The sequence below is a fragment of the Dreissena polymorpha genome, chromosome 10 (genome assembly GCF_020536995.1).
Source record: "Dreissena polymorpha isolate Duluth1 chromosome 10, UMN_Dpol_1.0, whole genome shotgun sequence".
NCBI classification, from domain to species: domain Eukaryota; kingdom Metazoa; phylum Mollusca; class Bivalvia; order Myida; family Dreissenidae; genus Dreissena; species Dreissena polymorpha.
The window spans coordinates 86,114,064-86,186,152 of NC_068364.1; the positions used below are offsets into that span (position 1 = coordinate 86,114,064).

The window sequence follows — 72,089 nt, forward strand, 5'->3', positions numbered from 1 at the left end:
ACGCATCCATGGAATATTTTACCTCTTGTAACACCTATTTTAGCATATGAATGTGTTTATAAAATAATCAAAAAAGCATCAGGGGGGTAAAACAAAAAATAAAGCAAAAGCAAGTCTTATCATTCTTTCGCATTTGAAAACAAGATATCTATCAGAAAATCTTGTTTAGTCTCCTTCAAAGCACGTTCAACTGCTTTTTGCTGACCGGTCGCTTGGACAGAATATTAATCAAGACGTACCGCGCAGCTGCGCTGGTTGTTAGACCGTGAACTCTTTCCATTTCTTCCACAGTTATCATATCCGACTCGTACAAAAAGTCCACAAACGGTGTCGCTACGAAGGTTTTCAGTATGGTTGTAAAGTTTTTTTGTATGGCGTCTTTTAGCCATACTGGGTCTCCAATCCTGCATTGTTGAGGCTGCGGTGGCGGCTGCGTTGGTGGCGTTGGTGGGGGCGGAACGTAGGTCACGAGACTTCCCCCACTCATCGGAAGAACCATATCTAATGAGTCCTCCACCGAATCGCACCTCACACTCATGGCGTGACAATCTGGCGGCTCTTCTGGGATTCCCGGACACGGGAACAACTCCGCTCCGTTTCCAGTCTCAATATGCACAGAAATCCCGTAAAGCTCCAAAGCGAGCCACACTTGTTCCGCACAGGCTTATCAGAGACGACACTCTCCGCCTAAACTCGATTTTTGTTTAGAAGAGACTTCCTTTAAACGAAAAATACCATACAAAGCGGAACGTGTCGTACTTGAATAGCCTGTGCGGACTGCATAGAAGAGACTTCCTTTAAACGAAAAATACCATACAAAGCGGAACGTGTCGTACTTGAATAGCCTGTGCGGACTGCATAGAAGAGACTTCCTTTAAACGAAAAATACCTTACAAAGCGGAACGTGTCGTACTTGAATAGCCTGTGCGGACTGCATAGAAGAGACTTCCTTTAAACGAAAAATACCATACAAAGCGGAACGTGTCGTACTTGAATAGCCTGTGCGGACTGCATAGAAGAGACTTCCTTTAAACGAAAAATACCATACAAAGCGGAACGTGTCGTACTTGAATAGCCTGTGCGGACTGCATAGAAGAGACTTCCTTTAAACGAAAAATACCATACAAAGCGGAACGTGTCGTACTTGAATAGCCTGTGCGGACTGCATAGAAGAGACTTCCTTTAAACGAAAAATACCATACAAAGCGGAACGTGTCGTACTTGAATAGCCTGTGCGGACTGCATAGAAGAGACTTCCTTTAAACGAAAAATACAATACAAAGCGGAACGTGTCGTACTTGAATAGCCTGTGCGGACTGCACAGGCTAACCTAGAACGACACTTCACGCACATGCATTAAGCCCCATGTTCCCAGAAAGAGGCTAAATGTACTCTTTAGGCGAAGATATACCTGCCCGGGATTGTACTTTGGTAGCCCCGGGGTGTACATGTGAGCGCCAGCTGGAGGTCAGGGGTCAATGGGTCGCTATAGAAGCACACGGAGGCGGGGCTCTTGGTAAGACTGGTGACCGCCGCGGGGTTATTTAGGAGCTTGATATTGGGGCCGTGGTACTCCGAAAACTCCACCGGCACGTTGCCGTCTATACAACGGACATGCTATATGAGTCTCGTTCTGGGAAAACTGGGCTTAATGCAAGTGCGTTAAGTGATTGTCCACTAAATAAGGGACGACACTTTTTCCTTTATGGTATTTTTTTATTACAGGAGGTCTTTTCTAACCGAAAATAAAGTTAAGGCGGAAATTGTCGTCGCTGATAAGCCTTGCAGACTGCACAGGCTAATCTGTGACGACTCCTGTTACACCTGTATTTAGCCAAGTTTCCTAAAACGATGCTGATATGATGACTTATATTCATGTGTCAAGAGATTTATCCAAAATGACCGATCAGATTTGTCTCGCATAGTTTTTAATTTCTATTCAGTTACATATGTATTAATGGCTAGTAATGATTAATGTCAATGTACTGATTATCAAACAAACACCACTTGGTCTTATGAATATAAAGAATTTCTATTAACTTATATATGTATTAATGGCTAGTTATTATCAATTCTATTTAGTTCTATATGTGTTAGTGGCTAGTCATGATTAATGTCAATGTACTGAATATCAACCAAATACCACTCGGTCTTTTGAATATAAAATATATTACCATGCATTTTGTTTAAATCACAAACTACACTAAGCAGTTTTCTCAGGAACATCTTTTGTCTATCATAAACATTAATACACATTATCAACATTATGAATATCACGAATTGTGTGTCCTTGTTTTATAGTAGGAAACATACAGTCTCGTTAAGAAAAAACTGGGCTTAATGCACATGCGTAAAGTGTCGTCCCAGATGAGCCCATAAAGTCCGCACAGGCTAATCTTGGACGACACATTCCGCCTCAACTTGATTTCCGCCAAGAAGAGACTTCTTTTGAACGAAAAATTCCATAAAAGCGAAAAGTGTCGTCCCCGAATCGCTTGTGTGGACTGCATAGGTTAATATGGGACGACACTTTACGGACATGCAATGAGTCCAGTTGTTATCCAGAACGAGGCTAATATAACAATATTTTACCTGGTCCATCCAGTTTCATATCCACGGCCCCGAATTTTACATCCACAACCACGAAGTAGTTACGGCAAGGTTTGATGGAATGTTTGTACTGACCGCCTCCGTAGCTTGTGATCACTTCCTGTGAAGCAGATAAAGATTTAAAGCCATGCTACTTTACTAGATGCAATGCGGCAATCATGGGAATATGGCGTTAAATATTTAATGTCATTGTGGACTTTAAATCCGTTGTAAGCTTTGTAAGCGTAGTCCGCACAGGCTTATCAGGGACGATACATTACGACCCTTTTATGATATTTTTCGTTTAAAGGAAGTATTCTCTTGGCGATAATTCAGTTAAGGAAGCAATGTCGTCCCTGATGCAGACATGTACTTTTCTTATATTAATATCATAAAACAATGACACATTGACGTGGCCAGAATAAAACCAAGCACGTCACCAAGTTGAAAAGACCTAAACAGAACAAACCACGTCACGCACCTGTAAGTTCTCGTCCAGCTGTATGGCCATCTCACACTTCCGTCTGTGGATCTTGATATCATTGAGAAACGAGTACTCCCGTATCTTGTCGACCGTCTCCGGGACCCTATCCTAGTAACAGGCCGGGTCCGTGCACGTGATTCCCAGCTCCACCGCCCCCGAGCCATCCAGCGTCAAGGTCAAAGGTCGCTCGTAGGTCAGCGGAGTCGAGACGAAGGTCAATCCGCCGCTTTTGACCGGTGTCCAGGAAGCCGTGGTCCGACTGCTGTTAAGTTTTACGTTTTCACCTTTCACGTCGTGGAACATTGTTACCGGTACTTGAGTGGCTGAAAAGAGGCTAAATGGATGAATAATTTGAATTCGCCCTTTTACGTCGTGAAACAATATTACTTTAGTGGCTGAAATTGATTAAAATTTACTTTTACATTCCCAGACCAATGCACAATTATTTGGTGCTCTGACGTGTGTATCGGAAACACCATATGCATGTGAACTTCGTTTCAATAAGGTCATTGTTATATTAAATTATTTCGTGTAACTTCCGCGTAGTAAATCTCTGCGTGCGCCTAGGCTTTGAGTAAGTCGAAAAACAACAACATTTGATAACAGCTTAATTCATTCACGTAATACATTGCACATAATTATTAATTATATGTTATTATTTTGATAAAAGCGATTTTACTGTTAACATTTTTTTTCATTATTATCCCCACGCTTTTCGGAGAAAAAGTGGGGATATTGTGGTTATCTCCGTCTTCCGTCCGTCCGACCTGACCACCTGCTCCTCCTACACTATTATCACTAGAACATTGACACTTACACACATGGTAGCTATGAGCATATGTGCGACAGTGAACTATTTGGAATTTTGATCTGACCCCTGGGTAAAAAGTTATGGGGGTTGGGGTGGGGCATGGTCAGCGATTTTCCTGCGACCGCGATTCGAAAAAGGCTCATAACTACTGTGTCAGTTCAGATATTGCTTTCATATTTGGTATGCATGTGTATCTGGACAAGAGCTTTTCATGTGCATAAATTGTTGACCCCTGTGACCTTGACATTGAACTTGAGGTTAGCTTTCAGGTTTCGAAATCTGCGACCGCGATTCGAAAAAGGTTTATACCTACTGTGTCCCTTCAGATATTGCTTTCATATTTGGTATGCATGTGTATCTAGACAACACTTTTCCATGCGCATACAATTTTTTACCCCCGTTACCTTGACCTTGAACTTGAGGTCAGCGTTCAGGTTTCGAAATCTGCGAACGCGATTCGAAAAATGCTCATAACTACTGTGTCCCTTCAGATATTGCTTTCATATTTGCCTTATTTTGTATGCATGTGTATCTGGACAACACCTTTTCATGCGCATACAATTTTTGACCCATGTTACCTTGAACTTAGGTCAGAGTTCAGGTTTCGAAATCTGTGACCGCGATTCTAAAAAGCTCATAACGTCTGTGTCCCTTCAGATATTGCTTTCATATTTGGTACGCATGTGTATCTGGACAAGACCTATCCATGCGCATACAATTTTTGACTCCTGTGACCTTATTTCATTTCACAAACGACATAGAACTGTGATAAAATTTAATGAAATTCTTTATTTGTAAACTTCCTCGAATAAAATGATTTCATTTAAGTTGATTGTGTATTCAAATGAACAACAAGCTGTGTATATTAACACAGGTGTTTATTCTTATTTTATTATAGCAAGATTCAAAACATTTGTTTTTGTGAAAAATATATTTTGTTCTACATGATCTAGAATGATATTCATATTCTATCATTTTAAGGCCAGTTAATGAGCATTTTGGGCTTTTATTTAAAAAAATGTGTAAAAGTTTGATCTTGACATTCCACCGTTCATATTTAGAGCGTTTTTGAGAGTGATATTTTAATCTTCTAAAACATTGGCATTCTACCGTTCATCTTTAGAGCGTTACTCTACTCTTTTATACTTTTTGATATTTTGACTACTTTTCATTATTATGTGATGTTTGACATTTAGTAGTACTTGCATCAGCTACGATTGTGACGCGGGAGGTGTTCCAATAGATGCAGTCGTGAGGACTAGTAAATAAACTTTCAAACACACACACATACAATAGTAAAATTGTTAAGGAGTACGATAGCAAAATTGTTAAGGGGTACGATAGTAAAAGTTAAGGGGTACGATAGTTAAATTGTTAAGGGGTACGATAGTAAAATTGTTAAGGGGTACGATAGTACAATTGTTAAGAGGTACGATAGTAAAATTGTTAAGGGGTACGATAGTAAAATTGTTAAGGGGTACGGTAGTAAAATTGTTAAGAGATACGATAGTAAAATTGTTAAGGGGTACGATAGTAAAATTGTTAAGGGGTACGATAGTAAAATTGTTAAGGGGTACGATAGTAAAATTGTTAAGGTGGTGTGCCTGTCTATCAAATATTTGGGAATTGTTGTCTTTGTTATTCCTACCAGTGACTTCTAGGAAAGACTAGATGGCAACCGAGAATAGATTGGTGACACTGGAAAGACAGATGACAACCAGGAACAGACTGGCCAGGTGCAGGATGGGGTAGCATCCCAGAATGCAGTCTTCGTAAGAGGACAACCATTATTCAGCTTCAGACTCCATTACAGAAGAATACCCCCAAAGTCTTCCGAGAGGGGGGGGGGGAGGATGAAAGACTTACACGGACGGATTCAACGTAACGACACGGCTAGTTCAATCGACTTTGACTGGAAAGAAGGCAGAAACAAAGTGTAGGTGTGGAAAAGTCTGCAAGAATCTCAGGGGCTTGCGCATTCATCAAGCGAGAACTATGTGTGGGCAGACAGCACGACAGCAGCAGCGCACAGATGTAATGTCTGGTGAGACGGTGGAAGATCCTAGTCAGGAACAAACCCACAGTACTGGGGACCTCTTAGCGGCTGACATGCTGCATACAAACACATTGCGATCGGGAACGGATGCTCAAGAAGTCTTCGATGATGAAGACCCACTACTGGCGTTACTGAGAACACAGAGTGACTCAGAGGCAAACACCGACTTACCACACTCCACAACAGCTCACAAGGGTGATGAATCTCCGAGGAAGCCAAGAATATCCTGGCCGAAAACGTCGGACAAGAAAGCATGGAAAGACCTGGACGATAACCTTCATGTAATACTGGAGACAGCACTCCAAGGTGCAGTTGAGAGAAAGCTGGTAGCTTTAACCAACCTTGTCTACACAGTTGGGAAAGAAAGATTCGGTCTGACTATCCCGAAAACCAACAAGAAACCTGTACAGATTAACAGAAGGCAGCGACAGATAAAGGGCATCAGGAGTGAACTGAAGGTTTTGCGAAGGAGATATAGGCATGCCAGGGAATAAGAAAAGCCAGGGCTGAAGCAGTTAAGAGACAGCCAGAGGGAACAACTTTTAAACCTACGCAGGGCAGAACAACTTCGTGAGAAAAGAAGGAAAAATGCCAAATGTCGTGCTGAGTTTATTGCAAATCCATTCAAGTTCTCTAAGAACTTGCTAGACAAAGAGAAATCAGGCAAGCTAGAGAGCAGCATGGAAGAAATTACGCAGTTCCTAACTGAAACGCACCCTGATGATATCCGAGACGTACCGTTAGGCAACTTCCAGAGAATAGAACCAGTACCAGAACCCACAACACCTCTAGACACCAAGGAACCTACACTGAAAGAGGTTTCAGAAGTAGTTCAAAAGGCAAGAGCAGCGTCGGCCCCAGGAACAAATGGTATTCCTTACAAGGTGTATAAGATGTGCCCTAAACTTCTTCGACGCTTATGGAATCTTCTAAAAGTGGTTTGGAGGAAAGGTAAAGTTCCAGATTGTTGGCAACAGGCAGAAGGAATATTTACACCAAAGGAAAAGGATTCGAAGACCGTCACCCAATTCAGAACAATTTCCTTACTGAATGTTGAGGGGAAAATCTTATTTGCTGTGCTGGCCAAGCGAATGACGAAGTATCTGACATCAAACCAATACATTGATACCTCAGTGCAAAAGGAAGGCGTCCCAGGGTTCTCTGGATGTGTGGAACATACAAGCGCCCTCAGTCAGATCATCAGGGAAGCAAAGGCAAACCAAAAAGACCTCACTGTTGTCTGGCTTGACCTTGCCAATGCATATGGCTCAATACCACACATGCCAATTGAGACCGCACTGAAGAACTACCATATCCCAGACCATGTGCAACAGATTATCAATGGATACTTCAGTAACATACAACTACGGTTTGCTGTAAGAGAACAGTCAACACCTTGGATAAGGCTCGAGAAAGGAATAGTAACAGGCTGTACTATTTCAGTCGTGCTATTCGTGATGGGAATGAACTTAATTATCAATGCCGCAAAGAGGGAAACCAGAGGACCAAAGACAGCCTCCGGGATATACCTTCCATCCAATAGAGGTTTTATGGATGACCTCACCGTAACTATACCGACACACGTGCAAGCTCGTTGGGTTCTTGGAGTATTGGATGAGGCAGTGACTTGGGCAAGAATGAAGTTCAAACCAAAGAAATCGAGGAGCTTGGTAATCAAGAAGGGAAAGGTTACTCAAAGGTTCACCCTCCAGGTACAGAGCGAAGACATACCATCCATTGTAGACAATCCTATCAAATGCTTAGGAAAATGGTACGATGCCAGCCTTAACGACACAAGCAGCATAAACTGCACCAAGAACCAACTCCAAGAAGGTCTAAAGCAGATAGACCAGACATCACTTCCTGGGAAATTCAAGGCATGGTTATACAAACATGGATTGTTACGAAGACTCATGTGGCCTCTAATGCTGTATGAGATAGCAGTTTCTACTGTGGAAGGCTTTGAAAGAATCATCAACAGATACCTCCGTAGATGGCTAGGAGTCCCACCAAGTTTCACCAGCATCGGGCTGTATGGGAAGACCAACCAGCTTCAACTCCCAATAACATCAGTTGTTGAGGAGTACAAAGTTGCTAAGGCCAGGATGGTGGTGACACTGAAAGAATCTTCTGATGACCTGATCTGGATGGCAGGCATAGAGACTAGAACCGGAAGGAAGTGGTCGGTAAGCCAGGCGGTGTCCCAAGCTGAAAGTATACTGAGACACAAAGACATCGTCGGAACTACTACGAAGGGCAGACAGGGGCTTGGTATGATAAAACCACAGCGATGGAGCACGGCAGAAAAAAGAGAGAGGAGTCAGATGGTGCAAAAGGAAATCAGGGTGAGCGAAGAGGAGAGCGGAAGAGCCCGATCGGTTGAAATGGGAGGACAATGTGCATGGAACAAATGGACAATAACAGAGAGGAAGTTAACTTGGGCAGACATCTGGCAGTATGAGCCGCTAAGACTAAAATTCCTGTTAAGGTCAGTTTACGACCTGCTGCCATCCCCAACCAATCTTCACAGATGGGGTCTAGTGGAAGACCCAAGATGCAGTCTTTGTAACAAGCCAGGCACCATGGAACACATCCTGTCATCATGTCAGACTTCGCTGACACAGGGCCGCTACAGATGGAGACACGATGCTGTCCTTAGGGAGTTAGCAGATGTACTTGAGCGCGAGAGAAGGAAGAAAAGAACAGCAAAGAAAACAGCATCTACAAAGATCAACTTTGTCAAGGCAGGGGAAACAAGCACAAAGCAAGCTCCTAGAAACACGTCGATCTTAGATGAATCTGGCCAATGGGAGATGAAAGTCGACTTAGGGAAGAAGCTGGTCTTCCCCGAGATCGTCCAAACTACACTGAGGCCTGACATAGTGATATGGTCCACCAAACACAAGAAGCTGGTGACTATTGAACTCACCGTCCCATGGGAATCAAGGTGCGACATGGCATATGAGCGGAAGAAAGCCAAATACACTGATCTCTTAGACCAGTGCAGTTCCCGCGGTTGGAAAACATGGCTGTTCCCGATCGAAATTGGCGCCAGAGGCTTTCCCGCACAATCACTGTGGAGGATGCTAAGTGCCCTAGGCTGTATTCAACACATTAGTATTAGATACTTGTATAGTTTTAGTTTTATCATCATAATGTCTAATTTGAATACAGTCGAAAAAATGGCATTGACACAATTGTTAATTAATTTGAGGTAAATACGTCCGTGAAGTCAGCAATATGAGCGATAAATACATTCCGGAAATTTCTAGAACAGTTCGAAGACTCACAATATTGAATAAGTCAACAGGAGGCAATACGAAATTTGCACCTCAACGAAAATTCATAAATACCACATAAACTGACATCATGTCATTCTTAAAAAACTAACGAGTTAGTAAATAATAGTGTGTACTAGTTCTGTGATGTGTATATAGTGACAATGCAAATAATGTATCTTATATATTTATATAAAATACCAGTAAATGTGCTTTGTAAAACGAGCTGAACTTTTATAAATTGATATTATGAATTGTGTTTGATGTATGTGTAACTAAACTAAAATAATGGTTGATAAAACTATTTCGAAAATATTTGGTTCTTATTAATTCATATGAAAAAAGTAGTACAGAAATTATGCAGTATAAATACTATGGCGATGCAAATTTGTTGCAGTCTTATGTAAGTAAACACATTATATTAGAAATCCTTTGGGTCGAAGTAAGGACGGCTCGATTTTTCTTATCGGTTCCCGCAACTTTGAGCCATCGGGTTTAGACTATATTAGTATTTTAAGCATCCATTATTGTCGATTGCAAGAAAGTGGAACTCCGTATGTCATTTTTGAGCTGTTTTCTTCGTTGGAATAATTTCATTATGGGTTGGTTTGTTATCCTTAATATTCGATACTTTTTATTTATATCATGTTTCGGTTTTAATCCTCACGGAAAGCGACTGATTTACATTTTGCATTTAAAACACTATTATTTCTGATACACAGTTAGGATTTAAGAAAGCTTGTTCAGCGGTTGATGCTATTTATATATTTATGTCGATTGTAGAAGATTATCTGGTATACAAAGTCAATTGCTCAGAGTAGTGAAGGCCTTAAACTTTACCAACAAGCTAAAATTAATATTTTTTTCATTATGTTCTCATTATAGATTATATTGTGTTGATTTTACTTTTATTTACCCTGCTGAAGTAACCTTGCAAGTAACCTGCATGAAGTTATCACATTGAGATAAATTCTATTAACATATCAATGTAAACCGTTGTATACATGTTAACACTTCCAGTACGGAATTAATGGTATTTCGAAAGAGGGACGGCTTAAAAGACAACAATTATCATACAACGGTAACGATATTGAATATATTGTATTCGTTGATTATTCATTTAGTTACATTTAATACTTAACAAATACGTGTAAATAATATCCAGACATGGTAAAAAATCATCATCTTTACATGCCGTCGTTATTAATCATTTAATATGACGAGATTCCCATACATACTCAAAATATATTACCAAAATCAAATATAAAATAAAGTTATTACAAAAAACAAGCATATATGAATTCGTTTTAATCAATAGGTGATATTTACCTAGTCGCGGACGTTTACTTTTATTACAAAGTTTTTTTAAAACATACAATCGCACATGGACTCGAACTGATATAATGTTTGTAAACAACATCAATCCCATACATAAAATCGACAAAAAAGAATATCAAGAATTCACTAAAAATAAATTTAAAATGCACGAGTCACACGACATCAGAGATAACTGTAAGAATTCAGTTAACTTGAAAACGTATACAAACGAAAATATCAAATTTTTTTTTTTTAAATGAAAAGAAGCTGCTAAAAATACCAATATACGTACGCATCCATGGAATATTTTACCTCTTGCAATACCTATTTAAGCATATGAATGTGTTTATAAAACAATCAAGAAAATCAAAGCATCAGTGGGGTTAAACAAAAAATAAAGCAAAAGCAAGTCTTATCATTCTTTCGAATTTGAAAACAAGATATCTATCAGAAAATCTTGTTTAGTCTCCTTTAAAGCACGTTCAACTGCTTTTTTGCTGACCGGTCGCTTGGACAGAATATCAATCAAGACGTACCGCACATCCGCGCCGTTTGTTTGGCTGTGAACTTTATCCAATTCTTGAAGAGTTATCATATCCGACTCATACAAATAGTCAACAAAAGGTGTCGCTACGAAGTTTCTCAGCAAGAATGTAAAGTTCTTTTGTATGGCGTCTTTTAACCAAACTGGGTCTCCAATCCTGCATGGTTGAGGCTGCTGCGGCGGCTGCGCTGGTGGCGTTGGTGGGGGTGAAACGACGGTCAGACTTCGCCCAGGCGTCGGAAGAGCCATATCCGAAAAGTCTTCCACAGAATCGCACCTCTCACTCATGGCGTGACATTCTGACGGCTCTTCCGGGATTCCCGGACACGGGAACAACTCCGATCCGTTTCCAGTCTCAATATGCACAGAAATCCCGTAAAGCTCCAACGCGAGCCAAACTTGTTCCCCCTTTTGTACATTGCAGTTTATCGACTTTTGCTTGCCCGTCGAAGACCGGAGTTCAATTACGCTTCCGGTGAATTTGAGCCCGACGGGTTTGCCCGTGCATTCTTCCTTCTCCAACTTTTCTATTTGAGACCAGTCGCCGTCGGAAACGTCGGCACTTTCCGAGCGCTGGATGATAAATTTCCCATGATACCGGATGTAGAATTGGCGGGGCTCCATCTTTACGTAGCGTAGTAGAAGGTAGTACCTAAAAAATGAAATGAGAATAATTTATTCAAATATCTGCAAATATGTCCAGTTTTTGTAGCAATTTACTCTGTAATAAAAAACAATAACGAAATATCAGGTCGATGATTTGTAAAGTATTCAAACACAAACAAGTGTTGGCAAACATCATGATTGTTGTGTGATGGTGTACAGAGATAGTGGTACTATCATAATAATGATGCAAATTTGGATAAAGAATATTACGAAACCCCTATCAGTGCCGTCGACAACAATTTCGAACAAGAGGGCCTGAAAGGTGCAAAGTCGCTCACCTGAGATAAAAAGAAATGACATGTTCTTTGCAGCCCAAGATATCAATGGAACAAATGTTCTAACCAAGTATCATGAAGAATGAACAACAAATGGCCCCTTGGCGGCTATGTTTTTTTAAAAGACCTGAACCATTTTTTAACTCTTCCAAGATATGTCCAAATTTCATGAAGATTGGGAAAAAATGTGTCTTCTAGACTGTTCACATGTTGTCACTATATACATATAAAGAAAACTGCCCCACTCCCTGGCGGCCATGTTTTTTCACTGATCATGATCATTTTCAAACTCGTCCGAGACATCCACATAACTAATGTTTTGACAAAATGTCATGATGATTAGGCAAAACATGTGACTTCTAGAGTGTTCACAAGCTTTTTCGGCGTAGCTGTACTAAGCCAGCTTTTCACCTAACCTGACCTTTGTAAGTGTCCAATAAAATTCAAATAAAATTTCCCGCTGCTAGGTACGAATGAATACACTTCATTTATTCCATTGGCTGATTTGAGTATACCACCAGAACATTGGAAACATATCCGCGTCTTTGTAACACTGTTCTACTGCATGAAACAATTTTATCTCTAATGAAAAGGCTTAATAGATAGAACAGTTTTACACTTAATTCTCGACATCAATACAGTTTGTGCGTGCACCTTTTATTTTCATAGAATTACCAGCGCAAAAGCGTTTACACTTAAAAGGCTATGTTCTCATATTTAGTACTTACTTCCATATTCCTGTCAACATGCAAACATGTAAAAGTATACAGAGCAGTGGAAGCGAGGCCTCACTTTAATGGATTGCATTTCAACCCGCGAGGTATCGAGTTTATATACAGGTCATCACCGGAGTTCGCGGCCAGTAAAATAATCGTTATATAATAAAGACGCTATCCGTGAACTAGGTGACCTGAATTTTCTTTAGACCAGAAATATTTTAAATGAAGATATTCAGCAATATAATTATGGTATGTCAATAATAGATTCTTAATGTGTTTTCAACAATACAATGATACATATTATTTTTGATTAATTTAACAATAATTATTCCACCATATTGACTAATGTATTAAGCATGGGCGCGATGATTCTCGATACTGTTAATATCCGTTAATGCCCGACAAACCACTAAAACAGGTTTATTCGAAGAACGCGCCTATAAATACGGATAATTCGCGTGTGGCCGGTTGACTCATATGTTTTAATTTCACTTCCATTCTTCTTATGGTTTTCTGTTTTGTTTCTATAGGTTTATGACCAGCAATATGTAATAATGTAAAATAAGCCGCGAAAACTCCGCGTAACATCCCGTACTGCGTGTGATGCAGCTAAGAACTGCACAGAAAAAGACATTTGCTATCCTTTAAAGATATTTTTTGTTTACTATATAAATATAAGGAAAAAGACCCCCCCCCCCTGGCGGCCATGTTTTTTTTACCGATCCAAACCATTATCGAACTCAACTGTTCTATCCAGGTGTGGTAGTGCGGTCTCCTTCGCTTACGCAAATGAACCGGTCACAGGACGGTTACAAGTTATGTAACTTTGTGAGCACTTATGTAATGCGGAAATATTTATTTGACGAACTCTTATTTCCGGTCAGGATCACTATACTGACTGGTTGCAATTCAATTAACTAAAGGCGTTCAGTCAGGGATGCCTAAATACACTCAAAGAATTTATTTATAAGTGAAAACCAAGGCAGCTTTAACAAAAATAACTAATTTTATTCCAAGAACTCCGAAAATGAAGAACAATGACAGAAAATTAAGAACAGGTACAAGCCAAGTCTAAAGAATCTAAGTATCGTTACAAAAATGAACAACATACACCAAATACCTTAATGAATGTTAAAAGAAGTTCAAAATCTGTCAAAAAACTGATATAAATATAAGTTACTGTTAGTCTAGAAAGTGCTTCAAAAATCTAGTTTACAAAATAGGTCTAATTTAATCTAAAAAACAATATTTATGGAGATTAGGAAACTTCAGTGAATCAAATGTAAAAATAAGAAAAATTTACTTAAGTTATTGAAATAGAATAGAGTCTTTCTAATTTAGAAAATGCCAAATAGAAATAATGTAAATAATAAGAATAATTTAGAAAATAATGCCAAAATGTCTTGATGCTAGTGTTAAAAATAATTTAGAGTTTAATTATTTCAAAATTCCAACCTTTTTCAAGAGCTGTTAACTTTTCAAGAGAGCATCAAGAGGTGTTTAAATCAGCCAAAACAGCTTATTTTATACAGTTCAGAAGAGATCAATGGCAGAGTAGTCAATTTTCCCTCAGAACAGTGCATTTATCAATGATCAATATCTTCCCAAATTCAAGAGCAGAACTAAAAATAGATTACTGAACCAGGTTAAACAAGGGAGATAAATACTGCATTAATACTGCAAAATCATGTAGATGTTGTCTTTCTTTCAGCTATCTCTTAGTTGAAAGGCTTATCATAAGTGTTAATGACTAAAACAGTTATTTTAACTATGAAAATTATGTGTTATGAAAAATTACATAATACAGTTAATGTCACATAATATTGACATAATAAAACCAAACTTTACTACACAGGAAACCAATGTTCTGACCAAATTTCATGAAGATTGAGCAAACTAGAAAGTTAACAAGATTTTACTATAGCCATATATAGCCATATAAGGAAAAACGTCCGCCCCTTGGCAGCCATGTTTTTCAAGCCAAGGTAACCATTTTTGAACTCATCCAAGATATCATTGGGACAAATCATCTGAGCAAGTTTCATGAAGATCGGAAAATAAATGTGGCCTCTAGAGTGTTAACAAGGTTTTACTATAGCCATATAAGGAAAAATGCCCCGCCCCCTGGCGGCCATGTTTTTCAACCAACCGACATCATTTTCGAACTCGTCCAAGATATCATTGGGATCAATCTTCTGACCAAGTTTCATGAGGATCGGACAATAAATGTGGCCTCTAGAGTGTTAACAAGATTTTACTATAGCCATATATAGCCATATAAGGAAAAATGCCCCGCCCCTTGGCAGCCATGCTTTTCAAGCAAACGTAACCATTTTCTAACTCATCCAAGATACCATTGAGACCAATCTTCTGACCAAATTTCATGAAGATTGGACAATAAATGTGGCCTCTAGAGAGTTAACAAGTCAAATGTTGACGCCACACAACGCACGACGGACGACGGACAAAAGGCGATCACAAAAGCTCACCATGAGCACGTTGTGCTCAGGTGAGCTAAAAAGATGACGACGACAGTGATATCAATAGCCTTCATATAAACAAATCAACAACTGTGCAACATGAAAATAACGTGAATTAGCAAAAATAGATCAGAATAACGCTGGGTTTACCAGTTCAGCAGTCTTGATAAAATCTGATTTCGCGATTAAAAACCAGAATGAAAATGAAGATGGTACCGACAATGCCAAAAACATTTCCATGAACACGTTTAAGGTCGAGGACTGAGCGTACAATTATTTTATCTGATAATATATACTAATTGTATGATGCTACACCAGTGTCAACCTCACCGCTATTCGTGTTCTTAAACACGGGTTAGATATGCCCTTCATAATGAAGTGTAAATATGCATGTACTCGTACGGTGGTGATACTGAAAGTACCACGCGCCCTTCCTGTCCGGAATGGTGTTTCATAACAAAGTATCGATATAAATGGAGCCGCGTTATAATGAAAACTGGGCTTATTGCATTAGGTTAAAGTCTTGTCCAAGATTAGCCCGTGCAGTCCGCACAGGCTTATCAGAGACGACACTCTCCGCCTAAACTCGATTTTTGTTTAGAAGAGACTTCCTTTAAACGAAAAATACCATACAAAGCGGAACGTGTCGTACTTGAATAGCCTGTGCGGACTGCATAGAAGAGACTTCCTTTAAACGAAAAATACCATACAAAGCGGAACGTGTCGTACTTGAATAGCCTGTGCGGACTGCATAGAAGAGACTTCCTTTAAACGAAAAATAACTTACAAAGCGGAACGTGTCGTACTTGAATAGCCTGTGCGGACTGCATAGAAGAGACTTCCTTTAAACGAAAAATACCATACAAAGCGGAACGTGTCGTACTTGAATAGCCTGTGCGGACTGCATAGAAGAGACTTCCTTTAAACGAAAAATACCATACAAAGCGGAACGTGTCGTACTTGAATAGCCTGTGCGGACTGCATAGAAGAGACTTCCTTTAAACGAAAAATACCATACAAAGCGGAACGTGTCGTACTTGAATAGCCTGTGCGGACTGCATAGAAGAGACTTCCTTTAAACGAAAAATACCATACAAAGCGGAACGTGTCGTACTTGAATAGCCTGTGCGGACTGCATAGAAGAGACTTCCTTTAAACGAAAAATACCATACAAAGCGGAAAGTGTCGTACTTGAATAGCCTGTGCGGACTGCACAGGCTAATCTGGAACGACACTTTAATCACATGCATTAAGCCCCATGTTCCCAAAATGAGGCTCATTGTAATCTTTGGGTGAAGATATACCTGCCCGGGATTGTACTTTGGTAGCCCCGGGGTGTACATGTGAGCGCCAGCTGGAGGTCAGGAGTCAATGGGTCGCTATAGAAGCACACAGAGGCGGGGCTCTTTGTCAGGCTGGTGACCGCAGCGGGGTTGTTTAGGAGCTTGATGTTGGGGCCGTGGTACTCCGAAAACTCCACCGGCACGTTGCCGTCTATAGAACGGACATGATATATGAGTCTAGTTCTGTGAAATCTGGGCTAAATGCAAGTGCGTTAAGTGTCATCCACTTAATAAGGGACGACACTTCCCCTTTATGGTATTTTTTTATATTAAAGGTGGTCTCTTCTAACCGAAATTCCAGTTAAGGCCGACATTGTCGTCGCGTGTTAGCCTGTGCGATGTGCACAGGCTAATCTTTTACGCGTGTGCATTTAGCCAAGTTTCCTAAAACGATGCTCATATGCTGACTATTATCCAAAAAGACCGATCAGGTTTGTCACGCATAGTTTTAATTTATATTCAGTTATATATGTATAAATTGCTAGTCATGATTAATGTCGATAATTACAAACAAATAACACTTGGTCTTTTGAATATCAAATATATTACCATGCTTTAAAAAAAATCACAAACGACACTAAGCTGTTTTCTCAGGAACATCTTTTGTCTATCATAAACATTAATACACATGATCAACAGTATGAATATCACGAATTGTTGTTCCTTGTTTCATTGTAGGAAACATCCAGACTCGTTCAGGGAAAACTGGGCTTAATGCACGTGCGTAAAGTGTCGTCTAAGATTAGCCTATAAATTCCGCACAGGCTAATCTTGGACGACACATTCCGCCTTAACTTGATTTCCGCCAAGAAGAGACTTCTTTTGAACGAAAAATTCCATAAAAGCGAATATTGTCGTCCCCGAATCGCTTGTGTGGACTGCATAGGTTAATATGGGACGACACTTTACGGACATTCAATTAGCCCAGATTTTTCCAGAACGAGGCTCATAAAACAATATTTTACCTGGTCCCTCCAGTTTCATATCCACGGCCCCGAATTTTACATCCACAACCACGAAGTAGTTACGGCAAGGTGCGATGGAATGTTTGTACTGACCGCCTCCGTAGCTTGTGATCACTTCCTGTGAATCATATAAAGACTTAAAGCCATGCTACTTTACTAGATGCAATGCGGCAATCATGGGAATATGGCGTCAAATATTTAATGTCATTGTGGACTTTAAATCCGTTGTACAGTAAGCTTTGTAAGCGTAGTCCGCACAGGCTTACCAGGGACGACACATTACGACGCTTTTATGATATTTTTCGGTTAAAGGAAGTATTCTCTTGGTGAAAATTCAGTTAACGAAGCAATATGGTCCCTGATGCAGACATGTACTTTTCTTATATTAATATCATAAAACAGTGACACTTTGACGTGACCAGAATAAAACCAACCACGTGACCAAACTGAAACGACCTAACCAGGGAAAACCACGTGACGCACCTGTAAGGTATCGTCCAGTTGTATGACCATCTCGCACTTCCGTCTGTGGATCTTGATATCATTGAGAAACGAATACTCCCGTATTTTGTCGACAGTCTCCGGGACCCTATCCTGGTAACAGGCCGGGTCCGTACAAGTGATTCCCAGCTCCACCGCCCCCGAGCCATCCAGCGTCAAGGTCAAAGGTCGCTCGGAGGTCAGCGGGGTCGAGACGAAGGTCAATCCGCCGCTTTTGACCGGTGTCCAGGAGGCCGTGGTCCGACTGCTGTCAAGTTTGACGTTTTCACCTTTCACGTCGTGGAACATTGTTACCGGTACCTGCGTAGCTGAAAAGAGGCTAAATGGTTGAATAATTTTAATTCGCCCATTTACGTCGTGGAACAATGTTACTTTAGTGGCTGAAAAGAGGCTGGGTTGATTAAATTATTCTTTACATTCCCAGACCAATGCACAATTTTTTGGTGCTCTAACGTGTGTATAGGAAACATCATAATATGCATGTAATTTAAGTTTCATTGTTAATATACTAATTAATTTCGTTAAAGGTCCGCGTAGTGAAACTCTGCGTGTGCCTAGGTTTTGAGTCTTTTCAGTCGAAAAAACCCAACAACATTTGAAAACAGCTTAAATCATTAAGTAAAATGCACCTAATTATTCAGATTATTGGTATTATTTTGATTACAGCGATTTTACTGTTCTTATTTTATTTCATTATTGTATATGTTGTTGCCCGGGGGGGGGGGGGGCTGGGGTGGGGGGTGGGGGTAACTTCCCAAATTTTAGGGTAGGGGTGTCCCACTGAGACTTCCGAAATGTGACCCATTTGTATACCGGAACTCTGATAAAGTAGACCCATTTTGATACAAGCTTTTTGAAAAAAGCAGACCCATGTGTATACGATACCATTGAGGAAGTGGACCCATTTCAATACAATAATTTTGATAAACAGGACCCATTTCAATACTATAATTATATAAAGTGGACACATTTCATACTAGAATTTTAATCTCTATCATATCAATACAGTAAACTTATTGAATTTGCTATTATATGTTTATTTGTAAATTTCATACATGTATTATACAACTTTATGTGTCCCATATTTTCGGCACACCCCTATATACCCGTATATAGGAAGTTACCCCCCCCCCCGAGTGTTGTTGAAGACGAATTGATTACCATTACCCACGTTGGTGCTATTTAACTTTCATTAGTTATCACCCTTTGTTTAAATATTGTCAGAACTTCGAGCTTTGACAATAAAACATTTAACGCAGTTATTTTTCGTATAGAGCTTTTCTTCATGTCTCGTGTGTTTATACTGGTGAACGATAGTATCGAATCAGTCATGCACATTCACGACCGAAAAATGAACACCGGTTATACATGTTGAATGAACATGTTCATAGGAAAGTTGCTGTTCTTAAAGGGACCGTCAACCAGACAACAAAAAAATAGTCGATTTTTAACTTACATTATTGTTTTGATATTTTGTATAGCACATGGACAATTTCGAGAGTTTTGGGAGAGGGTAGCAGCTGGAGGGGGGGGGGGGGGGTATGAACTAATACCGAGTCCCTATGTAACGTTATAGAATAATAGAAACTTAGAAAGAAGGTTAATGCACTATATAGATAGTAAGCCTTACTATCAAAACACATTACATTTAAACAGACGCAATATACGTTAATAAACTTGTTAAAAACAGTTTTACCTTCGATTTAATCCACTAAAACGTCAACACCTTAAACATGACTTCCTTATAAGTGGAAATACGAAAAGCTTGATTACTCAAATTGGAAAACCGAAAGTTCTAAAAATAGATCTGGTTTTCTTTTGAACCACTATTCGCTTCACTATAAAGCATTTGCTTATTAAAAAGACAGGTACGAAGCAACGAATGATCTAAACAAATGTTAAGGATTATCTTACTTATTATTGACTATAGCTTCTATGAATTTGTAAACGTGCATATGTCTACTTTCGATATTAAACTGATTGGGTGACATTGTCTAAAAATAGACGACAAACGGTGACACTACACAGAATCTGTTTAAAGTGACTGGTCGCAATTTGCAAATTGCCAATTAAAAAATCGCGTTTTCCAAACAGGAAAACACACTGGATTCAGAAAACAATCTCTCGAACGGTAATACGAATTTTAAACTGGCGAACTCTTCTTGTTTGAGAAATTATACTAGTACATAATCAAAGCGCTGAATGCGTTTCAGTTGTTCGCTCTTTGAATGTATTAATTATTACAGAATCAGGACGAAGACCAATCGAACGGCCACACATATGAAAACACAAATGACATTTACATTTAATTGCCTAAAGCGTTGAGATTTTATAAAAAACACCTACGACGAAAATGACATTGATTTATAATCTCTCATAATTTTATACAGGATTGACATAAACTCCATTTATGAATAAAAAAGTGAAGCTTCGTTTAAACAAGAAATATCTAATGAAAGGTTATTCGACATATATCTTGACTTTGAAATAATGTTAGAAAAATTATGTTTCTAAATAATTAAATGAAAAACAAACTTTAAAGTGTTGGTGCTTTTTGTCACTTTGTAAACGCATACTAGTATTCACCGCACAACATGTGCGTTATAAAATGCACGTATATTAAAACCACACATAAAATTTTTCGTAGATAAAAGTTTACTGCGTGAGATCAAAGCATGTGTCCTCACATGAGTTTATTTTTTTACCATCGAAATACATGGTATTTTATATGTAACTAACAAGCAGTTTTCTATCGACAAATTCAAATCACACTTTCAGTGTCGCGTCATGCGAACATGGGTCTTATGTCGTTTCAGCCAGTGTAGCTCGAGTCCAGTCTGCGTAATTGCGTAATGTTGTCACCAGCTGCGCTGTCCGCTACAAATTACGCAAGGTTTCGTGGTCTCATTGGGTTAATCCTGACCAGAGTGCGTGATTCGCAGACTGGGCTATAGTTACGGGAATAAGACATAAGACCCATTTCGCATGACGCGGGTACAGTAGTAATCCGCACACCGTTTTTTAAAACAACGCTCCAAATCTTAGTTGTTTTCTCGAACAATTAACAATAACTCAATAGTGTTGAACCAAATTTCCTGGTTCGAACCCCACGTGAGTGACTAGGTAAAGGTGCGATATTTATTTTCTCGTTTAACAGTTGTGTTCTTTCCAAGATTTTGTCTTTCGAAGTAAAGACGGTATCGTGCCATAATTATTGAAACAAAAACCTCATGAAAATATGCCTATAAAACATTTAACATGGATATTTATAACAGGTCTGATTAATCATAATTTAAAAGTTGTTTAAATAAAGTAGTGACTTATGAAAACGTGTTTGTGTGAGCCGTGTTTGCCATTGTATGAGCCGTGTTTGCCATTGTATGAGCTGTGTTTGTCATTAAAAAGTCATGTGTCATAATGTGTCTAACACAGTCAGTAACAAGGAATGTTTTACCAATGAATATTTTTCGGCCATGACACCAATGAATATTTTTCGGCCATGACTGGTGGTATATTTTAAAGGGGCCAATTCACGTTTTAGTAAATTGACAAAATTCACAAAAGTTCTTTCATATTCGCAAATTTCGATTTAGTTATGATATTCATGAGAAAACAGTAATACTGAACATGTACCATGCTCTAATAAAGCCATTATATGCATCTTTTGACGATTTAAAAACCTGAAAATTCTAAAGCGTTGCAACGCGAAACGATTGAATAATTTGGAGAGTTCTGTTGTTGTCGTTATATTTTTTTTTAACTACGAGGATTGCTTATATATAGTATAAAATAAGCTTTCATTGTACGCGAAAGGATGGTCGAGGGGTCTAAGTGGGAGACTTTTGACTCCAGGACTCCAGGGGTCAGTGGTTCGAGCCCTGTTGAGGGTAACTGTTTTTTTCTTCTTTTTTTTAAATTTTATTCTTTTTTTTTGTACCGGAGCCTTTTAGAGCAAATGTTTACATTTATCAATATATAGCATTTAATGACAAACTTCAAAACATGCCAAAATCTGTGAAAAGGCCCCTTTAAGGAAAATTGAGTATTATAATTTTGGCCAAACTGTTACTCTAGACATGCAATCTTATAAAACGTTCACTGTTCATCCGATCTCTTGCGTAAATAAATAATAAATTTCTGGCATGTTTTCCTTTAATATATATTCTTTTTTAATTCCGAAATCTACATGTTTGAAAAAAAAACGAGAAAAGAGCAAACACAGAGAGTCGAATGGGCGTATTCATTGAAAATAAATATAAATATAAAGTGGCTTACCGGGTGAAGATACCCGTCCTGTTCGATCACAAATCGCTTCTACATTTTAATATCGAGTGCAACGGGATTCCCTAAATATTTTCAAACAAAATAATTTTTAGTTGATTAAGAGTTAAACTACTATTGCCCACACAAATTTGATTTATGAGCAGGGATGAACGGTGTTTCTTTTGGCCTCTTGTATTTTTCTACCTATACATATGTGTGGTATGGGCGAGTCTACATAAAGGCAAATAAAGGCAATCCGTAACATGCACGCTAACAGGTATTAAAAATTAACAACACGTTTAAAGGGACTTTCACAGAGTTTGAAGCTTGTTATTCAATACATCATATTGATAATTTGATATACACGTATTAAACGAAATCAAAGAGCCCGAATAAAACAACATTTGTTTTCGGAAACAACATTTAAAATAATGTTAGCCCCATCAGGGTTCGAGTCGAGCTTGAGGCTACAGATTTGACCTCTCGGCCATCTTGTCATCATGCGCATTTTTGCTTATGTTCAATCCCCAGTCCCATTAAAGCACGGATGGATACGGCCGTCCCGGACGATCCGGGACGATCCACCATGGCCTGTTTCGATCTTTGAGTGTCGACGGTCTTCTTAAGACCATCATCCCGATGCCAACACGGCATCCAAATGGACCAACCTGGTCAATCAATACAGTTCCCACACGGACTGTCCCGATCAGTCATGGCTGTGCCACGGACCAACACGGAAGAGACACGGATAAACACGGACCAACACGGCATCTACACGTACCATCACGACCTTTCATGGCAGCGACACGGACAAACATGGCAGCGATACGGACCAAAAACGATCTGAGCCAGACCGACATAACTTATTTAAAAGCAGGTTGATTTTCAGTGATGCCATCATTCTGCAATCCGATCGCGAAGGTGTAACTTCGTATTCACAGCTATAATGTCAAAATAAATGAAACGTACTGTCGAAGTTGGCCTTCCAGTTCCCTAAAAAGTGTAACAAGTAGCATCCGCTACCGATGAAGAACAGAAGAAACAAGCAGAAACACGCTCAAAGTCCAGATCAAGATCGCCATCGCATTTACAGAAAGATCTATAACCATAACCACCTACAGAAAAGAAAAGAAAAAGACGTATCTCGTCCTTTCAGAGAAAAAGTGTTCATTATGACCGATTGGCTCAATGAGAATCATATTTTTAACACGAAGAGCATTTGAATTTGTAGTCGGCGTTGACCAAGGCCATGAGGATTAAGGAATGGTAATACTTGTGGTGAAGGAGCTACCACACAGAGGACATTATACGGCGATGTGATTCCCTTCCAAGGCAACCACACAGTTGCACAACTGCAATCGGTCGCCGAAATGCTTGGTGATGCTCTTTAACTCATATGGCGTTTCAGGGCATGGCATTGGTTCCTTAGCAAATTCTACAAGTATCGCATTGCAGACCTGACGGATGATCTTGGAGATGATGGTGCTGTGGGCGACCAAAACGCCGTTCAACAGATAGTGGTTAATGTCATCAATGTAAGGTACCGCTTTTTTGCCAACTTAATGCCAGCTGTCAGCTGCTTCGTGTAGTTTTACTTCATAGGCTTGATTCTTTGCTAAAGGATCAGGATCTCTTCGTAGATCTGATAGCCCATGCGCAGGATATTAAAGAAGCCGTTGGTGTCTTCTTGTTTGAGCTCGTCTATCAGCCTTGCGTATTGACCCAGGCCCGGCCTTCTGGCGAGCCATTGTCTGTCCCAGATAGTTATCATTTTTATTCTATTCACTGGTGTTAATAAATCTGTATCGCGACTATTCTATATCTCTTTCATGGCTTCGCTTCAGCAATCAGGATACTGTTTCCAACATGAGCTTTTTTGCAGAAGAAACTGGCATCTCATCTGCATCAGGTCGTTCTAAGTCGTCATGTCATCGCCCATGCTGACGGTAGCAAATGGTACAACAGTGCAACTGTCGTCTCGGTCCTTGATGAACATGAGTCTGAATTTTGTTCCAAGACTGTCAATGACGCACAATGACACCTAAGGCATAAATACGGTTGTCCCCGGACAATACACGGCAGCTACACGGGCCATTTCAGATGCTTCCATCTTTCCGGATCGACAAGGATCAACGCGGCAGTTTTGAGCTTCCCAAAACTGCCGTGTTGGCCACTCGGAGCCCCAAGGGCATACCCGTAAGTCCCAGGACCTTCACGGCGCGACACATAGCTACACGGCGGTCACTTTATTCACATGCCGCATCATCCTGTATGGGACTGTGACTGGGCAAACGACGTGTTGTCACATATTTTAACGAAAACAAAAGTAACATCCCACAATTGTTATATTGTGTCACGTCCGTAACACTTTACAATTGTATTTAATTTACGTTTATTAATTTCATTATATGTCTATGGCAGTAGTTGAGTACTTGTGTTAATTGTTTTGTCAGACATTAACTGTGAATAAAACAAAATTAAGTGTTTATTTGTTTAATCTTTCTTTTTCTGTGTACTTTAACTCGGGCTGGTTAATATTTAAACGGGCTTGTGAAATTGCAAGCTAGTAGCCCGACCGTGCTAGTGCATAAAACAATTAATGCTAAGACTGCATATGCAAAATGCAAAAATTCGCAGCTATTCATTCGGACATACTTGCGGAAAATGTATTTTTAATTGTATTTTCTGTTGATGAAAGTCAATTCAGGTGAAAAGCCGGGTTAAAAAGGTACGTTGAACTAATATTATTTACTAAGTTGAAATCTGTTGAAACACAGATAGACAATTGGTTTCGGCGTTCAGCATTTAATCCACAGGTCAGTGGTTCGAGCCCAGTTGTGGTTAACTATTTTATTATTTGTTTAATTCCATTATTGTTTTATACTGATGCTCCGAAGCTCTGTAGCTCCGAAGCTTATATTTACCAATTTAAAGCTTTTAATCCAATACGTCACCTATTACCAAATTCTGTGAACAAGTTCCTTTAAATGCTGTGATAATAATTATGCAAATCGCTTGAAATTGTTGGTGTAATTTCGTACTAGCATTCTCGGAATAGATAAAGCTATAAAGCTGTCATGAATATATCTGCAATCCGCTTAAAATTGTAGGTTTAATGACGTACTAGTATATTAGAAATAGATAAAATGCGTTTCTTAACAACCGCATATACCCAGTTAAGAAACATTGGTTTTTGACATCATAAAATCACGATGAATCGTGAGTACATTTATTTTGTATCAAAATCAATCTGAACAGCTCAAGCGTGCTACCCTAAACCCGCAATATTGGTGAAAAATTGTAAAATTTTGAATAAATTGTTACAATAGGCATTTATATGTGTAGTACGATTGTTTTAGTGAGGTTTAGCGAGACTTTATTTATCTCCTGTGAGGAAAAAACGTTTTTTACATTGTGGACAGCATTTAAATAAATACACTGTCCTCCGGGAACAACTGTTTATAAGCAGCAACTTTCTGCATTGATTAACTATGTGGTTTTCACAGGATCTATGCTCTTAATATATAGTTATATTTCAAACTGTAAGTAACTTTGAGAAACGTCTATGATGAATTTGAACAGTTTGTATATCCTTTATTCAACAACTAGCAGTACCAAATTCACATGAGAAGTTCCTGATCTATTATAATTCCATTTGCGTAGAAAACATGTTATATCGTTTATTTTTATCTTATTATTTTTATCTTTTTGTGTTGATTTCAATTTTTTTACATTCTTTTTTTGTGTGTGATCAATGTCTACACATTTTAAAACACAAAACATACCGGCAATGCGTGCCATGAAACTATATCTTACTTTGGTGTATTTATAGGCAGCTACTCAGTTTGCGACCGCAATCTATAAATGAGCCTCCTCCTTGGAAAACGGGGTTTAATACATGTACGTAAAGTATGATCCCATATTAGCCTGTGCAATACGCACAGGCTTATAAGGGAAGATACATATCGTCTAAATCGGATTTTAGCTTGATAGATACGTCTTTCAAACGATCAATTCAATAAAGGCGGAAAATGTCGTTCCAGATTAGCAGGTGCGGACAGCACAGGCTAATCTGGCATTACATGATATGCATATGAATTAAGTCCGGTTTTCCAAAGCAATTTTCAAAAACAACGCTCAATTTTTATTTTTATTGCTCGGAAGCCAGAAGTCGTGCTAATTCAAAGAAAACAACGAATGCAAAAGGCATGTTTAAGAATGTTCGATACACGCGACAGTGTTTTTAATTTTTTGTTTTGCCGCTTATTGACACGTTTAAAGCGGCCAAAAGGATAATTTTTTCACAAATTTGTTGCCTAAATTCATGACTGGTATCATGTATAAAAATATGATATCTCCATATATTTTATCAATAATTGTATGGTTGGGTGCGAAATTAAAATATATTAAAGACATGTTTCAAGAGTTTGTATATTAAATTTATTCATACTTGTATACATGACTATCATCCGTTATTATTTTTTTCTACCGTACCGCTATCTTTGGAAGATAAAATGATTTTCCAATTTTTTGAACATACGATGTAATTTGATAAAAAAGGCTGTACTCACAAAATGCGTTGTTATACTTCAGCTGATTCTGCTTATAAAAATACACCTGCGCCAAGGGCGTCTTACAATACGTGATTGGTTGTATACTGTGTTAACGATGTGTCAGAAATAGCCTGGGATTATGTGCGTTTTGTAAGCCGCGTATCCGGTTTACATTTTCAATGAAATATAGTGGTCTGATGTACCGTAAGTTAAAGGGGCCTTTTCACAGATTTTGGCATTTTTTAACTTATTCATTAAATGCTTTATATCGATAAATGTAAACATTGGATCGTAAAAGCTCCAGTAAAAAATCAAGAATAAAATAAAAAAAAGGAAAAGAACATTGCGCGGACCAGGTTTTGAACCAGTGACCCCTGGAGTCCTGCCAGAATCCTGAAGTAAAAACGCTTTAGCCTACTGAGCTATTCCGCCGTGTACACATGTTGAACGTATTTTATACGTTATATAAGCAATCTTCGTAGTTTCACAAAATTTAACGACAAAAACAGAACTCTCCAAATTATTCAATCGTTTCGCGTTGCAACGCTTTATAATTTTTAGGTTTTAAAATCGTCAAAAGATGCATATAATGGCTCTATTAGACCATAGTAAATGTTCATTATTACTGTTTCCTCACAAATATCATAACTAAAACGAAAATTTGCGAATCTGAAACAACTTTTTTCAATTTTGTCAATTTACCAAAGCGTGAAAAGATCCCTTTAAACCGCATCAATGACGCGAAAAGAACTGCTTAACCCTGAAAATTACCTGTTATATTTATAGATGCATTTCGAAGTACTTTGTCGTTTTATATATGAAAAGAACGCAAAGCGCAACGAGTTTGGAATAAAAACAACAGATGTAGTGACGATAGTTTACATAATTTATCTTCTTGAAAGAATCCGCATCCACATGCTAAGATATCAAGCAACGATATTAACATAGTGCCATTTTGTATGTAAGAAAAAAATCTTTCGTTTTGAAATGATGTCATTTAAAACTGGGAAAACCGGGCCAAAGGCATGTGCGTAATGTGACGGCAATGATTAGCCTGTGCAGTCCACACGGTTAATCAGGGACACTTTTCTCTGACTTTGGTGAAAACGAATAAGTTTAATTTCTTATGGAATAATAAACCATTGTAAAATTATTAATAAACCATGTCCTTATTAAAGGAAATACACGACATGGAACATACAAACACTGCGCGATACATCGAACTACCCATGGCAATATTTATTCCAAATGGCAATACGCATTGCAATAATGCACACAACACCAAACCTGGTTTTAAAATAATGTACACACCACCACGCGTCGCATTGGTATAATGCATACAACACCGTACTACAAATCTCAATAATGCACACAACAGCGCAACACTCTTTGCAATGATGTACAAAACCGCACCGCGCATTCCTTATAATGCACAAAATACCACGCTATGCATTGCAATAATGCATGCAACATCGCACTACGAATTACAATAATAGACAACAGCGCAACGCGCATAAATATAATGCACATAGAGAATACTAGGTTAGCGTTGAATACAGAGAAGTTTATGTTGCGAGGCTTAGAACGCCGGAAGCGCGAGCCTTGGCGAGCGCTTTCGGTGTTCGAGCCGAGCAACATAAACTTCTCTGTATTCAACGTTAATCCTAGTATTCTATTTATCCCATTTGCTTTTTTCAACGTGACATTTAACATAAATAGATCTAATGACCTTAACAATAATTTTAATTCAGTCATAAAAGCGCTTAAAATCTAACAAATGTAACCATGCGTAGTGATATACATGTATTTGTTCTGGTACGCAAAATAGTCTTTAAAAAATTCACACACAAACTGTAAAACAAGTAAAAATATCACCATATGCCTCGATTCAATTTTACGCAGTATGCGAGTTTTAACACATTACGACCGCGAAAAGAAGATTTTACTTTACCATAATTCATTTTATTTTCGAAAGAAAATGATCAAAATCCAATATGGCGGCGATAGCTCCTGACAAAATGCTGTCGATGTCAACATACATGTACACAATCGACGACCAAGTTCTGGCTACCATAACTTTAAATGTCGCTTTTTATGATTTTTGACTGGCGCGACTTTGTACAGGTCTGTCAATACTAAATAAACTGTACGCTGAAGTTTCTTTAGCTATCGAAGACCTTGACAAATTTGACGAGTAGACAGACAATTGCAGCGACTGACACTTTATTTGACAAAATATAAAGGGCAATACGTTTTCCGACTTCGGACGACGAATTTAAGGACGCGCAGAACGTGTTTTTTATATAATGTTATGGGTATGCCGTGTGTGATCCGATGCATCAATGGCGCCCATGTTAAAATCATTTCCCCGAGAACAGGGAACGACAAAAGTACAAACAAAAATCAGAACACGTAAGAACTAGTATCTTACCTTTAATTATCCTTTAAAATCCATCTAATAATCCATTTAACTCAATAATTGACGATTTTGCATCTAGGGTCTTTAATAATTATTTTAGCATAGTTAAATAAAGACCCTTATGCCATTCTATCACTTTATTCAAATGAGTTTATGAACGCGATAAACTTTCTTCTTCGTCACACGCTACGTCATGTATTCTACATTACTGCTGTTCAAATCAACCGGAGCAGTTTATCTAATAATAGCCGTTGGTAAACTCGGTTGCAATTGCAGATTTCTGCATACAAACATAATTATGTTAAAACTTGCACAATGTTTTATTTATCTATGGTAAATGCCCTTATTATACGAGAAAATAATTTAATATATAAATACACAAAGAATGGAAAACATTCCAGTACACAACAGATAAATGAGTAGAAAATACCCGTGTACAAAATGGGACGTTCCCAATTCCAGTGTGGTGCTATTTTTACCAGCTTATACTTTACACAGCTCTATGCCTAACGTGAATTAAATAGGAAAGCAAACATAGCAGATTATTCATGAACTGTGCGATATGTGTATGGCTTGTTGTACATTCTTAATATTTAAGTTAAATGTCAAAAGTAGATCTATATGCTTTGGTTATAAACAATGCAGATTACACGAAATAAGGAAAATGTGATCAATTGACAATTCAGATATGTCGACATACAGTACATGTAGAAAACATGTAAAATAAGTCGCGTTTATAATAAATCGTCAAAAAAAATGGGGAAAATGACGCAATAAGTATGTCATTTTATGACGCCATCAATCAGCTGATTAATTATACAGGTGGCGAAAAATTATGTCATATTACTAGATTTAAAGGTTGAAGGTCGTATAATTTTGAAGCTTAAGTTTTGTCGACTTTGTTTCTTATGAAAAATCATTAAGTGGTAAAATAAATATAAATAAAAAATAACAAAACAAAAATCGTGTAATTTTATATTTTATTTCAACAGTTCTTTTGGTGAATATGTCATATATATATATATTTCTGCAAACTATGCACATTTTCTTCTTATGGGTGACCTTAAAATTCGATCAATGAACCAAACAATATCGACCTAATTTTAGCGCATATCGCATGACGTCATTTAAAAAGTAGTCCGTGCACGCGACAGGTATATTCCACAGTGTTGAATACAAGCAAGTATATTCCACAACGTGTTATACCGTCAATGTCGCGGTGAAAATGGGATAAACAACAACACATCACGTCTTGAAAAAAATAAACACGACACACGCATACCAAAATACGGAATACCGATATGCCATCGTGGTTACACATTAAAATCCAGATGGCGAGAATGCGAGAACGCGATAGTACGATGGCGACAATGCGACAATACGATGACGACAGTGCGACAATACGATGGCGACAATGCGATAGTACGATGGCGACAATGCGATGGCGACAGAAGATATAACTATCGCATTGTCGCCTTTGTACTATCGCGTTCTCGCATTCTCGCCATCGCACTGTCGCATTGTCGTCATCGTACTATCGCGTTCTCGCATTCTCGCCATCGTACTGTCGCATTGTCGCCATCGTATTGTCGCACTGTCGTCATCGTATTGTCGCATTGTCGCCATCGTGCTATCGCGTTCTCGCATTCTCGCCCTCTGGATTTTAATGAGTAAACACGATGGCCTAACGGTATTCCATACCGAAACGAGCTGCAATGGTTATTCGACACTTAAATTTTTTCTGTACCATTTATCTGTATCCGTAAACATATCCAATAACGGGAAGAGAATAAGTAAGTCAGATGAACCATAACAATATTAAGTATAACGTTAGCTAACATACGAGGTTGCAATGATCAGCCATTGGCGTTTCTAAAAATAGAAACTACAATGGGCATATAAAAGGCTGATTTAAGAAAATCCCTGATATTAACGTTAACAGTTATTTGCATGATTGTTGTCAAATCTGTTGGACATTTTATGCAAAGAATTGTGTAAATTGTTAACTTCAAAAGGTATTTGTATTAATTTATGTTTTGTTACGTTACATTTTTGATATACTGTTGTTAAATGTGCAGGTATATCATATTCCGATACTTATTATTATACCCGTGAAAGCATGCAATTTATGTATCGGTTGGTATTGTACAAACGCTTAAATCATTGATACATGGATGATATCTAGGTTTCAATCATTTAGATTATTTCGAATTAGTAATCGATCAAACCACGTTATGCGGAAACATAATACGCTGCAGATCTTTTATTGCTGGAGACTAAACAGCAATATAAAATGTCGCAAAATAAATATGCTAGCATTGTTAAAACGTTAACAATACCTTATCGTTTAATAAGTTTTTTTTTAATATGCAGTTTTGTTCAAACGAGTCACTTTACGTTTAAAATTAATTAAAATGAAATTTTTAGGGAGGTTAGATATTGGGCGAACAAACACAGACTAAATCTTTGAGGGCATTCAGATTTATCATTGTGGGTATTATTTGCAGTGCTCTTATATTAAGTCAGAACATAAGCTTTTCGTTTTATGATTTTAGAAATGTAGTAAAAAAGTTATTATTTTGAAGGTTTTAAGATAAAATATTGATATCAAATCTGATGCACGCAAATATTTAATGTATTTTCGAATCATGGGTGCGAACATTTAATAACTGAGACCGATTGTGGTTGAGTTCATTTGAATTTAGCCCTTCAGCAAAGCTTTACTCACGTCATTACAAGACACGCGTATGAAATATAAATAATGCAATTCAATACATCGTTCATTGTTTATTGGACTGTAAGTTACATATGCGTTTCCGCCGACCATTTACCGATCTGGTATCATAGTTTAATATTAAATGTCGTACAAGAATGTAAACTAAGAATTACCCAAATAACTAGCCAATATTCTCAATTTGCAATAAAAGTTATATTAAGATTATGTTTCCAATATCATTTTTATGCCCCCCTTCGAAGAAGAGGGGGTTTATTGCTTTGCTCATGTCGGTCTGTCGGTCGGTCTGTCGGTCTGTCGGTCTGTCGGTCGGTCTGTCGGTCGGTCCGTCCACCAGGTGGTTGTCAGACGATAACTCAAGAACGCTTGGGCCTAGGATCATGAAACTTCATAGGTACATTGATCATGACTCGCAGATGACTTCTATTGATTTAACGGTCACTAGGTCAAAGGTCAAGGTCACGGTGACCAGAAATAGTAAAATGGTTTTTGAATGATAACTCAATAACGCATACGCCTAGGATCATGAAACTTCATGGGTAGATTGATCATAACTTGCGGATGACTCCTATTGATTTTGAGGTCACTAGGTCAAAGGTCAAGGTCACGGTGACCCGAAATAGTAAAATGGTTTCCGGATGATAACTCAAGAACGCATACGCCTAGGATCATGAAACTTCATGGGTAGATTGATCATGACTCGCAGATGACCCCTATTGATTTTGAGGTCACTAGGTCAAAGGTCAAGGTCACGGTGACCCGAAATAGTAAAATGGTTTTCGGATGATAACTCAAGAACGCATACGCCTAGGATCATGAAACTTCATAGGTAGATTGATCATGACTTGCAGATTACCCCTATTGTTTTGAGGTCACAAGATCAAAGGTCAAGGTCACGGTGACCCGAAATAGTAAAATGATTTTCGGATGATAACTCAAGAACGCTTTTGCCTAGGATCATGACACTTCATAAGTACATTGATCGTGACCGGCAGTTGACCCCTATTGATTTTCAGGTCACTAGGTCAAAGGTCAAGGTCTGAGTGACAAAAATCGTATTCACACAATGGCTGCCACTACAACGGACAGCCCATATGGGGGGCATGCATGTTTTACAAACAGCCCTTGTTATATCTTAAAGGGATTCACGGATTTTTTAGACGCATTTCCTTACAAAACATTTTTCAAAAGATTTCAATAATTTGAAATGATTATAATGGCAAGGATAAGTATTTAACAAATAAGTTTGCCTTTCCCGGGACTGTTACGAGCAAACGTTTACACGCTATAAAGTATCGATTAACCCTTTTAGCGCTGGAACTGAATTTTAAAGGCCTTTGCAAACAGTTTGGATCATGATCAGACGCCACAAAACGTGGCGTCTGATCAGGATGCAAACTGTTTGCTATTCTGATAGTGGTCTTTGAAAAAAAGTGACGAAAATGATGATTTTAGAAATTCAGCAGACGACATGTTAGCAGACGACACATTTCCCAGCATGCAAAGGGTTTAAAGCGTTACACACGCTTAATTTTTTTACCATTTTCGATTGATAATTATCAATTAACGAAGATATATGTATAACATTGTTTTCTTAGTCAATAGTGTTGGTGAGCTTATCAAAATATAATGAATACATACTTCGTTTGAATCTACGATATATTTTATGTTCATTTTGGTAAATCGCGAATAAGACATTAGTTTAAACCTATTTATTTTAGCTCGATTGCGTCGAAAGCCTTAGGCTTATATAAACGCCTAAGCCTTAGGCTTATATAAACGCTCTCGAATAAGACATTAAAGAACGAGTGAAACATTCAGTTACAATGAGTAAATCACTATTAAAACGGATGTGGTGAAGCAAATCGTGTGGTTATGTAACGTTAATATACGTGCGTTCATATCGTCCAAGCAATGTCGAGTATTGATGTGTCATGTTTTTTCCAAAACAACTTTGTGAAATTCGTGTGCACTATATTTCATTATACATTTCAGTTGTTCTTTTGCTGATCATTATTCTACTTTAAAATAAAAATATTAAATATTTATACCATTGTAACTTTCAGAAGAGGTATACAATGTATCAGTGAAAATGGATGTATTACACCAATGCAAAAGTGATCTATCCAGCATGATAAGGCAACCTGGCGGCATATCAAAAGATGATTTATCAAAGAATGTTCCATCTGATTCTGGCTGTCAACAAGTGATTGTTACCGTATCCGGCAACGGACGGGTTCGTCTGACGACACAGAGGTTTCTACATCAACAACTTTTTAATTATTTACTTTGAACAGAAAACAAACATTTCATTTTAATGATAAAATATCATCGCGACACATAATTTGCGTCCATGAAAAATAATTATATTCCCAAATATGATAGTGCATGATTATTTTGTGTGTGTGGCTGAATACAAATTATTAATTACACGCCAAACAAAACACACTATTCATTCATTTTGTCGAAAGACACAACTTCCATAATGCTGAGCACGTTACGGACAGTTTATGTAAGACGATACCATACGTTCAAAACATGTCAATTGCCTTTTGTATTGTTTTAGTTTCATTGAACCTGCGATAAACATGGTTCTGTCTCTTGAATACACGACTACAACGGACAGTAAAACTACCTTGGTTCCGCTGCAGATATTGTTCCCGCCTGGTTTTCGTAAGGACGACATCATGATATCTGCGGACGGCGAGATTCGCTCCTGTATTCAAGGTAATGCGGCCTTTCACTCACAGTTTGTTACAGCATAACTTTCAGTCATAAATTATGTATAGGTAGATTAACCATTTCCCTCTCAGAAGCAAAGTGAAAATGGCTATGTGCAAACAGCATAAGTCAAAAAAGCCTGCGAGTAACTCGCAGTCTGTTCAGGTTATATGCTGTTTGCTACTCATCAGTATCGAAGAGTTTGAAATGAAGCCTTTGAAATTGGAAAATAATAAGAAAGTTCTTTAATTTAACGTTCGGAGGGTTTACGTCAAAATACGTATCTAAGTGGTAAAAAAATAAAATGGTTTCATTAGCTCTGGCACAAAACAGGCATGAGTTATTCAAAGGTCATGATGTACTTATTTGACGATTAATTGGAAGACACTATTTTCATTTCTTTTGTTCGTGCTTCGTTGATAGGCTTAATGTTTCTCTTAAATTGTATGTGGTTATGTTTCAAAAATCTTAAATATTCCGAAATGAACACACTTAGATAGTATTTCATTTACCAAGTAAATCTCCTTTAAATACAAACACCTCGTTATGAGGATATCAACATCACACCATGACATCAGTGTGTATAATTTAATATGTATCCTGCTATTTATAGACATCTGGGATTTCGAATAAACAATACTACCCATTTGACTTACACCGTTCGTATTCACATGTATTGGTATGTTTGTAAGTTTATAGAGGATGACGTTTAGGCATGTTTTACTGAAATAATAAATTTATCTTAATACATATCATAAAACAGTGTTCTTATTACAAATACAATCAATATTCTTACATTTCGTTTAATTTCAGAAACTTCAAGCTTGTCTATGAGTTCATGCACTAGTTTTCATTCCGAAAATAGCACTAAATTAGGGTATATAGACATCGACAATTTGGCAAAGGAATCGAGTATGATCGATAACAGATGCAAACCTTGTGATGAAAATACTGACAATGAATCAAACAATCAAAGATTTTCATCATACAAACATACTCAAGAAGCTGAAAGCTTAACCGATATTTACAATCCAGACAGTGAACTTGTACACAACTCTTTAAGCGAAAGTGCGCATAATAGAAAGGGTCACAATAGAAACAGCAGTGACTACATGTCCGTTTCTAACAGAAGCAAGTTAACGGAGTCGTGTTCATCTCAAACGGACTGTAAAGGAATTGCAGACAAGTACAGCCAAGGCTTTGATGAGTGTGACGGCTTAATAAGTCTTGAAGATAACACTGTTGTTAAAGCTGATATCAATACAAATAGAGTAGGAATGGAACATTCATTGAATGATCTGAATTGGCAAACACCGACACCACTTGAGAATGACAGAACATCCGCTCCATCGAATAAAACTGACTCCACAAAAACATTGCCATGTGGCCAAAGAAAGGAAAATACCTCAATTATTGTAAACATGAAGCAATCCATCCAGAAAGGTTTCACTAAACTGCTTGACGAGCTTGACGTGATGGACCTTTGTGACCATCTGTACGAGAGGGCGGTGGTTGACTTCAAGTTTTACAGTACGATGTTTGAGCTGCATTTTAGCCGCCGAAATGTCAGAGACATCTCACGGTATCTGTTACTTCACCTGTCCAGGATAGGTGTCTGCAAGGACCGCATGATTGACGCGCTTTATGGCTCGGCGGAGTATAGATTTATACCTGTATTCTTTCCCGAGGAGAAAATATGAGTATCTTTCAGTTGCTTAAATTGATAATTGGGAAGAAACCATGACTTCTAATCTCAAATGTTTGAAAATAAAATTCAGTTTTCAATTCTTGCCTTAATGGACAGAGGGTCTTAATCAAAAGATTATCAAATAACTGGGTTATAAGGTACAAGTAGTGGTCGCATACTAAATCTTATACACATAAATAAAAAAGTAATAAATAAAAAGTACTGCTAAATATCTTTGAACAATGAATCTATACACAACACGTGCATAATGTAGACACGAAATGATTAATGAACTTTATAAATGACTGAAACATTTGTTCGTTCGCCAGGTATAATTTATTTCAAATAATATTTTTATTTTATATTTTATACATGTTATGTTAGATTACGATTCGTTTGTTTTTGTTACATTTCTTTCTTACATTCTTTTTATCAATAAACATATGTTTATTTTGTGTATGCACAGATAAACCCATGTAAACATAGATAAAAAAAATAAAAATAAATATATTTTGCTGAAAATCAATGTGTGCTTATGAAACAAAGACTAATAATTACTGAGTGTATACTTGAGTCATTGTAAGTTAAAAACATGTTCCGCGCAATTTAAGTTATACAATTGTTTACCATTGCCTCATTGATATATATGGCCATGAGCAGGCTTTGTTTTTACTATAGTTCACCAATAATGACCTGGCACTGACCTTTATGCATGAATATATTTTAGTACCGTTACGATGAATATATTTGTCTGTGTACTTAACTTACATGCATTAATCCCCATTTTTCAGATTTGTCGAAATGGAAGAATAGAGGATTTTGTACGGAGAAGTATCAATAACATGTATATACACTGTTTTCCCCCAAACTCAAAAACAAGGTTGCATAGCTGTAGAACTGAAGACCTATAACTTAATTAACGTGGGTATGCACAATTTTCTCAAATATTTATAAATTTGTATAAAATGTGTGAACAACTTATTATACATATATTTCAATATAAATTAAAATAAAAGTTAAGAAGAACACGTGTCGAAAAATGCGAAATAAGAAAGATATTTATATCTGAAATCGAAAATGTCTGTACAGTCGAATTCGCCAGCATGTATATCATGCATGTACGGTGTGAATCTAAATTAAGTTTTAGTGCAGATTCGTTCATGCTCTCTGAATTTCTGTATTTTAAAGACTTTTTGTTATTCGGATAAACAACGTTATATTGATAGGGGCATTACAATACAAAATACAAAATAGATCATGCTAATGTTGTTTTTTTTTCAGAGAAATTAACTTAAAGAGTAAACTTAATGAAACAATTGAATATCAGAAAACTCACACACATTGGACGAATTACTGTTATGAATTCACTTATATATCATATCTTATCTCATTTTATGTTAACTGTCCCGACCTATAATACACTTCATGATCTTTATAAAAATACATAATTTTGTTAGGGAAAACACATTACATAAGATAAACACCCAGACTGCTGTCGGACTTAATATGTTTGATGTAATAACTTATCCAAATAAAATAAAGATATCATTGTTAAGGGAAATATACACACGTAGCGACAGTAATTTAACAATCCTGGTTGGTTCAATGTTTAATAATAAAACATCTTTATACATAGGAAAGTCCGATTTTGTTTAGATAAAAACAACGATTAAAGAACGCTATGAGATCTAAGTTTTTAATTATTTTAAGTGTTTATCTACTTTCGAAATAAGTCGACATTTTAACACGCCATTGTTTTATAAGGAATTTTAATCTTGATACTACGCCTCTTTTTTTCAGCTCCGTATGAGGGTGGGATCAGATTTGTTAAAATGTCCTTATTTTAGAAAGATTATAGATTGACTCAGTAATCTGTGGAAAAATAATTAATAATTTTATCGATTATGAAGGCCTTACTACCTGTAAACATACATTACAGAAACGAAGCTGTTTATATTGATCATTAAGTTCACGAATATGGCACCGCATTGCTCTGCTTTTCTAAATGATACATGTATGTTATGAGAGGAACAACATAGCTATATATAATTGTTTTGTAAAAAATCCTAGTGTGCAAACATCAATAGAACGTTTTGAAATTCGGCTGTTGACCTAAAACTGTCAAGGCCATTTATACAAAGCTGTTATGGTATGACTGTATGCGATTTTCGTGCACGGTTTCAACTCGTAATTTAATACCCATCTTTTGTTGAAAATTGGCAATGATCTGCCGTTCCGTTAAATATCAAAATATCTATTTTGCTTTTAAGCAAGGTAATCTGTCAAGGAACGTACTTGACATGTATTTACATACAATTTGATTGGTTTGTTTGTCAGCCAATCAACGTTTGTTGACTCATTCCTTCCTTCAAAAGCGTTAGTTTGAATGCATATGAATTAAAATATTTGAATCCAACAAATCACCGGTTGCACTGTATTTAGTTCAATTACTTGTTTTAATATCGATTTACCTTAAGCGGCAGCAATCTATAATAAGTAGATGCATGGCTTTAAGCCAACCGTTATTGTAAATTTTTTTAAAATTAAAGCCACACACCTTGAAATGAAATGCATGTTAATAATACATATGGATTCAATTTGAAAGTTAGCAAAATTGTCATTTAATCTTTAACCTAGTTAGCAAGTACTTTATTATTATTTTTTTAAATTTTATAACCGAAAGTAGGATTCCTATACGTATACGTCTATTTTAACAAACGCGATTATTTTTAAGTTTTAAAGTGCAAAAAGACGGATTGCTACCTTGTAACCACCAGATATATTTCAATTGGCATATATACAATTAAATCTATAGCCTAGTCAGCAAGAAATTTATTATTTTTCAAACGGTACCGCTTTTAAATACGAAAGTAGGATTTCTAGACGTAATACGTCCATCTCAACAAACGCGATTATTTTTAAGTTTTAAAGCGCAAAAAAACGGATTTCTACCTTGTAACCACCAGATATATTCTAATTAGCATAGATAAAACATGTATCTTATTTATATATACTTTCATTTCAGGGTGTGTGGTTTTAATCTTTTCATCATCACCCCGCCTATTTCTCGTTTCTTACCCTTTAAGCGTTTCGGTCAAATATTTTGCCGCACGAGTATGGATGAATTGAATATTTATAATAAGTGATTTTTTTTAGTTCCTGTTAAAGTGTAGAGTGCTTTAATAATTTATATACATTTGATTAATATTAAATCAGATGGATCCATTGGCTACGAAATTGTAACAATATAGTGATGTTGTATATTTACAAATATTTAAGTGAAGGTTTTGTGGTTAGTTTATGTGGTTACAAATATCATACTTGAAAATAAACATACGCTCCTACTTAAATTTGTGTCATAATTTATTGTTTTTCCTTTACCAGTAGTATGTGAAACGACTAATATATAGATAGACTATTAGATAAAAAACAACAACAAAATAATGTAGGATTCTCAGACATTTTAAGTTGCAAATTCCTAAATTCCTAAGGGTGCCCCCCACCCTCCGATTTTTAAATGTTCAATTACAAAATGCCCTCTTATACACAATTGCTTGATAGAGGCATTCGTGAAAGCAAATGATGGAATAAACAATATTAACACAAATGTTGTTATCTCCCATAAGAAAACCAGAAAATACCAATAATGGTCGAAAGTCACTTTGGGAAAATACTTTCAAAAAATAAAGACATAAATGAAATACAAAATGTTAGCATAAAGTTCTTTTTCCTGACGTTTCCTCGATTGAAAAAATAGAAATAGACTTAAGTTTCACGGCAAAAATTTGAAGTTTTATTTTCAGTTGCATAGGTACCCAAATGTGTACACATAAATTTGGCGTAACCATGCTACAATCGACAATTTTAGATTTTGCATACATTTATTTAAATGTCTTATGTGTATGAAATTCTCATAGACTTTTTCAATGATGCATGACATGTAGTACATCGTTTGTAAACGAAAGCGATCGGGCCCGGAATAGTTCACATTGATCGGTTCATATGATCACCTACGTATTGATATTCAGAATAACACACTAATAGTTCAATTGTGCAAACGTTGGTTTACATATGTAAATGATCGATACTTCATAATCAACTCATACCGTAACAAACTATGTACATGTGTACATTGACAAATCAGGAAGTAATTACTCATCAAAGCCTTGAATTTGAAACTTTTTCTATAGTGTTGTAGACAGGGTACTTTGGAATTGGGAAATAAATGGACTCATTCACACTTTTTTATGCATCTACATATATTTTTAAAATGTCACCTAATTAGAAAAGTCTTGCGTAGGTGTTATAGCCAAAAACTTATAAACAAATAGTTTGACGTCGCGGATATTATTAAAAATAAAAATTTCGAAACATATCTTATGATTTTGACCTAATTATCGTAGTTTTACGCGCATAGTGATGTGACCGATCGGGGTAACGAAGTACATTAGCTTTCTTATACCTTAAGAATCATAAATACACTAACGATTGGGATACTGCCGAGCACGATTGCCCATTCGAGTTTGCATGTTTGATTGCTCATTAATAACAATGTATTTTTGGTGCCGTGTGTCTTCCGTACGACATGACAAAACACCACTTAAACTTCGCGACGACGGAATATTTTGTAATTAAAAAGTAGATACTTATTTCATAACCTAAACACAGGACGATTGTGTCTTGATCAAATCTAGAATCTAAAAAGAATGAGTTGAGTTTCCTATTGACGTACTGCACGTCAAAGGGTCGAACCTTACATGCAAACCATAATTGACCGGTAATTAATACTAACAATACCCCTATGGAAGGGTAAAATTGTGGTAAACAGTTGGCCATGGTAAAATTGTCGACAAATACTGTCCTATTTTAAGGCAATCGACGGAAAAGGGCAAGCAAACACTAAATATGACATCGCACTTACCAGTGAAATAATGAACACAACACCGAACTTCGAAGTGCATTATTGAACACAACAATGCAACATACATTGCAATAAAGCACACATCAACGCACGAGCAATGCAATGCTTCAAACAACACCGCACCACGCATTTCAGTAATGCAAACAACACCGCGACACGCATTTAAATAATGCATACAACACATCATCGCGCATTACAATAATAAGCATAACACCGCAAAACAAATTGCAATAAAGCACACATCACCGCAATAATGCATACAACATCGCACTCCGCATTGCAATAATGTACGCAACACCTCACTACGCATAGTAATAATGCATGCAACAACGCATTACACACAGCAATAATGCAAACAACTCCATACTATGTATTGAACTAATACACACAATAGCGCGCTACAAATTACAATAATGGTCTTAAACCCGTGCTATACATAGACAAAATGCACTCAACACCGCTCCGCGAAATGTTAAGTTATTGGATCCTCTAGCTGAAGCTCAACCTGTAGCCGCCCACATTTCGAGTCACATGTATGGTGCGATGATCCGTGTGCAATGAACCAAATTAAGTATAACGTTTTTGAACATACGATATAGCGGGCGAATAGGAAGCGTTGTCTTTTAAAATAGGAACTAAAATATGCATATACGAGTCAGGTATAAGGAAATCACCGACTATTTTGAAAACAGTTAATTGCAAAGAATGCTGTTAAATTTGCTGGTTACTGCAGGATATTTTTTTTAAAGATTTAAATACATCAACAGGTATTTGTTTTTTCCTTGTTCTTTTATGCTGCATTTTGCTCATACTGCTTTTGATTATGCAGGTACATCCTATTTTTAGATTTATTATTATGCCCGCGAAATTATGCATTTTGTGTCTAATAAATATTTTTTATTTTGCACAGACGTTTAAATTATTGATAATTGGCTAAAATCTAAAAGGTTTCATGCATAGAGATTATTAAAAAATGACCAATGCAAACATTTAATAACATTTAAGGAAATAGGTTTCTATTTAGTTTTGGAGACTTATAAACAATACTTTAAGGTAGCACAATGCTACAAACGTAATTTTCCTAGATATAAACCAAGTGACCAGTTCCTACACGTCGCACTATGTCTGACATGATTTACACGAACTTCAAAATCGATTTGAATGTTTTCTAAATGCTACCAGTTACGACATTATGTGTGAATTATGAATAATACATTTCAATAAACTGCACAATGTTTATTGAACGTTAACCTTTATATAAGTCTTCGCGTATTATTTAACGAACTGTTATCACTGTGTTATATTGCATGATGAAGAAGGTAAACGAAGCTTTATTGTATACAAATAACTAGCCGATATACGCCGTTTTGCTGATAGTTTATGTTGACGCCTTCACTGAAATAGCTTAAAAGGATTGTTTCACATAATTATTTGTTAATGTTTGAAAATGCACTTTAAGACAAAACTTGAATATTTGAATAGTTTGAAATGCTTATAATTGCAAGACGACATGCTAAGCAAGCAAATGTTTCCAGGTTTGGAACCCGGGACATTTCCGAGCAAAAGTTTACACGCTGCCAGTGCAACACTCATGCTTTTTATATATTTGAAACACTATTTTAGTAATACAGGTATTTTCCGAATAACTACTAAAACTGTTTAGTTGTTTAAATATTTTTTTTAAATAATTGTGTTACACTGTGAGTCAGTTTCTTTAGAATGCGTTCAAAATTCTTATACGATTGGTGAGTAACCAGTCACCTGCTGACGGATGTGGTAAGTATGTCGTGTAGAAATGTACTCTCAATTTGGGCGTATTTATTGAAAACTAGATAATTGGGTGACAACAAATTATAAAGTTATCCGCGGCCTACACATTCGTTGATGTGGCTTATACTGCAATACAATACTGTAGCGTAACAAGACAAGTGAACATTAGATCGTATATATGTGGAGTGAAAGTAGTATGATTGTCCTTCGTATTTATTTAACGGTTGTCTATGTTATACATGCTTCTAAACGGAAGCGTATTTACCAACAATTTGCACGTTTATATCTTTGATATGAATGCATTCCAGATTTGCTTTTTGTCACGATATTTGCTATCTCTATCGATGAAATAAGTGGGATCCCAAACACACTTTTAATGTACTATATGTTTTAATGCAAAGTATTTCAACTTTGAAGGTTGGTTACCTTGAAATACTAAGTAATTTTTCTTATAAGTATGTATCGTTTTTTATTGTTGTCAATAATACGTCAAACATGGGCTCCCAGAACAAGTGGTAATTTCACAGTACTACATTCGTTGATAGTATACTTCACTATACGTATCAAGTTAACTAGCTGGCCAGTATGCTTAAACGTACTTATTAGGTTGGTCAAATAAATAAAACTTGAAGTGACAGTGATATTCTCTTTCATGATACATCTACATATATTTATTGAATGGTAAAGTGAGTATATATATAATACCGATAACTTCGTAACTTTCAGAGGACGTCAGAGGATGTCCACAATCTGTTGGTGACAATGGATGCTTTACACCGATGCAAAAGTGACTTTTATCGTTTGCCGGGCCTACGTGACGACCAATTAAAAGCGGATTTATCAACTTCTTGTCCACCTTATATTGGCTGTCAACAGTTGCTTGTTAACGTATCGGGCAAAGGACATGTTCGACTGACGACACAGAGGTTTTAACATCAACAACCTTTTAACTATTAGCATTGAATAGGAAACAAATACCATTTTAATGTTTAAATATTATTGTCGCATTTTTTTGTTCACGTTCATAAAAAATAGATTAAAAAATATTATCAAGTATAAAGATTAGTAATTTTTAGCTGAATGAATATTAATTAAACGCCAAATAAAACACAATATTCATACAACTTGTCGAAATACAGCTTCCACAATATTTAGAGCGTTACTGTATAAGTATATGGAAGACGAGAACGTTTATTGAAAACATTTCAATTGCTTGTTGTTTTGTTTTAGTTTCCTCGAACATGCGATGAAGATTGCTCTGTCTCTTGAATACACTACTACATCGGACAGTAACATTACCTTGTGCCCGCTGCAGATATTGTTACCAACTGGTTTTCGTAAGGACGACATCGTGATATCTTCGGACGGTGAGATTCGCTGCACTATTGAAGGTAATGCGGTGTTTCAGAGTTTGTTATAGCATAACGTCCACTCATGTATTAGATATCGATGGATCAAATTGGTATTATGACAAAACCTTGGGACAAACATGCATGTGATATAACAAGATCATTATGTACTCATTGTAAGGACGTTGATAAGCTTAACGTATCTTTAAGATAATGTGCTGTTACGTTTCAGCAGTCTTTAATACCCTGACATATACACAGCACGAGATTAGGTTATTTACCAATTAACTCTAATTTCATCGAAACACGTCATTATGAGGATACCAATATCACTAGATGACATTAGTTTGTATATGTATCGTGATATAAATACACCTCCGGGATTTCCTGTTTACAATACTACGCAATTCAATAATTATGTGCTTATTCAAATAAACATAACACTGCTATGATTGTCATTTTCTAGAGAATGGTACGTTAGCATGTTTCACTGTATTAATATATTTTTCTTAGTATACCTAAAACATTTTTTCTCATAACAGTTACAATAAATATTTTCCAATTTATTTTAATTTTAGAAACATCTAGCCTGCCTGTAGATAAACACACCAGACTACATTCCGTAAACAACACTCGCTTAATTGATACAAACATCAAAAGTACGGAAAAGGAAACTTACATGATTGCTGAAACATTGAAAATATGTGACGAAAACACTGACCAGGAAGTAAAAACTGAACGGTATACATCTGAAACATACACCCAAGGAGCTTGCATTAGTTTCGATATTGACAATGCAGACAATGAAATTGCAAACAACGCTGATTTTACCGATGGTGCGCAGAACAGAAAGGGTCACAATAGAAACAGTAGTGACTACATGTCCGTTTCGAACAGAAGCAAGGTCACGGATTTGTGTCTTTCACATATTGACTGTAGAAAAATTGCAGAGAATAACAGCCAAGGCTTTGATGTGTGTGACGGCTTAATCAGTTTTGAAGATAACTCTGTTGCTAAAGCTGATATCAATTCAAATAGATTAGGAATGGAACATTCATTGAACGATCTGAATCGAATAACACCGACATCAACACAACCACAGAATCACAGATCATCCACTTCATCAAATGAAACTGACACCGCCAGAAAGTTATCAGGTGGCCAGGCAAAGGAGAAGACCTCAATTGTTGCAAACATGAAACAATCCATCCAGAAGGGTTTCACTAAACTGCTTGATGAACTGGACGTAATGGATCTGTGTGACCATCTGTACGAGAGTGCGGTGGTTGACTTCAAGTTTTACAGTACGATGTTTGAGCTGCACTTCAGTCGCCGACATGTCAGAGACATCTCACGGTACCTGTTGCTCCATCTGTCCAGGATAGGTGTCTGCAAAGACCGAATGATTGACGCGCTATATGGCTCGGCGGAGTATAGATTTATACCAGTATTCTTTCCTGAGGAGAAAATATGAGTCTCTTTCAGTTTATTAAATTGATCATTGGGAAGGAACCATGAATTCCAATCTCAATTGTTGGAAAATAACACGCAGTTTTAAATAATTGCCGAAATGGATAGAGGGGCTTACTGAAAAAAAAAACGATTATAAAATAACTAGATTATTAGATACAACCATTGATCGCATACTAAAGCTTATACACATAAAGAAAATGGTTATAAATAAAAAGTACTGCGTAATATCGTATCGCTACACAATAAATCTATATACAACATGTTCGTACTGTAGGAAATGTGAAAGTGAACTTTTCAGTTTTTGTTTGACTCAGACATTTGTTCGTAAGTCTAGATTATTTTAATTGAATTTAATTTTATTGTATATTTTTAATTTCACGCTATTGTTATTATTACGATTCTTTAGTGTTTTGTTACATTTTGTTTCTTATATCATTTTTATCAATAAACATATTTGTAAAGTGTGTTTTGTGTATGAATTGTTTTGTGTTTGCATGTATATATGGCAATGAGCAGGCGATGTTAAGCTATAGTTCACCAATATTAACCTGGCATTAACCTATATGCGTGAGTATATGAAAATATCGTTACGATAAATATATTTGTCTTCGTACTTTACGCACATGAATTAATCCACGTTTTCCGAGATTGATCAAAATGGAAGAATTCAAAAAGTACCATAACAACAGTATTTTGGAAAAGAATAGAGGATGTGGTACGGAGAAGTATCAATTACACTTATATAAACTTTTTTCCCGAAATGCAGAAACAAGATAGCATTACTTAAGTAAAATAACAGGGCACCTATAATAAGGTTTATAAAGTAGCCTCAGGTTCAATAGCATATGCACTTAAACCCCACCTTAAACACTTGTTTCGAAAGATAAAAAAGTTTTTTTTATTGACTTTTTATTCTAAGAACGCAAGTCAAATTTATTTTGTGATATTTAAAGTTATTCTGAAAATAACGACAGTCCCGACCTTATCGTGATGACAGATTTTAAAAAGGCTTTGTATACCTTATATTTTAAATATATTGAACACTTGTAAGGATTGTTTTTACTTTGGAACCTTTTTTAAAGGTGTGTTTTCTTAACGAAAGCATCTGTACTTAATGGGTTCATTTCGGGCAGTATCTTAATAGGCCGCGGGTCAAAGACAATGAGACCCTATATCTGCTAACATACTTATTTTATGTGAAGAGATTCAAACAAATAAGAAATAACACAGAGAACATATAATATGCATTACTTTTGGGGGTACAGAATGAAAGAAAAGCGCAGTTTAATTATTATACGCATTATTATTGTTAGATTGCTCAGAACAATCCCTAAATTGATCTTTAAATTGTCTGTATGAATTTTCTTTATGTCAGGACGCTTAGGTAATTTCTGCAAAACAAACTTTAAAATACACCTCTCGTTCACAAACACATATTAAAACCTTCGTGGGGTATATCAATATTTTAATTGTTATGCATTTGTTTGATGTCGACCTGATAAACATTCATGCTAAAATTAAATGTTTTTGTAATGAAATGCTAATGCTAAGTGAAAACGAAATTAAACAATTTAATATCAGAAAACTCACACAAATTGGAAGAATTTCTGTTGTAAATTCATTAATTTAAATTCACTCATGTATGATATATTAACTCATTTTATGTTAATTTTCCGACCTATACAAGGAACATACTTAATGATCTTCATATAAAAGATCTTCAATTTGTTTTGTAAGACAAATAACATAAGATCAACACGCACACTGCTCTACCGAAATGCGGTATGGTCGGACTAATTATTTTGATGTAATTGCATATTCAAAAATAAAATAAAGTTATTATTGTTAAGGGAGATATACACACGTAGCGACAGAAACTTTACAGTCCTGGTTTGTTCAATGCTAAATTATTTAACATATTTAAATGACGGAAGGATCAGATTTGTTAAAATTGTCTTTATTTAAGAAAGATCATAGAGTAACCTGTAGAAAAATAATTTTATCGACTATTATGGCCTTACTACAGGTAAACAATACATTACAGAAACAAAGCTATTTTACTGATCATTAAGTTCACCGCGCTGTCCTGCTTTTCTAAATGCTGTGTATTCAATGAGAGTAACGGCAAAGCCATATATGACTGTTTTGTAAAAAATCGAAAGTGCAAACATAATCAGGACTTTTTGAAATTCAAGAACATAATAGAAATGTATTTGTTAACAAATATTTTATATCAATAAGGAAAATAGCATGCACTGATTTTAGACAAGGATAGATAAGCATATTAACTGTTTTTGATGAACATGATACACAGGACTGCGTGTACCCTATAAAACATATCAGGAGTCGATTACCTGTATTTTTGTTAAATTACAAAAATGTTAATTGCACATGTTCATAACTGTTTTTCATCTGTCCTTAGGAGACATATTAGTATTGATTTATTCGCGGTAGTTATATAAGCAAAAACAGAAAACTTCTGTATACTATATCTGGAGATAATGCAGTATATTTTCATGTGCAATTGAAGCAAAAGTATCCAAAATATATATGATCTAAGCAAAATTATAACACATATCTTGTAATATATGCAACAAGTCTATAGTCCCTGATTTGAAAAATGAATTGGTAGTATTTCTGATGTTCACCTCACAACGCATAGAGGTTTATTCGAAATGGCGAAAGTGTAAACAATTATTACATTAAATAGCTCACAATTTTGGCAAATACCGAAAATTAAAACCATGTTGATCAGACTGTCAAAATTTAAAGCCAAATCAATTAACCCAAATAATTTATGCAGAATGAACCATTATAATGAAACAATTCAATTATTCATCATTATGTATAGAGGATATTGCAGAATTATACTCCATTAATTTATCATTGATTCTTAAATTATTGACACAATTATGAATGTTTTAAATACAAAGTTCTTAATATTCCTATTCAATTCTTCAATTTTGAACAAACACAGAAGCGGATCTGCAGCGAAATTGAATAGGTTGCGAAGCTGAGATCTATTAACAAACATGTGTATGTATAAATCTTGGTTGAGAATAAAAGTATTCACGGACTTTCAATGTCAGTTGTTTACCTTAATATTTCAAGGTCACTAATACACAGCTGTTATGGTATGACTGTATGCGGTTTTCGTGCACGCTATCAACTCGTAATTGAATATCCATCTTTTGTTAAAACTTGGCAATGATCGGCCGTTTCATTCTTCATACTATTTAAGCATGGTAATCTGTCAAGGGATGTCTTAACATGTATTTACATAAAATTGAATAGGTTTTCTTACCAGCCAATCGACATATGTTGACTCATTCCTTCCTGCAACAGAATCAGTTAAATGCATATGAATTAATTGATATTTAAATCCAACAAATCACCGTTTGCGCTGTAATTAGTTGAATTGCTTGTTTTATATTGATTTACCTTAAGCAACAGAAATCAAGTTAAGTTCGCATTGGCGTAATGGATATTGTGTTAGCCTAGCGATCTGGAAGTAATGAGTTCGTTCCCCGATTGAGGAGCGTTCTCTAGATCTTCCCCAATGACACCAAGTACTGGTTATATGCCCAGAAAACGGACTCGAGAGCGTTTCTATAATTATGCATGAGGCTTTCGATGCAATCGAGCTAAAATAAATAGGTTTAAACTAACATAAATCAATGCGAAGAGGATGCATGGCTTTAAGCCAACAGTTATGATACGATTATTTTTTTTATCAATTTATTTATCATCACCACGCCGTTTTCTCGTTTCTAACCCTTAAAGCGGTTCGGTCAAAACATTTTCGGTACATGTACGAGTATGGATGTATTGAATCAGGTATGTCTTATACACATACCTGATTGAATGCTAATAACAAGTGATTTCTTTTGTTCCTGTTATAGTGTAGGGGCTTAAATCCCTTATATTCATTTCATTCATATTTAATCAGGTATCCATGGGCTAAAGAATTGTTACAATAGTGCTGTTGTGTATCTACAATTATTTTAGTGAAGGTTTGTTGTGGTTATCAATATACTTGAAAATAAACATACGCTCCAACTTGAATTTTTTGTCATTTAATGTCTTTTCCCATACCAGCAGTATATTAAACGACTCGATGTATATTGCACAGTTATCTTTCAATATTTCAGATGACTTTTGTTTATGACATTTTTAAGTTTTGTTCTTAATTTGCATACGTTCAAGTGCCTTTGTTTCTGCATCCACAATCAAATTTTAAGAAAAAATAACCGCATTATTAACGATTCGCAGACATTGTAAGACATGAAAAACCCTAATGTTGTTTTCCCCCATTTTTAACGATATAATTAAACAATTTCTACTTATGAATAAAAAATTTGATCAGAGAACACTAGTTTGGTATATATGTATACATAAATGTCGTATGGATGCATTCATTAAATCAAATGAGGTGAAAAAGTGAAATAAACCATACAAACACATAAATGTTTTTATCTCCCCTTAGCAAAACAAAAATACCAACTTTTGTCGTAAGTCACTTTAAAAATATTGTTTGAAGATAAAGGCATACAAAATATACTTACGTTTCACGGCAAAAAGTTTAAGTTAAATCTTCACTCGCAAAGTTACTCGAATTTGCACAAAAACATTTGAAGTTACCATGCTTCAATCGAAAATTTAAGATATTGCATACATTTATTAAAATACGATTTTGATATGGAATTCTTATAGACTTCTTACAATGATAAATAACATGTAATATATCATTTGTAAGCAAAAACGATTGGGCACGACCTGGTTAACGAATCGGGCACGAATCGGTTCATATGCTCACCTACGTATTGATATTCAGAATAGAACAAATAGTTTCCATATTAAATAGTTCAATGCAAACGTGCATTTAGCTTTGTAAATGATCGATCCTTCATAATCAACTAATAATGTAACAAACAATTTGTTAACGTGGTGCATGAACCTATACAGATCAGGAAGTAATTGCGCAACAATACCTTGGAATTTAAACCCCGTTTTCTATAATGTATAAGACAGGCAGGGGATTTTGGAATTGTAAAATAAATAAAGTTGTTCAGCAAGATGCTACATTCGACTTTTAATGCTGGAATGTTCATTAAAACCCAAGTCATGACGATTGGGCAAAGTATCAACATTAAAATATACATTTTGCATAAAAAGAAATGAGTTGAGTTTCCTATGGGAATACTTTCTGTCAAAGAGCCGAACTTTATATGCAAACCATAATTGACCCGTAATTAATACCAACATAACCCCTATGAAAGGACATAACTGTGATAAACAACTGACCATGTAAAAATCATCGACAAATCTTGTCCTGGTTTAAGGCAATCGACGGAAAAGAACAGGCAAACACTGCCCATGACATCGCACTAACCATTGAAACAATGAACACCACCACATTACGCATTGCAATAATGCATATGATTGATAGATTGATTGATTTTTATACACCGCACTTCGCAGTGGAATACTGGAGTGACAACGCAACACGCATTGCAATAAAGCACACATTACCACACGAACATATCAAAAATGCAGACAATACCTTACAACGCGTTTTAATAATGCCTACAACACATCACCGCGCATTGCAATAATGTGCATACCACCGCAAAAAAATAATTGCAATTAAGCACACATTATCGCAGTATGTATTGCAAGAATGCATAAAACATCGCACTCCGCATTGTAATACGGTTCGCAACACCTCACTACGCATAGTAATAATGCACGCAATAACGCACTATACTTAGCAATAATGCAAACAACTCCACACTATGTATTGAAATAGTTCACACAACAGGCGTTACGAATCACCATAATGCTCACAACAGCGCAGTGGCGCACTGCGCATATATAAAATGCACCCTCACCGCACCGCGAAATGTTAAGTTATTAAATCCTGTAATCTTTGCTGAACCTGTATCCGATAATATGTCGAGTCACACGTATGGTACGAGGATCTGTGTTCGATGAATCAAATTAAGTATAACGTTATCTAAAATACGAGCCAGCGAGCTAAAAGGAAGTGTGGTTTTAAAAATAGAAATTACAATAGGCACTTGCAAGTCAGATTTAAGGAAACCACCGATTATTTTGAATACAGTTATTTGATAGCCTATTGTAAAATTTGCTGGTTACTGAAGCATTTTCTAAGGATTTGAATACATAGCTAACTTTAAAAGGTATTTGTATTGATCAATGTTTAATAATGTTGAAATTTGTTTATAATGCTTTTGATTATGCAGGTACATCATATTTTGAGATGTATTATTATGCCTGCGAAATTATGCATTTTGTGTCTTAGAAATATTTTTGAATTGATCAAACGTTTAAATAATTGATACTTGGCTGAAATCTAGAAAGCTTAAAGCAAAGAGATTATTACGTTTTAAGGATATAGGATGCATTGTAGTTTGTTTTTAGTTAGTTTTGGAGTCTTAAAAAATCCTTAAATGCTGCACAATGCTTAGGCTATACTTGTTAAAACGTAAACGAAACTATTTCGTGAAATAAGCATTTTTTGGCAAACAAGAATGCATTTACGTTTGAAATTTATTGAACTTACGATTGGAATTGCATTAAGATATTTGACAAATTAACTGAGAAACATTTTTGGAGTCACCCAGATTATTTATAAAATGGTATGAGATTTTATTTATTTACAATGCACATTAACTACGAAGAACGTACGCAAATCGTTGTATGATGTTGGAAATGAAGAAAAATGGATGTCTCTTCTTGATGTTTGTAAGACAAAATTATGAACGTTTAATCTAATTCATTTCAATGTTATGTGTTATTGCAAATCATTACCATGCTTTAACTGAGATTGATTGTGGTTGAGTTCATTTAAATTAGTGGATTGGTCATACGAATAGCCCGCTAGACTTAAAAGAAAAAAAACATACTTAAGTCAAGTTGAGTGTGATACACACGTAATTTTCCTTGATGTTAACCAAGTGACCGCCGCAATATGTCTGATATGCTTCACACGAACGTCAAATCGATTTGAATGTTGTCCCAAATGCTACCAGTTACGGCATTAGGTGTGAACTATGAATAAATAATACATTTCAATAAACTGCACAATGTTTATTGCATGTTTATCTGCATATAAGTATTCGTCCAGTATTTAACGATTTGTTATCACCGTGTTATATTGCATGATGAAAAAGGTAAACGAAGCTTCATTGTATGAAAATTACTAGCCTATATACGACGAATTGCATTATAGTTTATGTTGACGACTTCACTTAAATAGCTTAAAGGGATTTGTTCACATAATTACTTTTTATGCTTGTAAATTCACTTTTCGACAAAACTTGAATATTTGAATAGTTTGAAATGATTATAATTGCAAGACGAAATGTTAAGCAAACAGGCTTGTCTTTCCCAAGTTTCGAACCCGGGACTATTCCGAGCAAAAGTTTACACGCTACCAGTGCAACACTCATGCTTTTTATATATTTTATTTTATTATTTTAGTAATACAGTTTTTTTTCCGAATAACTACTAAAACTGTTTTAGTTCTAAAAATTTTTTTTTTTAAATAATTGTGTTACACTGTGAGTCAGTTTCTTTAGAATTCATTCAAAATTCTTATACGATTGGTGAGTAACCAGTCACCTGCTGACGGATGTAGTAAGCAGGTCGTGTAGAAATGTACTCTCAATTGGGGCGTATATATTGAAACCAGATAATTGGGTGACATCTAAATGATAAAGTTATCCGCGGCCTACACATTCGTTGGTGTGGCTTATACTGCAATAATATCTTTACTGTAGCGTAACAAGACAAGTGAACATTAGATCGTATATATCTGACGTGGAAGTAGTATAATTGACGATCGTATTTATTTAACGGTTGTCTATCTTATACATGCTTCTAAACGGATGTGTATTCACCAACCATTGGAACGTTACTATCTTCGATATGAATACATACCAGAGTTGCTTTTGTCACGATATTTATCTCTTTCGATGAAACAAGTGGGATCCCAAACACACTTGTAATGTACTACATGTATATGTTTTTAATGCAAAGGTTTTCTACTGTGAAGGTTGCTTTCCATTAAATACTTATGTCATTTTTAGATGGTCGCTTTAGCGACCGTCTAAAGTGCTTGATGTGAAATTCAGGTCGATACGGCCTAGGTATGATTAACCCAATACCCGCTTGCGTATCCGCGCAAGAAAGAGTTGTATAATTTATGCAAGAGGTTTGAGTTCTCCAATTATGTGTATTCACAAATGGAAACATTATATTAATATCGTGTTACATTCAATATTTTCGAACGGTGTTTTATAGAAAAGAATCAATAAACAATGATCGTATTGTACGTGTCGCGGAGGAGATTGTTTATGAATGATTAAAATAGTCCACTTTCTGCTGCGTCTGCGTGACGTAGTATTTTCGCTCAGCTCATTCATAACTCTGCGGCTGGCGATAAACAAAGGGGAGTCCGGGTGGGAATAAGATAGTTGTGGGAACAGGAATGGGACACGTGATCCACTTCTCTGTAGCCCAGCACTGTCCCAACTGAGCTCGTCAGCCCGTTCGCATCTGCACTAGGCTTTTAATATTTTAAAATGCGTAAACAAATAAAATTCAAAGAAAACACGTACATAATTATATATTTTCGCCCGATAGAAAAACATTTTTGAGAAGCTCACACTAGCATTAACACGTATTAATTGTATTTACAATATTATATTGTTTTGTCGACAAAATTCACTTTAGTTTTTAAATCCTCCCAAAACGCAGCCGTTTCTCTTTCGCTTCTGTTAATAGGGTAATCGATAAAGGCATTTTGTTGCAAGAGCTGTAAAGCCTCAGAAAGATCTCGCGTTGAGTCGAAATCGTATAACATGGTCTATGCTATGGCCTTCCATCTGTTATTTGTTTCTTCATTCGCTATATGAGCAGCTATATTCCACTATAAACTTTCTCACGCAAAAAAATAACTCGACTTGCGTGAATAGATTTTGTCTTGATACAAAGCGGCAGTCCATCCAGAATGTCGTCATGCACAAATACGAAATATTCCAGCTCAATGAGTTTTGGTTTAAGCGTTTCCAGTAGGAATTCACGAGCGTCTTCCTCGTAGATAATTGTCGCATTTGAATCGAGGAGATTCCAAAGAATCTTCTAGATTCGAGTGTCCGTTTGATGTTTTATCTTTGCTGTACCTAACGTAGTACCACTATTGAATCTTCCATCTCAACCGATGGGTAAGTGACGCAACGATGGTATTAATGACGAAATAAAATAAGATTTTAACTAAAGCAATAAACCATGATCTGTACGAATTTAAAGAAATGTATCTAATTATAGTCATTGTAAATGCTCTTAATAATATTAATATTAATTAATAATATATATATATATATTTGTATTAGTGAATAACCGCACCTGGTTGAATTATCGAATTGGTTAACCGTAAATATAGACACACAACAGACAGATGTGGCTATAAACGTCTTCTGGTTAATAGTAAAATCCGACGAGTAGAAACATGCGATTTCGCGCTCGACTTGACACCCGATCATTTCTTAATTTTGAAAAGAATTTTAAAACAACAGTTCTGACCGTATGTACTATTTGAGAGAAATTAAGTATAATAAAAATTGGTGTAATATATGCTCAGTTTTTAATAATATACATACATGATTTTTAAAAAGGAAAAAATAACGATGTCATCATTTCATTTTTTACGTTTATGTTGGACAGATCTAGTCTGTGTGACAAATAGTCTGTTTTTGTGATGGTATCTTTAAACGTACATTATACATAATACATGATAAAGTACACTGTTTTTAGACACTGCTTCACACTTTTATTATTCAATGTGTAAAGTAGCCCTAGTAAAATATTGGCATATTATTCAATGTGTAAAGTAGCCCTCATTTGGATCAAAACGGAGGCAATTTTAATTAGGCAGTGGACATAATAATAATATTATAATAATAATTAATCTTTATCATTAATAAACTCAAATGTATTACCTCATTTCAGATGATTTTATTTCATACCAATTTTACAAAAAAAACCAACAACAAACAACATCATTTCTATAAATGACAACACAATAACAAATCCTATCATGGAATAATATATAAATATTTATTGTATGCTTTCCGGTGGTTTATAGAGAAATATCAGTAAATGAAAACTGATAATTTCACTGTTTCAAACAGTGATAATTATCAGTGAAAATTGTCGATAATTCTCACTGTTTACTGTGAAATGACGTGATTTTTTGACGAAATGACGGCATTATCCCAGCGAAATTCTTAAGTTAAACTCTTAAACAATGTAAATAAACGGTGAAAAAAAGCATAAAATAAAAAGATTTATATTTTTCTATTTATGGATGTTAAACCTTACAAACGCTTTATTATTATTTTATTTACGATCAATTACTTTCTATAGATAAATATATATATTCTTTAAAAAATGTCTAAGTCATTAGTGTTGGTTTGCTTGTTAAAAAAGCATTCATTTTTTGTGTGATCTTTGACATTTGTTTTAAATTGTTATTTCGCCAATAATGAACTAGAAATGGCGCGGCAGAGGCCGACACGTATCCCCATGCCGCATGTTTGACCCAGGGGCGCCCCAGGGTTGGTAATAAGTCAATTCATAGTTGAGATTGACCGTTTTGTCATAAGAGAAGTTCAGTATCAGTAAGAAGTGAATCGGTGGAGGCGCCACAGGGTTGGTAATGGGGCCATTCATAGTTGAGATTGACCGTATTGTCAATTAAGAAGTTCAGTATCAATTAGAAGTGAATCGGTGTAGAAATGAAGAAATTATAGTAAAAGGCAATTTTGGGTGGGTGTGGCCTATGTTGGCGGGGCGCTCCAGGGTTGGTTATGGGGCCATGCATAGTTGAGATTGACCGTATTGTCATAAAAGAGGTTCAGTATCAATTTGAAGTGAATCGGTGTAGAAATGAAGAAATAATAGTAAAAGGCATTTTTTGGTGGGCGTGGTCTATGTGGGCGGGGCGCTCCAGGGTTGGTAATGGGGCAAAGTATAGTTGAGATTGAACGTATTGTCATAAGAGAGGTTCAGTATCAATCTGAAGTGAATCGGTGTAGAAATGAAGAAATTATAGTAAAAGGCAATTATGGGTGGGTGTGGTCTATGTGGGCGGGGTGCCCCAGGGTTGGTGATGGGGCCATGCATAGTTGAGATTGACCGTATTGTTATAAAAGAGGTTCAGTATCAATTTGAAGTGAATCGGTGTAGAAATGAAGAAATTATAGTAAAAGGCAATTATGGGTGGGTGTGGTCTATGTGGGCGGGGTGCCCCAGGATTGGTGATGGGGCCATGCGCAGTTGAGATTGACAGTATTGTCATAAGAGAGGTTCAGTATCAATTTGAAGTGAATCGGTGTAGAAATGAAGAAATTATAGTAAAAGGCAATTTTGGTGTGTGTGGTCTATGTGGGCGGGGTGCCCCAGGATTGGTAATGGGGCCATGCACAGTTGAGATTGACAGTATTGTCATAAGAGAGGTTCAGTATCAATTTGAAGTGAATCGGGGTAGAAATGAAGAAATTATAGTAAAAGGCAATTTTGGTGTGTGTGGTCTATGTGGGTGGGGCGCCCCAGGATTGGTAATGGGGCCATGCATAGTTGAGATTGACCATATTGTTATAAGAGAGGTTCAGTATCAATTTGAATTAAATCGGTGTAGAAATAAAGAAGTTAATGTTAAATAACCTAAAGAGATGAGTGCAAATATCTGACCCGGTCCCACCCCAACCCCCATAACTTTTGACCCAGGGGTCAGATTAAAATTCCAAATAGTGCAGGATCGCACATATACTCATAGCAACCATGTGTGTACGTTTCAAGGTTCTAGTGCTAATATTGTAGGAGGAGATAGTGGCCAGGACGGACAGACGGACGGCGGAGATAACCACAATATCCCCACGCTTTTCAAAAAACGTGGGGATAACAAGTTATTTTAGTATAAGTGAAATCAATAATGTCTATTCAAATAAATGAGCTTTTGAATTAACATCTCCGATTGCCCGAGTACTCGAACATGTGATAAATTTGTAAGATATCGTCCGATGATCAACGTTATATGGCTGAAGCAGTATTAGATTTACTGATGACCTCAATTGTTTGTCAATGACGTCTGATTTGTATTTGATGGTAAGCGATGTTGCGCGTTATTTCGTTAAAACTTTAATATCAATATAACATCAAATTACTAGGGTAATGTAAAATAGTGCTATGCTACAGCATTGTAGATGTCTGCAGCTAAATTTGAAAACCTGTGCATACTACACACATAAAAAGGAGCCGGTCACTAGTAAAAACCGAGCGTAATGCATGTGCGTAAAGAATTGTTCCAGATTACCATGTGCAGTCCGAGAATGATTATCAGAGACGACACGTTCCTCATAGAATAGATTTTTGTATTCCTTTCAATGAAAAATGTCATGAAAACTAAAAGTTTCGTGCTTGATAAGCCGGTGCGGACTACTGAAGCTATTTTGCAAAGAAACGTTTCACTATTACCTTTCAAATTTCATTTCACGCCACATTGCCGAGTTTACCGACATATATATTCACACTCAAGTGTATTGTATATGCCACCCAGTCGTTTTATGTTCTATTACCGTTTGACAATTAAAACATACAGAGTTAAAAACGCACACTTTCAAATACATACATGCTTTATGTTCGCATTGGTTGCAAAAAACTAGTAATATTATATTTACGATTGCCAATATATACATCTTCACAACATATAATCCATGTATAGGATGAAACAACACTACATGTATTTCACTGGTTACAGTATCACATACAAGTGGAATATGTATAGATTATTAAATTTAAACGATTTCAGTGACACTATTTGACAATAAAACAATATAAAACATTTTTAGGCAACCTTTGTCTGAAAATAACTATGATATAATTTATTTACATAACACCATTAATTCTTAAAATAATTTTCTAATAGAAAATCTGTTGCGCAGTGTAGCCCATTAAAATGCATTCAATTTTGATACCCGTTATATTTTCAACGTTTCAACGCATAATATGAGCGTACACTTTTCTGTAACTTTACTTTCGATAGCTACAATTATATTATAATGACGTCTGCATTAACTGCGGAGCAAATTTTAACACCAAGATTTAAAGAAATACTGTCAGTTTGAATACACAAACAAGGCTAATCAATAAATATACTCAAACAAACCCACAACAATTATGTTTTTAGTAAAAACATACAAATACTCGCAAATCCATTCAATCGAATATTCGAATATTCGCATTAAGCAGTTGGAATGTACTACCTTCTGTTTAATGCAATGTATAACAGGGACGTATTCAAATTGTTTGTATTAGTCCCTGGTTATTACCATTTGCCGATGACTTAAAAGGTTGTTGCTGTTGTTAACTTTGCTATAGAGCAATCTTATCGTTGTGAACTGAACATATGACCGACACTCAAATCGGACACAAATAAAAGAATAAAAAAGTCATAGATTTGTAATCATTTACACTTAAATTTTTCATAAATTTTATAATGGCGATAGCATGTGTGTGTATAAAAAAGTATCATTTCAAAAAGTTACTATGCAAAATACATCGCAAAGAATTTTAGTGATGACTTTATATTTTCTGTTCAAACACACATTTATATCATTTGTCAACTTTGACTACTTCAAACATTTAATGTATGTTCAAATTGTGATCACACCATTTTAGCTATTGTTCGCTAGCCATTTTAAGGCCCTAATTGGCAGCAAACTGACAAACACAAGTTGAGGCCCTTGTTTTGGGTGTGTATAATGCGACCGCACAATCGACGCTGATAAGAGCACGTTATCAGTTTGACACGACGAGCGTCTTATCAAACATGTTAATCCCTTTTGATTTCGGTTGGCAATTAGTTGTTGTTGTAATGTGTAAGCAACTTGCGGGTAATTAATTAAAAAGCACAAATCAATCGAAATAGTAAACTTGCGAATACTCGAATGCCAACTCTGCCATTCGAATACTGCCGATTCAATCGAATATTCGAATAGTTTTACCATCCCTAGTTTTTACTATTTTCATTTCTGTCTAAATTAATTAAGTAGAAAACCACAGCAAAGTATTGTGTTAAAAGGGTGTTGCTTTTAATCAAAACTCTTCCATTTAACTACTATATGTGTTGGGAAGCATTCGTTATGTACGTAACGAAACTTGTTGACTGCATATGCTCGGAATCCTCAGTCATCTCCGTAGCGGAACTAGTTGACTGCATGTGCTCGAAAGTCTCGGTAATCTCCGTGGCGGAACGAGTTGACTTCGTTTGTACGGAAGCCTCGGTCATCACTGTGGCGGAACGAGTTGACTGAATATGCTCGGAATCCTCGGTTATCTTCGTGGCGGAACGCGCTGACTGCATATGTTCGGAAACCTCGGTCATGTCTGTAACGGAAAGAGTTGACTTCTGTGTAGACCAGCCTCTAGACGCAGAGTTATTCTTTTTGCAGAGCAAGCTGGCAACACGTTTGTTGAAACGAATGAAAACATAATGAAAACCCCTTGACTGGCGTTGAACAGTATGAAAAGAAAACCAAACAGCCCCACGTCCGTAAGCACATAAACGATCCCAAATATCCAAGTCAAACCAGTGATTGTCGACAGCTTCACGAATATTTTTAGATTATTTCTCTCGCGAGATTTTCCCTCGCCTATTTCAGGGAGACGCATAATTTTCACGATCACGGAAATGTACATGACCAAGTTAACGACCATCACTACAGAAAGTGGTATCGCAACAAAGAACAGTATACTCCGAGGATTGGTGAGGTAACAAGGTCGACCGCCATAGCCAAGTGTGTTCTCCGTTAGCATTGGAACTAATACTTGAGAAGTAGTCAGAACAATCGCCGAACATTCCGCGACAACCATGTATCTTAAGTGTGTTCTGTGTGAACTTTGGGCATTCTTGTTAAAGCTTGTCCGACTGGTTAATGTTTGCATCATGTGAAACGTGCATATGAACATCCAACAGAATCCAGAGAGAAAAGTGAAAAGCAGTAAAAGCCCGAGTGTTTGACAGGGCCATTCGATATCAACAATAACAAAATTGTTAGCAAACAACAACGAACTGGACATAAGTAACCATGTAGATATTGACATTATATTTAAGTCAGGTAGTGTTCGAAGATTTGAAAGTATCAAATAAACACTAAGCATGACTATCAGCGAGGCTATTGATATTACTAGGCATATTAAAGAGATACAGTCATATACCTTACTAGTACTGTAGTTTTCAAAGGACTTGATGACACTTTAGTAAAATATTTCGAGAGTTTTTCTTCGTAATCTTCCCAGCTAACTGATATATTACCACTCAACATGGATATAAGAGTCAAAAGTAACAACATTCTTACCAATGGTGACCTTAGTATTAGTCATTAAGGTTTCGTCTGAAACGGGTGTAAGCTCAGATACCTCATCCGTGGTAATTGTTATACGTAGACAAAATGGTAAAGGTGTAAAACTTATAGTGCTATAACAACAATGTCCGTATCTTGGATTCACCGGCAATATGGCATTTCCACTCAATGCATCATTAAGCGAGTATTTGAACGCCTCTTTAAGTCGCGAGCTATTTAGTCTTTTTTTAATCTCCGTTAATGAAGATGTTTCAAGATCTTGATTGATGCTTAGCGCGAACCATCTCGGATCAAAGGATATGAATTCTATTTAATAATGTCCAATTAAATGATTTTGAATACACTTACACAATCCTGAATTAATGCCGTCACGTTGTGGACTTTAGTAACATAGACATAAATGTCCAAGAGAAAGGCTTCAATATTTTTAATAAATTTACCATCTGAAAGAATATCGCCTACCGATGGCATAACCGTTCTTTTCAACTTAATGAATGATTGACTTCGACAGAACGTAATACTGTGTTCAGAAAAGAGCGCTTGGGCTCGATTCAAGTCCGATACAGCAATATCCGCTAAGAAGGTAAGTTCATCAGACGCCATTCTTGTTGTTTTGGTTGGAACCATTTAAAGTTGTACATTTAATGTATGGACATACTCCCGGTGTGTTATCGTGTCATTTATAACGGGAGTACATCGACTGAAATCCGTCTTTGATACAACATAAGCGTTTGCGCACGACAGCTGGCGACAAATGTTCTGAAAATAAGTGATTATCATTCATTTTTATGAAAGTGTTCGGGTATTGAATCCCTATAGAAAAACAAAATACCATCTAGATATTCATTTATTTTATTACTCAAATAATAATGCAACGTCAGCATGCCATGTGCAAACCTTCATAGAATAATTATAATAATAATAATAAATTTATTATTATTATTATTATTATTATAATTATACTAATATCAGTGGCATTTTATGTAGCATTAAATATAATATTTATTTATTTATTTATTTAATGAATTTATAAATGTTTTACTTCCTTCAACTTCTAATATTATAAGTATTGCTTTCATATGTTGAATAAATAAATTAGCCATTTTCTTAAACCAATCATTGCTCATCTAGTGATTTAAAAACGTTTATAATGTTTACCGTATACGGATCAAGCACGGCGTAAGAACCACATGAGTCGTCCAATAACGACTTATCGGCTATGTATTCTGTGTTCAAACCTTCCTTTCTTTTAAAGTCAAGAACAACTGTGAATGGTAAGAACGTGGGTGCTGCTGAAACAGTTTTCTCAAACTCACATGTTTCCTTCACTTCAAACTCGATATGTCCGTTGCACATAAAGCAGTGTACGTTTTTGTATTTGTCATTATAAAGCGACGTGTATGAAAGGCACGCCATTTCGGTGAAACGGTCGTAGTCGCGCCATTTCCCAGTCATGTTGCATTTGTTAATTATCATCCCGCAAGTTTCGGGATATAATTTTGTGTTGTATGGACTTTGGAAAAAGACGTTGCGATAAGGCCGAGCGGTTAGAAAACCCGGGATGTCATTTGGACTCTCCAAAATATCATCTATGCGTCTTTCAGCCACGTTAACAGACGACTCACATCTGCGTAGTTACATATTGCACAGAACATGTTCTTGAATGTCACAGTGTTGTTTTGAAACGAAGTTAATGGCATTAACATAGCAAACGAATCATCGAAGTTAAATTCATGATAGTCCTTTTCGCATTTCATTCGCGTTTCTTGTTCGGCGATAAAATACATAGAACAGTGGGAGACCATCTTATACGGCGCTTTATAGTTGTGGCTTTCAAGTATATACGGACGAAACTGCGGGTAAATACACTCGATTGGATCGTGCTTTATACGAAATAATTCCGGCTCCGAGAAAGATGATATTAGATAATCGGGACAACACTCGTTTCCACACGTGTGTCGTTAACGGAACATTAGTGAATATTCCAGCAACCTTTCAGTTCAACGCCGTGGAACATTAATGAATTTTTCAATCAACCTTTCAGTTTAACGCGGATTCTGATCACAATCCTTACTTTTACCGATTTGACATCCATTTGTTTGTCTAAATGCAGAATTATGCGAAGGCGTGTCCGTTGGCTATCAACCAGCGTAACGATCCTTGGCGATTACCCGGTAGACGTAAAGTCGTGGTCACAGACAAAAAACAATATGTAATTATCTATGAATTAATTATATTCCAAAAGGGATGTGAAAACGTGCTTACTAATCATATGGTGAATAACATTGATATCAGTTAGTGAGCCGCTATGAATCACTTTGTTACATTATCGACCTTTGATCCCGGAGCCCGTCAAATAAAATATTTTATGACATATTTGAATCAAAATACAATGCGCTGAGGCATTAAGTGCTTTTTGATCCAAAATCAGAATAAATTTAGTTCTGTGGTTGTATGATTTTCTATGGAATCTTTCACAGATCATTTACTTCAGGTACACGTAGAAAATACACGTTTATATTGTGAAGCTTCTGGAACAAAATGAAGATGGAAGTATCTTGAATCAGACAAGTCAGAGATCACTATTACTGTAAAATAAATATTGCATATTTGTACTGTTGTGTGCTTATCTATTATATTCATTGTGAAAGGAGAACAAAGGTTAGGTAATCCGCTGACTTTGTTCTGTATAAATAGCGAATATAATGTGAGTTTTAGATTAAGATCAAGTTTATTATGTGAGGCTTAGAACCATGGTAGCGCGAGGCTTGCCGAGCATGATAAACTTGATCTTTATCCCAACTCACATAATATTATATTTATTCTATCATTTCTTCCTTTTTCCATTAATAATTATCAAATTTTGACGATTTAGTTCTTCAGTACTTGACAAAAACAGATTCTATAATTTTTGAAAAAAAAACCGTCTGAAAATACCGATATTATAGAGCTCAAGTTTATACGATACTTTATATTTTCTGTAGAATAATCATTTATTACCACATATGCACTTTTTCACAGTTGAACTCTTTAACATTGTACAAGGTGGACTGAATTTATCATGTCTGATTTTGACATTAACTCAGTTTATGTTACTGGTAAACAAATGCCTTTTCTATTTACTGGGAATGTTTCTTGCTTTTTTAATAAATATAAATATAAAACAGACTTAATATCATATTTATACACATTTTAATCTATACATACATGATGGTGACATTATGTGTTTAATTATTGATATAATTTGCTGACAAAAATATAAAACATATCCTTGTGATTGGAGTTGTTAATGGCAAAATGACAGTATTACACTTGACTATTGCCTCATATTGAAACAATGCCATACAATTTGATTCGATGTTTATCGTCAAAGGGATTCCAAAACTGTATTTGATCAAGCGGACAATTGTAATTTAACGTGTATGAAAAATATCTTTAGCGACCCATATGACGACAATACCTGCGTTATTCCAGAAACAAACACACACAATTGTACCGGTATTCATGTTTGCTGAATAGGTGTTATCCTGGTCTCCACCACGTTGGAAAAACTTATTCCTTTGGCTAAAATTAGGTTGAGAGATAAAATCAACCAGTGATAGATTCATTAAAATAATAATGTATATGGTATGTGATTTTGAAAGCTTTGTACCGACAGATAAGTAGGTTTTTTTAAAAATTCTCATCCATTTTGGAGTAAGTTTGTACTTAAATAGCTCCAAGAGTGTTTTGTTTTTATCAAGCTATGAACACTTCAATATTCAACGTTCAGAATGGTGATTTTTCTCTAATTATCAATAATTTCATAGATTGGACATGGTCAATTTGCTGTTTTGTCTTTTATACTACCTTTTATATTGTTTTTATTGCCATTTGAGGATGTTAAATATTCTGTGATGCAAAATTGTATGTTTGTTTACATTAAACACCCATCGCCAGTAGTTAGTAGGAACCTTAGGATTGAAAGACAAAATAATCTTTGGCAAAACGTTTATTAAACAAATCCAATGAATATCTTTAAAGCAAGGGAAGTCACTCTACCCATATCGAGTACAACGAAACACCAAAATAACCAAACATATTGGCGCTACCTCTTTTCTCCCTCTCAATGACTGATATAATACATTATATGCATACTTGTTCATATTAATGACTCACTCAGGAGAATAAAAGTGCCCGCCATTAAGTTACATTACATAAATCTAAATTTTGCACAAAAAAAACATACACATGAAATAAAACGGTTTATATGTGTAAAAGGTGATGTGTGTATGTAAGACAAAATGTAACAAACACGAGTACAAAGTTCAACGTAAAACATAATCACTTAAATGCTTATGCCGTGTGCGTGCACGTTGGGGCCTAGAAACGTGCTGACTGCATGTTCCTTCAGGCAAGTCAAGGGCGGGAACCAGCCCTCTGCTTCCTGGGTATTGTCATAAGAAGTCAAATCTTGCTGAGTAGGAATTTGAGACTCCATTTCCACACTGGGCTGGGTGAGTGAAGGTGGAACGAAGACGTGCGTTGATGGAGGATACGGATGGGTTACCGGTAAATCCTCGGAATCACTACCCACTGAATTGTGATTCAAAGGCACTCGCGACTCAACACTTGATTGATTAGGAACATGGTAATACTCACTTATCTTGACTTCATAAGACAAGGCGGGTAATTGATTGCCTATGATTTTTTTTTATAAAGCACCACTGATTAGCACTATCAACAGGTACTGCATTTGAAGTATAACTTTTGCATTTAGACTTAGCACTAAACTTATGATTGTCGAGTAGGCTATCATGTTGTTTCAAAATAAGCCCCCTATCAGATAAGGGAATCTGGTCATGTATGAATTGACTTCTCTGTGTCCATATTTCTCTAGAAGAAAGGCCTGCACGTCGAATCCTGGAGTTTAATTACGCAGAAGCAGTTCCCAACTGTTGTGGTGTAAGTGGATGACCGCCAGGTTCTTTTCAAACTATTTCACATTCAAGTTCGAGAATAGCTTTTTCTGCGACAGGGTTCTTGTTTGGGTTATTTACTCTACCCACATCACTACACGGTATCTGCGTAAAACGTCGGCTCGTTGTAATGCAAAAAAACCTGGTTCTGGGTCATACCTAACTACTGCCATTGGTCCGTCAAGAGGATGTAACTCAACCATTATACTGAGTAGTGCACTGCGTAATGACGGTGTCCCGAAAAACTAAAATCATCTGCTTGCTTTGGCGTAGAACGTCCACAGTAAAAGAAGCACCGACAATTTCATTCTTCGGATGATTGTTCAATCATAGTCTTAGGCACAGACTTTAAGGAAGTACACACATTACATGCATTATGTACACGATCTACAACTTAAACTAAGTCTAAAAGATGAAATTGTCTGTTCACAGCTCACACAAGTTGATGTTAAGATGGATGGTCAAGTTTAATGTGAAGCGCAGTTACAAGTCCGTCAGCAATAGAGCGGGGAACTACAATGAGGTAAACAGGAGACACGAGAGGATCAGTTCGCGTCACCACCAACAGATTGTCTCTTCAAATCGAAACATCGTTCAAATATCTTTTGACATCCCGAACATTTGTTAGCTTCTTGACTGGTCTATTACCCTTGCTGAGGTGAGCATGAACGCGGCGTAAGTCTGGACAGCTTTGCTGAATGTCTTTCCAAGCTGATCTGGATGCGTAAGGAAGTTGAAACCCCGAGGCCGCAGTATTTGCACCATACAAAGCGCGCACAACATAGTCCTCGGTCTCTATTATTAATTTGCAAATTTGACAGTTCTGGCTAGTGCACTCTGGGTTATTGCGACTAGCGAAGTCTGAAGGCAAATTTACAGATCCCGCCAGATGTCGAAGGTTCACACCATAACGACTGGCAGTAGACTAGAAAGACGTTACTCTTGGACTGGACGAAAACTGCACAACTTGTCAATAGAACGAACACAAGGCAAACTGTCTGTTAAAACACATGCTTGGCACTTGGATTAAACAATGTAGGGACTAAAATGCTTTACTGCAGCATTGATAGATAAGGCCTTTATCTCGCAAGGTAGCCACGTCACTTGATGCTTCCGTAGTATGGCATTGAAGAAACCGGCTAAATGTAGACTATTGTTTCGGGTAACATACATAGTGGCACCTATTCCTGTCTGAACTACTGAGCCATCAGTAACAATCCAAATTTGATCGTCCGGACTCGGTAATACTATTGACTTGTGGTTGAGAAGAGCTTTCTGTGCAGCCGTAAATTTGTAATGTAACTCATCACTTCACAAAATTTTGTCCTGTCCAGGGCGACCAGATATAGCGTATTCAAGCTGAGAGAGGTATCGTGATGTATTGGGGATCACTCTGCCCAAGATCTTATACGCATCAATAAAGCCTTGCAAACCCTTGACAGTTTCAGGAGTAGACAATGCTGATAATTTTTTTTCTGTTTGCTTGCTAAAAGTTTGCCATTCGACCATGTCCAACCCAAGATGGTAGTTGTCGTAGGACATATGATTGTCTTTGTTGGCGATAATTTGAGGTTAGCTTTGTCTAATGCTGTCAAAACACGCTGCCAGTTTTCAAAGAGTGCTTGCAGGGTGTCTGCACCACAATAAAGGTCATCAGCGAGCTTAGCTACAATGCCGTCTTGTAGACATTCACCTAGTACGCGGCACATGACCTCCTCAAGTGCTATTTCAGAGCCTGGCATTCCCATTGCGGTCCTTGTATACACTCGTACACCCTTGGATGGTGTAACTACACCACAATATTTCATAGAGTCCTTGCTTAAGTGTATCTGGTCAAAAGCACTGGTCAAGCCATTTACAATTAGATATTTGTACGGTGCAAAAGTGCGCAAAATGGTGTCTACATCTGGCATTAAAGATGGCTGTGGTTTGCTGTACCTTGCTACCTCACTGAAAGCGGTAACTAGTCTGTTATCGCCCTGCGCCTTCTTCACTAAAAATGAGGGGTTCAAGTATTCGACACTAACTTCAACATCTTCTGGACGAGCAAAAAAACCCTTATCTTCCAGGTCATCAAACTTAGCCTGTAACTCAACAAGCTTGTCTCTTGCATTTGAGGTACTCTTCCTTTACGTTGCGGCGGTAGAGTGGGACCCATGTAAACTTTTGCTTCAATAGGTCCGCATGCTCCATTATATCCAGAATTTCTCCATTGAACATACTTTCATACTGGGTATGAAAAGATTGAAATTGAACTTTTATGTCAATAGGTAAAATTTTGTCAGGGTCCATATCGATGCTATTTGATGAGGATTTCTCAATGCATACTGGTTCACGCAAGGTAGATTCAGACACAACGTTCTTTAATACCATTGGGATAGTTGGAAGCACCTGGCAAAAATGATCGTGCTTGCCTAGCTTTTGTGGAACCCATCCCAGAATTATTTAGGATTCTAATCTTTCCATCAATGGCATCTATTATCTGTGGGGTGGGCCAGGAACCGTTTGTGTTGACACAGTTAGATTTGGGCTCTAAACCAAGAATTGTGTCTTATGTTTCTGTCGAGGGTAACTGTACCTCAATTTATCCCCTGGCCACACAATGGTATTGGATGAAGATACTCGTAAAACATACGGACGTTTTGTTAAACCATCTGCATGTTTACTGTCACTAGATGAAGCAGAAGAGCCATATAATATTGGTGGATCAGACGCTATTCTGATTTCATGCTTCGATGGTCGGAGAGATATATCGTTTTTGCTTCCATGAAGGGGATACCACCTAGTACATCCACATCAAACTTGTCTACAACTAATGCATCGAACGTCAGCTGCCTGCAGCCCCTGGTGAACGTGTACCTCACCTACAGTAGGAAGTGGGGTCATGCCATCAGCCTGAATTGCTTTCTGAGATGCACTCATTACATGGATACCCAACGTTTTCGCAACTGAGAGCTTTATTATGTTAAGTCAGCACCAGAGTCAAGAATTATTGCGGGGGTGTTATGCCCATAGAAAACTTTAAGGGTGGGAGATCTTTTATCACTAACACGGCGCGTTGCTGGAGTAACCCGTAACATGCTTTTACTTTGATCTTCTGCACTGTTATAGCTATCGTCAAGATCTACAACATCCTCGCTTGTGTTCTCATGTAGTGTTTGTCACCTGAGGTAAGAATTTGCATGCACTTAAGAAGTGTTGAAATCGAGGGCGGCCGGCCTGTTTACACAATGGACAAACAGGTCCATTGCGCTTTGTTTTGAGAAAGTCCTTTGATTTCTAGAGAGCTGTCCTCAGCACCTTAGAGTCTTGCATTGAAACCAACTCATCTAAAAGACTAACCATGGCAACAGATATCTTTGGCTTGATATAAGCAATAGTCTTAGATCGAAGCTCTGTTCCATATCGCTGTCTAATTAAAGCAGGAAGGCCAGAGTTGATAGCACGCAGACACATTAAAACGATAATGTTTTCAAGTGAAGGGGTCATTTCCTCGTCCGAGTCTATATTTACTCCGTGATGAGTGATGTTGCCGTCCCTCTTTAACAAATTATCGTCAACAAAACTTGTAATACGATGAAAGAGATCTTCAGCTCTCTCTTCAGGCTCAAGTGTAATGTCATTCAAATCTAGAAAATGAGCACCTGACTGTTGGAACCCAAAGTGTGAGCGTATTGTCTGCCAAATAAGTTGAATCAATGTAGAGTTTTTCACGATTGAATTTCTACTTATCACTGGGCAATAGTTTGCAATCTGACCTATTAGTTCAAGATGAGTAACCCTTTGCTGGGCAAATCTTCTTGCAGCCTGTGGGATGTTGTCGCTATCATTTACCAAACCACGTAGAGCCTGAGTTGGAGTTTTCTTCAGCCAGGTAAAACCGTCAACGAGGAATGGAGCAAAATTAGCATCAAGCGACAAGGTATATTCAAGATTTTGCCTCCAAGACTCAAAGGAAGTTATGGTCTCGCTTTTTGGCAAGCACCACTGTTTAGGTACATGTGTTGCCATATTTAAGATTACAAATCCACTGATAAAAAGGCGAAATCAGCGTCAATCCGGTAAGTTTTGGCTCAGAAATAGCCTTACTTTTCAGAATTAAGCGTCTGTTCGTATTTAGCCGCGCCACCACGCCAGTAGTTAGAAGGAACCTTAGGATTAAAAGACAAAATAATCTTCGGCAAAACGTTTTTTAAACAACTCCAATGAATATGTTTAAAGGAAGGGAAGTCACTCTACCCATATCGAGTACAAAGAAACACCAAAATAACCAAACATATTGGTGCATATCCATATTATAATAATGAATTAAGACTGATATAAGATATTATGGTAGGAGATGGTTTTCTTTAAAGCAGTGTGTTGCTAGTCATATTAAGTTTAATTACTTATTTTAATTACAAAGCAATATGATAAAAACAATGTTTAGGATTACATGTATACAATAATCACTAACTATGAACTTCACCACAATCATAAAAACGAAATAATTTTAAAGAGAAACCATTTTTATACACTCGTTTGTTTTATTCCTGCCTGATTCGTCATTTCGAAATATCATGTGGACACTTAACATAAACTTAAATTTGTATGTCGCAATGCAAATTACATATATACAACTTTTGGGGATTAGATACATTTATTTATGAAACACCAAAAGTAAGATAGGTCTTAAATAAATATTTAAACAAGAGCTGTCACCATAGGATGACTTATACCCCTATAAACGCTTGATAGAAGTTATGAGATTTTTCGAAACCTAAACGCAGATTTCGAAACCTAAACCCTAAGTCCAAGGTCAAGGTCACAGGGGTCAAAATTTGTGTGCTTATGGAAAAGCCTTGTCCATATACACATGCATGTCAAATATGAAATTGTTATCTGAAGCGACATAGAAGTTATGATGACGAACGGACGGACGGACAGTGCGATCACTATATGCCCTCCTTCGGGGGCATAAAATGCATGGTCAGAACATGTGATAATATGCTTGACCTGTTCTGAATTGGAATGGCATTTTGGCGTTCGAGAGTCACCGTGTCATTAGTTGAAGAGTCAGCAACACTTCTTTCGACTCGTCGCGGTACACATTGACCGCTTTCAGACTTATTCAAAACATTTAACTAATGCATTTAGTTGATGAAGTCTTCAGTTAAACAATTAAATCGTAGGTTTGTTAAATCCTTCTATTCCTCCAGAGTTAAGTATCCGGGTCCCTTTGCGTATTCACGACTGCCTGTGTGACATGACCTTATTGACATTTATAATGGGCGACACAATTTTGAATGTCATGATCATGTGATTTAAAATCACATGACTTTGAACGGACTACTTCCGAGCCCATCACAGAGGAAAATGTAATGTAACCGTCGTGTACGAGATTGCTGTAAGGCTAGAAAAATATAAACAAAGGCGAAAACTTAAAATAAAATAACGATAAAACTCAATAAGAGAATACATCAGACACCATTGCAACAATATTTATAAACTTAAATTTAAAAAAAGACTCAATCGCATGTATTTACATAATATAACGTAAATTTTAGTGGTAACACACATGTGATACAGTGTGCAAAACAATTTCAATCAATGGTCTATGACAAAATAAGGCTCATCGCATACTTTAAGTTGTCTCTCGCACATTGATCTGAACTCAATATTGTTGGGCTGTTCGTGATACAATTTATTTGGGTCTCGGAAGAAAAAGATTAAAAACAGCAGAAACAGTGTCGAGCAACAAGATGTACAATAGGATAAAATTCGT

General features: G+C 36.5%; 4 protein-coding genes across 5 annotated transcripts; 3 read left to right on the plus strand and 1 right to left on the minus strand.

The window, feature by feature from the left end:
* Positions 1-5,879: 5,879 nt before the first annotated feature.
* Positions 5,880-10,249, plus strand: LOC127849296 (uncharacterized). The gene is made up of 3 exons (XM_052382015.1): positions 5,880-6,398; positions 6,570-9,042; positions 10,239-10,249. The coding sequence occupies exons 1-3, from the start codon at positions 5,880-5,882 to the stop codon at positions 10,247-10,249; spliced, it is 3,003 nt and encodes a 1,000-aa protein (XP_052237975.1).
* A 51-nt stretch (positions 10,250-10,300) lies between these two features.
* Positions 10,301-19,864, minus strand: LOC127848433 (uncharacterized). The gene is made up of 5 exons (XM_052380894.1): positions 19,725-19,864; positions 18,011-18,336; positions 17,528-17,645; positions 16,524-16,713; positions 10,301-11,731 (listed from the first exon to the last, which is right to left on the minus strand). Exons 2-5 carry the CDS (start codon positions 18,314-18,316, stop codon positions 10,951-10,953), a joined length of 1,395 nt encoding a protein of 464 aa, XP_052236854.1. The 5' UTR covers positions 18,317-18,336; positions 19,725-19,864; the 3' UTR covers positions 10,301-10,950.
* Positions 19,865-34,069: 14,205 nt separating this feature from the next.
* On the plus strand, positions 34,070-36,728 carry LOC127848948 (uncharacterized). Its single transcript, XM_052381672.1, has 3 exons — positions 34,070-34,253; positions 34,564-34,724; positions 35,532-36,728. The coding sequence occupies exons 1-3, from the start codon at positions 34,090-34,092 to the stop codon at positions 36,416-36,418; spliced, it is 1,212 nt and encodes a 403-aa protein (XP_052237632.1). The 5' UTR covers positions 34,070-34,089; the 3' UTR covers positions 36,419-36,728.
* Positions 36,729-41,952: 5,224 nt separating this feature from the next.
* On the plus strand, positions 41,953-46,319 carry LOC127848084 (uncharacterized). Of its 2 annotated transcripts, none has more exons than XM_052380374.1 (4): positions 41,953-42,093; positions 43,823-44,022; positions 44,327-44,487; positions 45,024-46,319. In XM_052380374.1, exons 2-4 carry the CDS (start codon positions 43,859-43,861, stop codon positions 45,917-45,919), a joined length of 1,221 nt encoding a protein of 406 aa, XP_052236334.1. In that variant the 5' UTR covers positions 41,953-42,093; positions 43,823-43,858; the 3' UTR covers positions 45,920-46,319. The 2 variants fall into 2 exon arrangements, with proteins under 2 accessions (XP_052236334.1, XP_052236335.1); XM_052380375.1 differs by lacking the exon at positions 41,953-42,093 and adding an exon at positions 43,629-43,702.
* Positions 46,320-72,089: the final 25,770 nt, after the last annotated feature.

Coding starts and splice junctions, on each gene's coding strand:
- LOC127849296 (XM_052382015.1), top strand. CDS start 5,880: ATGTGTGGGCAGACAGCACGACAGCAGCAGCGCACAGATGTAATGTCT. Junction 6,399..6,569: donor GCATCAGGAGTGAACTGAAG/GTTTTGCGAAGG, acceptor AATCCATTCAAG/TTCTCTAAGAACTTGCTAGA.
- LOC127848433 (XM_052380894.1), bottom strand. CDS start 18,316: ATGTTCCACGACGTGAAAGGTGAAAACGTCAAACTTGACAGCAGTCGG. Junction 17,646..18,010: donor AACTGGACGATACCTTACAG/GTGCGTCACGTG, acceptor TATGATTCACAG/GAAGTGATCACAAGCTACGG. Junction 11,732..16,523: donor CAAAGTACAATCCCGGGCAG/GTATATCTTCAC, acceptor TTCATTTTTTAG/GTACTACCTTCTACTACGCT.
- LOC127848948 (XM_052381672.1), top strand. CDS start 34,090: ATGGATGTATTACACCAATGCAAAAGTGATCTATCCAGCATGATAAGG. Junction 34,254..34,563: donor GTTCGTCTGACGACACAGAG/GTTTCTACATCA, acceptor GTATTGTTTTAG/TTTCATTGAACCTGCGATAA. Junction 34,725..35,531: donor GATTCGCTCCTGTATTCAAG/GTAATGCGGCCT, acceptor GTTTAATTTCAG/AAACTTCAAGCTTGTCTATG.
- LOC127848084 (XM_052380374.1), top strand. CDS start 43,859: ATGGATGCTTTACACCGATGCAAAAGTGACTTTTATCGTTTGCCGGGC. Junction 44,023..44,326: donor GTTCGACTGACGACACAGAG/GTTTTAACATCA, acceptor GTTTTGTTTTAG/TTTCCTCGAACATGCGATGA. Junction 44,488..45,023: donor GATTCGCTGCACTATTGAAG/GTAATGCGGTGT, acceptor TTTTAATTTTAG/AAACATCTAGCCTGCCTGTA.